This window comes from Dendrobates tinctorius, unplaced genomic scaffold (genome assembly GCF_039654945.1).
Source record: "Dendrobates tinctorius isolate UK_male_01 unplaced genomic scaffold, ASM3965494v1 ptg000007l, whole genome shotgun sequence".
In the NCBI taxonomy this organism is placed as follows: domain Eukaryota; kingdom Metazoa; phylum Chordata; class Amphibia; order Anura; family Dendrobatidae; genus Dendrobates; species Dendrobates tinctorius.
Window position 1 is genome coordinate 20,328,877 of NW_027361675.1, and position 72,089 is coordinate 20,400,965.

General features: G+C 45.0%; 1 protein-coding gene across 2 annotated transcripts; it reads right to left on the minus strand.

Moving 5' to 3' along the window:
• Nucleotides 1–11,066: 11,066 nt before the first annotated feature.
• On the minus strand, nt 11,067–37,468 carry TMEM50A (transmembrane protein 50A). 2 transcript variants are annotated; one of them, XM_073572346.1, is made up of 7 exons: nt 37,332–37,468; nt 30,116–30,217; nt 28,706–28,818; nt 26,003–26,070; nt 18,868–18,960; nt 14,117–14,177; nt 11,067–11,356 (listed from the first exon to the last, which is right to left on the minus strand). In XM_073572346.1, the coding sequence occupies exons 2-7, from the start codon at nt 30,206–30,208 to the stop codon at nt 11,311–11,313; spliced, it is 474 nt and encodes a 157-aa protein (XP_073428447.1). In that variant the 5' UTR covers nt 30,209–30,217; nt 37,332–37,468; the 3' UTR covers nt 11,067–11,310. The 2 variants fall into 2 exon arrangements, with proteins under 2 accessions (XP_073428447.1, XP_073428456.1); XM_073572355.1 differs by lacking the exon at nt 37,332–37,468 and adding an exon at nt 37,083–37,236.
• Nucleotides 37,469–72,089: the final 34,621 nt, after the last annotated feature.

A 72,089-nucleotide genomic window follows, 5' to 3' on the forward strand; every position in this document is an offset into this window, starting at 1 on the left:
AACTTTTAGGCGCTCCCTCAAAATACATTTGTACAGAGCGGCCTATCATGTTCCCTAATCAAAGTCATTTTATGTGTAAGTGTGTGTGTGTAGCCCATAAACTATCTCTATCTATCCTCCACTCCCTCAAGATGGCTGGACCATCATTGTAAATACATCATTGTAAATACACACCTGTACTTTGTATCTCCCCCATCTCATTGTAGATTGTAAGCACTCATGAGCAGGTTCGTCTTATTTTGCTTTAATTATTGTATTGTTAACGTTGTTACTTATGACTGTAGTGTTTGAAACTGTTACACTGTAAAGCGCTGCGGAATATGTTGGCGCTATATAAATAAAGATAATTATTATTATTTATTATTATTTTAATGCATGGGAGCACTGAGGCTTTAATAGGAGGAAAATTACTTTGCAAGGACTGCAAAGTTCTGAGTTATGCTCTTCGGTGACCCTGACAAATAAATCCTATGTATGCCCCTGTGTATTTCTTTCCTTTTCCTATTTCCTTCGTTCTCCTATCCTATTGCCCCATTGTATAGTTAAGTTTCTTTCAGTTCTTATTATTTTTATATACAATCGAGATTGAGACCTCGGTCTGAAATCTATTCTGATTGATAATTAGGAATTACTTATCTGCCAGGGCCCTCAGTAGGCGGTGGCCCACTCACCATAGGTGCCTGATGTCTATGCCAGTGCTGCCGATCATGAGCAGGCCCCCTAGCTTGCTCAAGGCCCCTGCACTTGTGATACTTACCTCTCCCCGCTCCACCGCTGAGGTGTCAACCGCATCTCCTGCCAACAAAGGATATATCACAAAGTATTGAGATGAAATTTTGTTTCTGACCAAATACTTATTTTCCACCATAATATGCAAATAAAATGAAAAAAAAACAGACAATGTGATTTCTTGGATTTTTTTTTCTCAGTTTGTCTCCCATAGTTGAGGTCTACCTATGATGTAAATTACAGACACCTCTCATCTTTTTAAGTGGTGGAACTTGCACTATTGCTGACTGACTAAATACTTTTTTTCCCCACTGTATATGGGGATCATTATACCCTGGAGCATCATATATGAGCCCATTATAGACTGGAGCACCATATATGTTGACCATTATACACTGAAGCATCATATATGGGGCCCATTATACCCTGGAGCATCGTATATGTGAAAAACTATACACTTGAGCATCATATATGGTGCCTACTTACACACTTAAGCATCATATTTGGGGCCCATTATACACTGGAGCATCATATATGGGGCCCATTATACACTGGAGCAGCATATATAGGGTCCATCAAATACTGGAGCATCATATAAGGGCCCATTAAACAATGGAGCATTATATGGCCCCATCATACACTGGGGCATCATTTATGGGGCCCATTATATATGGAACATTAGTTGAGCCCATCATACACAGGATCATCATATATGGAGCCCATTATACACTGGAGCATCATATATGGGCCAATCATACACTGAAGCATCACATATGAGGCCCATTATATATGGAGCACTATATGGGCCAGTCATACACTGGAGCATCATATATGAGGCCCATTATATATGGAGCATTATATGGGCCCATCATACACTGGAGCATCGTATATGGGCACATCATACACTGGAGCATTATATACGGGGCACATTATATATGGAGCAATATATGAGGCTCTTCATGGAGCATCATATAGGGCCCATTATATATAGAGCATTATATGGGGCCCAATATATGGAGCATTATATGGGGACCATTCTGTATGCAGTAATATATGTGGCTCATCATATACTGCATAGAGCATTATATGGGACTCATTATACTGTATGGAGCAATATATGGGACTCATTATACTCTATGGGGCCCATTCTATACTGTATGGAGCATTATATGGGGCCCAATATATTTGGAGCAATATAAGGCGCCCATCATATACTGTAAGGAATATTATCTGGGACCCATTATGTATAGAGCAATATATGGCGCTCATTATTCTTTATGGAGCATTATATGGGGCCCATTATACAGTATGGAGCAATATATGGGACTCATTATACTGTATGGAGCAATATATGAGGCCTATTATATACTGTATGGCGCAATATATGGGGCTCATTATTCTGTATGGAGGACTATGTGGTGTCCATAATACTTTATGGGGGATTATACTGTCCAGTTTCTGACCAATTGTGGAATTTACAATAGATCACTCATGTAATGTAAGAAGCAAGTGAAATCTTTGGCATTGTACTATACCTATATTTCTCTGCTGTATCTGTGCATCATGTGTTGTGGTTTGTGTTGTTAAAGGGGCCCACTGAGAATCTTTTGCCCGGGGCCCACGAAATCCTGGAGCCAGCCCGGCTTCTGTGTCATCTTGTCCTGTTTCACCCCTACTGATTGTGTGTGATGATAATGGCCTAAACTGTAACTCTACAGCAGCAGGTTCTAGCATACGGTATATGATGTCAAGCCTGTATGACATCGTAAAAGAAGATGGGGACAATTTGGTATGGGGGTTGGGTAAAGCGTGCTGCTATCTTACCTGCAATTTACTAATGTTCTGTAACTGTTTAAGCTTTAATTTGCTTTAGAGTATTTGATTTAAACATACATTTGTACAAAATTTAAAGATTGATCCATTTTTTAAATTAAAAAAAAGCTGAATTTGTTCCCTCCGTCCCAAGTTCAGGCAATATTATTACAGAAATGTTGGTCATCAAAGCAAACAGATTTTTGCTTAAGGCCATGTTCACACATTCAGTATTTGGCCAGTATTTTAAATCAGTATTTGTAAGCCAAAACCAGGAGAGAGGGTGATAAATACAGAAGTGGTGACGTGTCTCCATTATACTTTTCCTGATTGTTCCACCCCTTTTGGCTTATAAATACTGAGGTAAAATACTGACCAAATACTGAACATGTGAACGTGGCCTTAGAAGAGCTACGGAAACACGGGCACAGTAATTTATTTCTGAGCATATTTAACATTGATATGATGGACTGTGAGGATTGCTCAAACACAGAGAAAAAAGCATTCTGGCCGCCATGTATCAAATGTGTCTGTGACAATAAGTAGTCTTCTTTCCGAAAATCAGCAAATAAGCCCACACAGCTCCATTCATTCTCTGGGGGACTGCTGGAGATCAATGAATACAGGCAGTCCCTTAGACAAGGAATGAAGCAGAGATCTACATGCTGGACCTCTGCTCTGCATTGTCGAGATCGAGGGCGATCCTTGTTGTTGGATCCCCAGTGACCAAGACATTATCATCCATCCTATGATAAAAATGAATGATGATGTTTGGAAGCAATCTGACCCAAGGACATTTTTCTTTGGATATATGAGTCCTTAATTACAGTAGTGTCACTTGCCGGCTTAGCATTAGCAGGTATTCTGATAAATATAATTATATAGAGTGATTACCCGTGCTGCGTCACCTCCTCCACATCTTCATGCTTCTCTAAAATGACATCAACTGCTCAACTGATTGGAATGTAGAGAGCAGAAAGTTCTAAGTAATTGTGACATCACCGCTCTGTGACATCATCAGTGAGGACCAGCAGAGGATGCAGGAAAAAGGACACTGGATGGTCACAATAAGTGTCACTATGGTGGACAATGGTCAAGACATTGTAAGGGCAGATATTTAAGGGGTTAATAAAACCCACGTGACCACACACCTTCCCTTATAATAACTACAATGCACACAGCCTCTTTATTGGAGAGATGTCTGATCACAGCTTCATTGAATGATGTATTCAACATGTTATAGGAATTAATAAAAAGATAGGTTCAAGATCCCCTGTAGGTAAAGTCCTTGGCAATGATGGCTCCGTCACGAAATGCCGAAATCAGAAAAATAAGGTTATTATTATACAATTTTATAGCGCCATTTAGTCCATGGCGCTTTTCATGTCGACAGGACAAATATAGACAAGTACAAAAAACATGAGCAATACAAGATACACCCAAGTACAGAGGGAGAGAGGACCCTGCCCGCATGGGCTCACAGACTACAGGAATGGGTGAGGATACACTAGGAGAGGGTAGAGGTGGTCGTGCGGAGGTTCAGCAGACTGAGGATCACTGCAGGTTGTAGGCTTGTTGGAAGAGGTGGGTCTTCAGGTTCCTTTTGAAGGTTTCCGTGGTAGGCAAGAGCCTGATGTGTTGGGGTAGAGAGTTCAAGAGTATAGGGGAAGCATGGGAGAAGTCTTTAATGTGGTTGTGGGAGGAAGAGATTAGAGAGGAGAAGAGAAGGAGATCTTGAGAGGTATCGAAGGTTGCGTGTAGGTAGGTAACTGGAGACTATGTCACAGATGTATGAAGGAGACAGGTTGTGAATGGCTTTGTATGTCATAGTTAGGGTTTTGAACTGCAGCCTCTGGGCAATAGGAAGCCAATGAAGGGCCTGGCAGAGAGGAGAGGCTGGGAAATAACGGGGAAACAGGTGGATTAGTCGGGCAGCAGAGTTTAGGATGGATTGGTTTACATTTCTTTATATTGAGACCATGCACAGATACAGGCAATGCACACGTTGCATTTTTGCTGTGTTTTTTATAATGCAAATTAAAAGCCGCTTTTTACAGAACCAGAGAAAGCTATGAGAGTTCAGAAAGCTCATGCACACACATCGTTGTGTTCAGGGCTGGACTGGGACTGACAATCAGCCCTGGCACACAAACCCCAGCATCCCACGTACTAAAATGTCCTCACCCCATTAAAATAGTTTATATATACTGCTCAAAAAAAATAAAGGGAACACTTAATCATAGGATCATATGTTTAAGTGTTCCCTTTATTTTTTTGTCATAGGATCATATGTTTAAGTGTTCCCTTTATTTTTTTGAGCAGTATACAAATAATAATACAGATACTGAGAATTACTATTGTATACACTGTGGAACTGTGTATATATTATTTAGTGTGGAGCTGTGACTGTGTATATGATATGTTTTGGGGAGTTCACACCATACAAAGTTCTGCACTATATTTTGTATTACAGAATACGGTATGGAGTTGTGTATATGCTATATACAGTCATATGTAAAAGTTTGGGCACCCCTATTAATGTTAACCTTTTTTCTTTATAACAATTTTGGTTTTTGCAACAGCTATTTCAGTTTCATATATCTAATAACTGATGGACTCAGTTATATTTCTGGATTCAAATGAGGTTTATTGTACTAACAGAAAATGTGCAATCTGCATTTAAACAAAATTTGACCAGTGCAAAAGTATGGGCACCCTTATCATTTTCTTGATTTGAACACTCCCAACTATTTTTTACTGACTTCCTGAAGCACTAAATTGGTTTTGTAACCTCATTGAGCTTTGAACTTCATAGCCAGGTGTATCAAATCATGAGAAAAGGTATTTCAAGTGGCCACTTGCAAGTAGTTCTCCTATTTGATTCTCCTATGAAGAGTGGCATCATGGGCTCCTCAAAACAACTCTCAAATGATCTGAAAACAAAGATTATTCAACATAGCTTTTCAGGGGAAGGATACAAAAAGTTGTCTCAGAGATTTAACCTGTCAGTTTCCACTGTGAGGAACATAGTAAGGAAATGGAAGAACACAGGTACAGTTCTTGTTAAGCCCAGAAGTGGCAGGCCAAGAAAAATATCAGAAAGGCAGAGAAGAAGAATGGTGAGAACAGTCAAGGACAATCCACAGACCATCTCCAAAGACCTGCAGCATCATCTTGCTGCAGATGGTGTCACTGTGCATCGGTCAACAATACAGCGCATGCATAACGCCTTTTTGTATGACCAAACAACTCAATCTTTGTTTCATCAGTCCACAGGACCTTCTTCCAAAATGTAACTGGCTTGTCCAAATGTGCTTTTGCATACCTCAGGCAACTCTGTTTGTGGCGTGCTTGCAGAAACAGCTTCTTTTGCATCACTCTCCCATACAGCTTCTCCTTGTGCAATGTGCGCTGTATTGTTGACCGATGCACAGTGACACCATCTGCAGCAAGATGATGCTGCAGGTCTTTGGAGGTGGTCTGTGGATTGTCCATGACTGTTCTCACCATTCTTCTTCTATGTCTTTCTGATATTTTTCTTGGCCTGCCACTTCTGGGCTTAACAAGAACTGTACCTGTGTTCTTCCATTTCCTTACTATGTTCCTCACAGTGGAAACTGACAGGTTAAATCTCTGAGACAACTTTTTGTATCCTTCCCCTGAAAAGCTATGTTGTTTTCAGATCATTTGAGAGTTGTTTTGAGGAGCCCATGATGCCACTCTTCATAGGAGAATCAAATAGGAGAACTACTTGCAAGTGGCCACTTGAAATACCTTTTCTCATGATTTGATACACCTGGCTATGAAGTTCAAAGCTCAATGAGGTTACAAAACCAATTTAGTGCTTCAGGAAGTCAGTAAAAAGTAGTTAGGAGTGTTCAAATCAAGAAAATGATAAGGGTGCCCATACTTTTGCACCGGTCAAATTTTGTTTAAATGCAGATTGCACATTTTCTGTTAGTACAATAAACCTCATTTGAATCCAGAAATATAACTGAGTCCATCAGTTATTAGATATATGAAACTGAAATAGCTGTTGCAAAAACCAAAATTGTTATAAAGAAAAAAGGTTAACATTAATAGGGGTGCCCAAACTTTTACATATGACTGTATTGTAGAGGTATGCCTGTGTATACTATGCCTGTGTATATTATGTATAGTGTGGATTCAACACTATGTACCATACACATACAGCAGCTTATTATAAACTGCATACACAGGTCTACACTATATACTTTATTATGCTATGTATATAACATAGAAGACACCAGGGCTGGGGAATATAGCTCACATAGGATACGCTGAGGTCTTTGTATACCAATTAGATAGGGGATGCTGGGATTGGTGTATACCCATCACATAGGGGATGCTGGGGTTGATTTATATACACCACATAGGAGACCCTGAGGCTGGTGCATCTACATTAGATAGCAGATGCTGGGGCATATGCATCATATAGGAGACCCTGAGGCTGGTGCATCTACATCAGATAGACGCTGAGGCATATGCATCACATAGGAGACCCTGAGGCTGGTGCATCTACATCAGATAGCAGACGCTGGGGCATATGCATCATAGAGGAGACCCTGAGGCTAGTGCATCTACATCAGATAGCAGACGCTGGAGCACATGCATCATATAGGAGACCCTGAGGCTGGTGCATCTACATCAGATAGCAGACTCATCCTGCTGCTCTACTAAGGGTCAGCTTCCACCTACACAGGCATCGTGTATGCCGCTGTAGCATACATAAGTGTGCGCACGCACATAGCAGCGTCATGATAGTAGAGTGCATGCACATGCTGTGGTGCCTGGATTGTAGTGTACGCTCGGTTATCAGTTGTGCAATTGGACAAGTCAAAGATGAAAAAGAACCTGGCAGCTGACAAGTGTTTCTCATAATGGATAAGAATAGCAGATCACAGCCTGTATGTCCGACAGGACCCATTCCATGACAGCGGATCAGTACTTACTAAATATATACAGTATTACTAGATATGTGCCTGATGCTATCATATCGGGAGGGCAGTAACATCACAATGGGGGCAGCTTTGTGGCGCTGGGGTTGGCGGCCAACTCACTTCCGTGCAGTAACATCCGGCAGGAAAGACAGTGTTTTGCGGCCTGTGCTGGTTAAGGTGTGCGGCGCCACCAGAGGGTTGCCGCACCCAATCTCCAGCACAGGCCTCAAGCCGCGGTCTTTCCTGCCTGCTGTGACTGCATGGAGGTGGGTGGGCAGGAAGCGACAGAATCCGGCGCGTATAGTCAGGGGGTGGGTCCTGGTGGGGGTCCGGCGGCGGCATCCCTCTCATTACACCCCTTCATTACACCCCTCTCGTTATACCCCCTCGTTACACCCATTTCACAGCCTCGTGATCGCAGCGGCGGCCTGGATCTGAGCGGCAACTGGGATCCGAGCGGCGGCTGGGACCCAACGGCGTTTGGGATCGCAGCGGCAGCCTGGATCCAAGCGGTGGCTGGGATCCAAGCAGCGGTCGGGATCGCAGCGGCAGCCTGGATCCTAGCGGTGGCCTGGATCCAAGCGGCAGCTGGGAACCCAGCGGCGGTTGGGATCGCAGCTGCGTCCTGGATCCGAGCGGCATCACTTGGGTGTTCCAAAATGGCGGTCGGCGCACTTCTGGTGCAGCGCGGTGGATTGTGGGATTCGGGGGACTTCCAGAGGGATGTGGATGATGGACAATTTAAGGCAATTATAATTTATTTATTTATTTTTTTCTCATTTTTCTTGTTGTTATTTTTAATTTTCTTATTTTTCAACAGCAAGTTGTATTGTGAAGATGGATATTCTTGGCGTGTTCGTGGAATTTGGACTATCATTTCACAAATATATGCACTATAGTATTTATGGTTCACTATATCTATGTTTGTTTCATAGGTTTATTTCATAGGTTTATGTTTTAATTGATTCATTTATATTTTTGGCATTTTGAGCATTGTCTTACAACACTATGCACTATTGTGTGGATATATGTATTTTGTTTTTCACGTGTAAGAGAACAAAATATTTTTTTATGTTTTCACAATATTTGTATATCTATTTTGGTTTTATACCATCACTTTTCACATACAGAATTCTTATGCATATTCAGCACATTCACTTTTTTGGTATATGATGAATTTATTTGCTTTTTTTATCAGACAGAATATTTGTACTAATTATTTGAATCAAATAGGGATGGTCCTTATTTTTCCATGAACGGCCAGAGTTTATATTCTAGTAGGTTACCGGGTATAAGTGCTGGATGTTTGTTATCAGCACATAACAGCTATTATGGCGATATGTCTAGCGCATGCGCCCTAAGTTCCTGGAATGACATGTCTTTCCCGGCTTCAGATTCCTAGTGCACATGTCCTGTGACGTCAACTGGGGATTTCCCCATGACGTGCGCACTCGGTGAATGCCCCCATAGCGTGCCTGTGTCCCAGCCAGCTCAGGACACTGGCACCTAGCCCCCAGCAACCAGAGGTATGTAATTTTTTTTGTTATTCGCAGCAGGAGCATATGGGTTATATTCTATGGAGCACCTTATGGGGCAATCAAGATATACGGAGCAGCATATGGGGCATATTCTATGGAGCATCTTATGGGGCCATAACTTTTATGGAGCATCTTATGGGGCCATACTTTTATGGAGAAGCACATGGGGCATATTCTATGGAGCATCTTATAGGGCCATCAAGATATATGGAGCAGCATATGGGGCATATTCTATGGAGCATCAAGATATATTGAGCAGCATATGGGGCATATTCTATGGAGCATCTTATGGGGCCATAACTTTTATGGAGCAGCATATGGGGCATATTCTATGGAGCATCTTATGGGGCCATAACTTTTATGGAGCAGCATATGGGGCATATTCTATGGAGCATCTTATGGGGCCATAACTTTTATGGAGCATCTTATGGGGCCATAACTTTTATGGAGCAGCACATGGGGCATATTCTATGGAGCATCTTATAGGGCCATCAAGATATATGGAGCAGCATATGGGGCATATTCTATGGAGCATCAAGATATATTGAGCAGCATATGGGGCATATTCTATGGAGCATCTTATGGGGCCATAACTTTTATGGAGCAGCATATGGGGCATATTCTATGGAGCATCTTAGGGGGCCTTAACCTTTATGGAGCAGCACATGGGGCATATTCTATGGAGCATCTTATAGGGCCATCAAGATATATGGAGCAGCATATGGGGCATATTCTATGGAACATCTTATGGGGCCATCAAGATATATGGAGCAGCATATGGGGCATATTCTATGGAGAATGTTATGGGGCCATAACCTTTATGGAGCAGCATATGGGGCATATTCTATGCAGCATCTTATGGGGCCATCAAGATATATGGAGCAGCATATGGGGCATATTGTCTATGGAACATCTTATGGGGCCATTATTAAGCTTTGTGCAGCATTACATGGGGCGTATTTTGTATGGAGCATCTTATGGGCCCATAATGAACTTTATGGAGCATTATATGGGGCATATTTTGTATGTAGCATCTTATGTGGCTTTCATGAACTGTATGGAGCAATATATGGGGCTCCTGATTCAATATGAATAATCAAAAACATTTAACCTACTGATTTCTCAATATTACTTTTATTGGCATCTATTTTTTTTTTATATTTACCAGTAGCTGCTGTATATTCCACCCTAGGCTTATACTCGAGTCAATAAGTTTTCAGTTGTTTTTTTTTCCTTTTTTTTAGGGGCCTCGGCTTATACACCAGTATATACGGTACTTTTATCTGAAAAGACCACTGAACAATAATCCAGTTCTTTTTCTCCTTGACCCAGGTAAGATGCTTTTGGCATTGTCTATTGGTCATGAGTGGCTTGACACAACGAATGCGACACTTGTAGCCCATGTCCTGGATACATCTGTGTGCTGGCTCCTAAAGCAATGACTCCAACTCCTTCTGAATCTCCCCCAAATTTTTGAATGGCCATTTCTTAATCCTTTCAAGGCTGCGGTTATCCCTGTTGCTTGTGAACCTTTTTCTACCACACTTTTTTACTTCCACTCAACTTTCTATTACTATGCTTGGATACAGCACTCTGTGAACAGCCAGCTTCTTTAGCAATGGCCTTTTGTGGTTTACCCTCCTTGTGGAGTGTGTCAATGACTGCCTTCTGGACATATGTCAAGTCAGCAGTCTTCCCCATGATTGTGGAGCCTACTGAAACAGAATAAAGGACCTTTTTAAACACCTAGGAAGCCTTTGCAGGTGTTTTTTGTTAATTATTCTAATTTACTGAGAGAATGACTTTTGGGTTTTCATTGGCTGTAAGCCATACTCATCAACATTAACAGAAATAAACACTTGAAATAGATCACTCTGTTTGCAATGGCTCTACATGAGTTTCACTTTTTGTAATGAAAAATTGAAATAAATTAACTTTTTTATGATAATCTAATTTTGAGAGAAGCAACTGTATTTGTATATTTCCAGACCTTTTTCTTTTTATTAGAATTAACTTGCACACAATATTTTAATATCGGTATAGGCTTTTATTAAACGCTTTATTTCTCTTCTTACAAAATCCATACATAGAAACCAGAGCGCATTCTTTTAAAAATAAAAAGTGCAAAGACTTGCGTAAAGTTATGAACAGCTTGCAATACACGTATTTATCCAACATTCATGAGTGGCAAAAGAGGCCTCAAAAAAGTCATATGTTTACTGGGAATGTGCATTACAAAATAGGAAAAAGAAGGAATCGGTGGGTGCTCCTCATTGCCATAAATCTTCAGTTCGACCAAACTTGAAAACGAGCCCCCTGAGAAAGAAAAGAAATCTACTTTACATAATGAAATGGTGTCATTTTACAGTTAGGTCCATATATATTTGGACAGAGACAACTCTAATTTTGGTTCTAGACATTACCACAATGAATTTTAAACAAAACAATTCAGATGCAGTTGAAGTTCAGACTTTCAGCTTTCATTTGAGGGTAAAAAGAGAGATGGCGGGGTGGCTCAATTGAATTGATCAATTTTTTTGCTAAATATCTCATTTTGAATACAGTTAGATGTTATGTGCAAATGCACTTTATGTTATGCGTTCTGACCTTGGCAACGCTGGCTTCTCTTTTCTTTTTTTGTACATTGGTATGTGGCTGACCACCACTGTTGCCGTGCGCGCTGGGTTGTGTTCGCCATTTTTTCTGTGTTCACTGTGATGGATCTAGGCTGCTGTGCACACATACACAGCAGCCCCACCCTGCCCCAAGCTTTATATAATTGTGCACCTGTATCTGAACCTGCATTGCCCTTCATCTATGCTTGCTGGTCAGGCAATGTGTGGAGGCTAAACCTGACACGTCTGTATTCAGACCTGGTTGGCCTTCATCCGCACTTGCCTTTTCTGGCATCATGGGAGCGATCCAGAAATGCTCAGGTACGGATTGCATTTAAAGTGGTCTTGCTTTTAATGTATTTAGGAGGCCGTAATGGCACAGTGTTTATTAAAAACGTAGAGTAGGACCCCCCACATGAGATTGCCTTGGCGCAGCGGGGTGGCTCAATTGAATTGATCAATTTTTTTGCTAAATATCTCATTTTGAATACAGTTAGATGTTATGTGCAAATGCACTTTATGTTATGCGTTCTGACCTTGGCAACGCTGTCTTCTCTTTTCTTTTTTCATTTGAGGGTATCCACATTAAAATTGGATGAAGGGTTTAGGAGTTTCAGCTCCTTAACATGTGCCACCCTGTTTTTAAAGGGACCAAAAGTAATTGGACAGATTAAATAATTGTAAATAAAATGTTCATTTCTAGTACTTGGTTGAAAACCCTTTGTTGGCAATGACTGCCTGAAGTCTTGAACTCATGGACATCACCAGACGCTGTTTCCTCCTTTTTGATGCTCTGCCAGGCCTTCACTGTGGTGGTTTTCAGTTGCTGTTTGTTTGTGGGCATTTCTGTCTGAAGTTTAGTCTTTAACAAGTGAAATGCATGCTCAATTGGGTTGAGATCAGGTGACTGAAATGGCCATTCAAGAATATTCCACTTCTTTGCTTTAATAAACTCCTGGGTTGCTTTGGCTTTATGTTTTGGGTCATTGTCCATCTGTAGTATGAAACGACGACCAATCAGTTTGGCTACATTTGGCTGGATCTGAGCACACAGTATTGCTCTGAATACCTCAGAATTCATTCGGTTGCTTCTGTCCTGAGTCACATCATCAATAAACACTAGTCACCCAGTGCCACTGGCAGCCATTCATGCCCAAGCCATCACACTGCCTCCGCCGTGTTTTACAGATGATGTGGTATGCTTTGGATCATGAGCTGTACCACACCTTCGCCATACTTTTCTCTTTCCATCATTCTGGTAGCGGTTGATCTTGCTTTCATCTGTCCAAAGAATATTTTTCCAGGACTGTGCTGGCTTTTTTAGATGTTTTTTTAGCAAAGTCCAGTCTAGCCTTTTTATTCTTGATGCTTAGGAGTGGCTTGCACCGTGCAGTGAACCCTCTGTATTTACTTTCACGCAGTCTTCTCTTTATGGTAGATTTGGATATTGATACGCCTACCTCCTGGAGAGTGTTGTTCACTTGGTTGGCTGTTGTGAAGGGGTTTCTCTTCACCATGGAGACTATTCTGCGATCATCCACCACTGTTGTCTTCCGTGGGCGCCCAGGTCTTTTTGCATTGATGAGTTCACCAGTGCTTTCTTTCTTTCTCAGGATGTACCAAACTGTAGATTTTGCCACTCCTAATGTTGTAGCAATTTCTCGGATGTGTTTTTTCTGTTTTTGCAGCTAAAGGATGGCTTGTTTCACCTGCATGGAGCTCCTTTGACCGCTTGTTTCCTTCACAGCAAAACCTTCCAAATGCAAGCACCATACCTCAAATCAACTCCAGACCTTTTATCTGCTTAATTGAGAATGACATAAGGAAGGGATTGCCCACACCTGTCCATGTAATAGCCTTGGAGTCAATTGTCCAATTATTTTTGGTTCCTTTAAAAACAGGGTGGCACATGTTAAGGAGCTGAAACTCCTAAACCCTTCATCCAATTTTAATGTGGATACCCTCAAATGAAAGCTGAAAGTCTGAACTTCAACTGCATCTGAATTGTTCTGTTTAAAATTCATTGTGGTAATGTCTAGAACCAAAATTAGAAAAATGTGGTCTCTGTCCAAATATATATATGGACCTAACTGTATATGAATAGCATACTACAAAAAAAGTATTTGCCCCCTCTTCTGGATACCTTGTCATACTGCAAACTTGTGACACTGAACGCTTTTTAAGGTTACTTATTTTATAGCGACCAAGTCGTCAAGGGAGAGTGAGCACAGTTTTAAACTATTAGCCTACAAATATAAGGATTTATCCAACCCCATACTGTAAGAAAGACCCCTTAACTTATCAACAGGTTGCCTCAGTCAATAAAGTAAAAACACAAATTAGAGAAATTGGCTAGAAATTTTCCCATCAAGGGTGTCCTTTTAATAAGAAACCACATCATTGCTCCAGGCATGATGCCTCAAGGTTATAAGCAAGAATTTTGTTAAGTAGATTTACTTACCCGAAAAATATGAAAGCATTTTGAAAAAACACAGCTATTCCGGGATAGACCACTGAAGCATCTGCAAGAGAAACAACACAATTTATGCGATTTATTTTTATTATGATTAGAATTATTATTATACGATCCATCTTTTGTTAAATAACTACAAAGTTGCACTCTATCAACCCCATGGGGATCAGGCCATTTCTTATTTTTCTCCTTTCACTTTTCTTCCCTTTCTTTCCAAGAGCAATAACTTTTTATATTTCTACATAATTATATGAGGGCTTTTTTTTTGTGTGTGTGTGATTAGCTGTAAATGAATATCGCATCAATCATTTTTCCACAATATCTATTAAAAACCAGCAAAAATTTCTAAGTGAGGTGAAATGCTGAGAAAAAAATAAAGCAATTCCTCTCTGGGTTTTATTTTTACGGTGTTCATTGTGCAGTAAAAATTACCTGATAATTTGTTTCTTAAGGTCAGTAAGGTCAGATTAGAGCAATATCAAATGTTTATTTTTATTATTTTAGTGGTCAACCCCTTAACCCCTCGAAGCTTTTGCGTTTTTCGCTCCCCTCCTTCCCAGAGCCATAACTTTTAAATTTTTCCGTTAATATGGCCGTGTGGGGGCTTGTTTTTTGTGGGACGACTTGTACTTTTGAATGACAATCATTTTTACCATATCGTGTACTAGAAAACGGGAAAAAAATTTCAAGTGTGGTGAAATTGCAAAAGAAAGTGCAATCCCACACTCGTTTTTTTGTTTGGCTTTTTTACTAGGTTCACTAAATGCTAAAACTGACCTGTAATTATGATTCTCCAGGTCATTATGAGTTCATAGACACCAAACATGTCTAGGTTCTTTTTTATTTAAGTGGTGAAAATTACAAACTTTGCTTTGAAAAAAAAAAAAATTGCACCATTTTCTGATACCTGCAGTGTCTCCTTTCGTGATCTCGGTTTGGGTGAAGGCTTATTTTTGCGTACCAAGCTGACGTTTTTAAAGATACCATTTTGGTGCAGATACAATCTTTTGATCGCCCGCTATTTTGATTCTTTTCTAGCCAAGCCGTTTAGCAATTAGGTTAATCCTTTTGTTTTTTTTTTTAAAGATTAATAGGGCAATTCTAAAGGCAGCGATACCAAATATATGTATGTTTGATTTTATTTTTGTTTTATTTTGAATGGGGCGAAAAGGGGGTGATTTGAACTTTTATATTTTTAGAAACATTTTCTTTTTACTTTTGGCATTCTTCAATAGTCTCCAAGAGAGACTAGACGCTGCCACAACCCGATCGGCTCTGCTACATAGAGGTGATGGTCAGATCACCTCAATGTAGTAGAATTGCTCACTTGCTATGAGCACCGACCACTGGGTGGCGCTCATAGCAATCCAGCACTGACAACCATAGAGGTCTCCAGGAGACCTCCGGTTGTCATGCCAACACACCAGTGACCTGCGATCATGTGACGCGGGTCACCAGTGTGCGTTTTTCCGGCGCGATTGCCGGTAGCGCTTGTTAAAGGGAATCTGTCACCCCTTTTTTGAGATATCATATAATGATATCATTCAATTGTGTGTCACATAAGGATTCTCTTAGTACTTTTGCTTCCCCCTGACCCCGCACCCTTCATACATAAATACCTTTTTTATATCGGTTCAGATGTATATAAACTGCCACGGTCCGGTCCGCTGGGCGGGGCTTATTCACCTGCTCCCCCCTCCCTGTCTTGCTCTACGCATTTCTTCTTGATATCTCAAAAAAAGGGGTGACAGATTCCCTTTAAATGTCACTGTCAGAGTTTGACAGTGGCATTTAACAGGTTAATAGTCGTGGGTGGATCACGATTCCAACCGCAGCTATTGCGGGCATATGTTACCTGTTCAAAACAGCTGACATGGCCCGGGAAAGATGTGGGCTCACCGCCGGAGCCCACATCAAAGGGAGGGAGTCCGACATCGGCATACTATTACGCCCAATGTCGAAAAGGGGTTAAAGAAAATCACAACTTTCATTTTAACCCCTTTCTGATTATCACAGATGACACCCGGTACTATGCGTCAGGGGCGGTCACGGATCGCCCCCGGCACATTAACCCCTGGCACACTGTGATCAAACATGATCGCAGTGTATCGGGGGATTAGGGAAGCATCGGCAGGGAGGGGGCTCCCTCCATGCTTCCCTGAGCAGCAAAATGTGCTGCGCTGCTCGGAAGGTCTCCTTCCCAGCAGGCCCACGGATCAAAGATGGCCGCGGCGGCCTGCAGGGAAGCCTGTGCAGCGCCTGTCAGATCGCTGATCTGACACAGCACTGTTCTAAGTGTCAGATCAACGATCTGACACTTCACAGTAATATCCCCACCTGAGACAAAGTAATAAAGTGAAAAAAAAAAAAAGTGTAAAAATAATTTATAAAAAATCCCTTAATAAATAAAACAATGTCACTTGCCCGAAAATGGTACCAATAAAAATGTCAACTCATCCCGCAAAAAATAAGACCTCACATGACTCGGTGGGTCAAAATATGGAAAAATTATAGCTCTCAAAATGTCGTGATGCAAAAACTATTTTTACAATAAAAAGCGTCTTTTAGCGTGCGACAGCTGCCAAACATAAAAACCCGCTAAAAATAGTAAATCAAACCACCCTTTATCACCCCTAGTTAGGGAAAAATAATAAAATTTAAAAAAAAGTATTTATTTCCATTTTCCCATTAGGGCTAGAGTTAGGTTTAGGGTTAGGGCTGAGATTAGGGTTAGGGGTGTGTTGGGGGGTTTCCACTGTTTAGGCACATCAGGTGCCCTCCAAACGCAACATGGCGTCTGATCTCAATTCCAACCAATTCTGCGTTGAAAAAGTCAAACGGTGCTCCTTCCCTTCCAAGCTCTGCCATGTGCCCAAACAGTGGTTTACCCCACATATGGGGTATCAGCCTACTCAGGACAAAATGCACAACAACTTTTGGGGTCCAATTTCTCCTGTTACCCTTGGGAAAATAAAAAAATTGGGGACTACAAGATCATGTTTGTGGAAAAAATATGATTTTTCTATTTTCACGCCCGGGCGTTATAAACTTCTGTGAAGCCCTTGGGGGTTCAAAGTGCTCACCACCATCTAGATAAGTTCCTTGGGGGTCTATTTTCCAAAATGGGGTCACTTTGGGGGGATTTTAACAGTTTAGGCACATCAGGGTCTTTCCAAACGCAGCATGGCGTCCGATCTCAATTCCAGCCAAAAAAGTCAAATGGCGCTGCTTCCCTTCCAAGCTCTGCCATGCGCCCAAATAGTGGTTCCCCCCCACATATCAGGTATCAGCGTACTCAGGACAAATTGCACAATAACATTTGCAGTCCAATTTCTCCTGTTACCCTTGGTAAAATAAAAAAATTGGACCTGAAGTAATTTTTTTGTGAAAAAAAGTTAATTTTTTTTTTTTTTTTAAACATTCAAAAAATTCCTGTGAAGCACCTGAAGGGTTAATAAACTTCTTGAATGTGGTTTTGAGAACTTTGAGGGGTGCAGGTTTTAGAATGGTGTCACTTTTGGGTATTTTCAAATCATATAGACCCCTCAAAGTGACTTCAAATGTGATGTGGTCCCTAAAAATAAAATGGTGTTGTAAAAATGAGAAATCGCTGGTCAAGTTTTAACCCTTATAACTTCCTAACAAAAAAAAAAAATTTTGGTTCCCAAATTGTGGTGATGTAAAGTAAACATGTGGGAAATGTTACTTAAGTTTTTTGAGTGCCAAATCTCTGTGATTTAAGGGCATAAAAATTCAAAGTTGGAAAATTATTCACAAATAAACCCAAGTTATATGAATGAAATTTTACCACTAACATGAAGTACAATATATCATGAGAAAACAGTGTCAGAATCACCGGGATCCATGGAAGCATTCCAGAGTTATTACCTCATAAAGGGACAGTGGTCAGAATTGTAAAAAATGGCCCGGTCATTAACGTGCAAACCACCCTTGGGGGTAAAGGGGTTAAAAAAAGTATTTTGCAGAGTTATTTCTAAAACCCATTTTATTTATTTTTATGTCAATGGAGCTGTTAGGGCTTGTTTTCTGCGTGCCAATCAGATATTTTTATTGATATCATTTTGTGGTACATTTGATGTTTTGATTGCTTATTCTTGAGGTTTAGTTACCAAAAAAAGCAATTCAAGCATTACGTTTTCTTATTTTTTTCCCAGTGTTTAATGTACAGACTACATTTATATTTTCATTGATTGGACTTTTGAAGAAGTGGTGACATCAGAAATATATATTTTTTAATTTCTTTATTTTGTATTGGGAAAAGGAAAAGAGGGTGATTCAAGTTTTATTTTATATTTTTTCATTACTACTTTTTTAGTTTCCCTAGTGTATTTGAACCTGGGATAATTTGATAACGTCTATGGTATGACGCAAAAGTTCTGTATTGCAGTATATAGTAAAATTGACAAATTCCCATCATAGAAATGACATTGGCCTTGAGTAGGCCTCTGGCCACCATGGTAGTGCACTGGTGGTACCCACCAGGATTGCAATGTGGAGGGGAGTGAGAGAGGGCTGTGGGCATCAGAATTCATCATTCACTTTTTTTACCTCTTGAATGCTGTCAGACAGAGATTGACAGTGTTGTTTAAGGGGTTAAGCAGCCAACTTTACTACTGTGGGAAGTTGATGACTGTATGACAGAAGTTTAGTGTGATCTGTCAAAGAAGTGTATTTGTGGTGTTATGGAGGTGTATTTGTGCAAAGCCAAGCAAACTTACTTTTGGCAACATAACCTCCAAACAATATCCACATGGAAGCAATCAGAGAGCCAAAGGCCAACATGAATCCTATGAATAGCCAAATTCGAGCTCCTAGAAAAATGGCAATGAAAAATACATCAGGAGAGATCTTTAGATTAATTTATCAAATACAGAAACCTGGCTGCTGACAAACTGTTAGGGTATATTCCCAGGATCATTGTTGAGGCTTCCACACAGCTGAATTTACTAATTAATCCTGCACATCAGCTCACTTGCGTTTTTCCTTTCATTTTTGCAGCATGCATTTTTGTCTCTCTTTGGTATGTTATTAGATGTGTAAATAGATAGATATCCACGAGATATATAATTAGTGCCACAAATGTGTGGTTTACTATACATGGATTAACCTAATACATTTTAAAAAAACAACGACGTGGGGTCCCACCTATTTTTTGATAACCAGCCAAGGTAAAGCAGACAGCTGCGGGCTCATATTACCAAACTGGGAAGATACATGGTTATTTTGCCCTTCCCAGCCTACAAATACCAGACTGCAGCCAGTTCTGTTGCTTTTTACGGCTCTTCCCGATTGCCCTGAGGGAAATCGCAGCAATGGCAGTTGCGTTTCGTGTCAAATGTGAATTGTCAAAAACCACAGCTGGCATCAACCACTGGGGTTAGTAATGGAGAGGTGTCTTTCAGACACCCCATTACTAACCCGGTAATAAAAAATAAATCATCGCTGGGTTTCGCTAACTGCAATGAAACCTGGCGGCTCTGATAAGCATCATAGTCCGTACTCAGCACCTGTGAATAGTGGTCACTTTCCTGCTATTCACAGTCACGGAGACAGATTCAAGGAACGTGGACTACATCGGACCTGTAACGCAACATTTTGGATAATAAATTGGTGAACGAGCGAATGTCTATGGTCTTTTATCTTTTTCAAGTATCCAATTCTGGACTATTTTGGATTCAGTGGAAATGAACCTGTGTGGTATTTATTTATTTTTGGTCACTAAATTGGTGACTGAGGGATAGTGTGGGGGAGTATTTATTCAAATTAAGTGTTTTTTTTGTGTGAACATTTTTATTTTTGATTGCCGGGTTAGTAATGGGGTTGATGCCAGCTGTGATTGTTGACAAATTAGAGCTGTCATCAACCCCAACTACCATTACCCCAATTGTCACCGCACCGCACCAGGGCAATCAGGAAGCGTTGGGCAGCCTTATAATGTAACTTTGTAGCTGTCTGCTTTACATTGGCTATTTACCAAAAATAGGTGGGGGGACTCCATGTATTTTATTAATTATATATTAAAACCAGGCTTAAAAACATCTGTGTAAATGCACTTATAACACATTTGCATTTTTTTTTTTTAAACTGCGGATTTACCGCATCTAATGCATGTCTATGGGGAAATTCTGCACAGAAGACTGAACGTTCCTGCAAGAGAAAGTGACATGCTTGGAAACTCGCATGTAGGTGAGTTTACAGAGTTAAAAAGAATCACAGTGAGCATTGGATTTCTATTAATCCCATCTACTGTGAATGTACTGTACAACTCAGCGTTTTAGAAGCAGCAAAAATTTGCTGCGTTCAGACCGCTATTATTACTGAATGTGGGCACGCAGCCTTATGGTAACTTTATGAACTATTGCTTAATTCATAAAACAGTACATTCATGGTACACCCCTTCCTGCATCACATATTTAATGCACTGACTAGAAGTACTTCCAAGAGCAGTGCCCACACCAGAAGAAGGGCATATCGGCTATATAGTATACAGCTGTACTGGATGGAATAGGAGATCATTCTAATCCCTGATGTTTAAAGGTGATGTTCATGCTTACACAATCCCCTCTCAATCACTACCTTCCCGCCCCTTATAAAATAACGACACCTATACTCAACTCTGGTGCCATTCCAATGGTGTCGACACTTGCTCTCGCGGGGCTCGTGTGCCATTGTTGGGTCACGCAAGCCCTACAGCTAACACTGCGCAACTAATTTCAGGGAAGATCTTGTCCAGTGAGAACGTTTTATTGTATTTTATAGACTTTAATATGCTGAACATAAATATGTGCTCCAAAAGTTTGTATCACGTAAGGTTTTTAAGAAACAACAGTTTATAGTCTACATTATGAGCATATTAGGTCCATTATTCTGCATGGAGCACCACATGGGATCCATTATTCGGAGTGGCTCTAAGAAGAATTTCAAGGTCCTGGACAGGGCCGGACTGAGACCAAAAAGCAGCCCTGGCACAAAAAAAATTCACCAGCCCACATACAATGAATGTCCTCACCCAAATTGTAGAACATTGGCAGGTTGTGCCAACTTTTGCTTTACCTCACACATACACACGTATCACACAGCTCACACAAGTAGCTCACACAAGTAGCTCACACACACACAGCTCACACGTATCACACACACAGCTAACACGTATCACACACACACACACACGTAGCTCACACACATCACACAGCTCACATACACAAGTAGCTCACACACATGTATCACACAGCTCACGCTCACACACACAGCTCACACGTATCACACACGCATGTATCACACAGCTCCCGATCATACAACTCACACAGCTCACGCTCACACACAGCGCTCACATACACACAGCTCACACACGCATGTATCGCATGTATCACAGCTCACACACGTATCTCACACGTATCTCATACACACACGTATCACACACACAAGTAGCTCACACACAGCGCACGCTGACACGCATGCATCACACAGCTCACGCTCACACACAGGTCACGTTCACACACACGCATGTATCACACAGCTTACACACACAAGTAGCTCACACACACACACAGCTCACACGTATCACAGCTCACATACACAAGTAGCTCAAAGCTCACAGACACACGTATCACAGCTCACACACATAAAGTAGCTCACACACGTATCACACAGCTCACACGTATCACACACGCATGTATCACACAGTTCAAACACACACACGTATCACACAACTGACACACTCAAGTAGCTCACACAGCTCACGCTCACACACACATACAAGTAGCTCACACTCACACACAAGTAGCTCACACATGCATGTATCACACAGCTCTCACAGTCTCACACACACATACACACAGCCTCACACATACAGCCTCACACATACACATCCACACACAGCCTCACACATACACACACAACCTCACACATACACAGCCACACACATACAGCCTCACATATACACACATACAGCCTCACACACACAGCCTCACACACATACACAGCCACACACAGCCACACATGTATCTCACACAGCTCACACACGTCAGTCTCACACATAGCCACACATGTATCTCACACAGCTCACACACGTCACACAGCTCACATGTATCTCACACACGTATCTCAAACACACAAGTAGCTCACACACAGCACACGCTCACACATGCATGCATCACAGCTCATGCTCACCCACACGCATGTATCACACAGCTTACACACACAAGTAGCTCACACGTATCACAGCTCGCTCACAGCTCACACACACACGTATCACAGCTCACACCAAAAAGAAGCTCACACACACATATCACACAGTTCACACACAGCTCACGCTCACACACACAGCTCACACGTATCACGATCACACACACAAACACATAGCTCACACACACACACAAGTAGCTCACACCCACACACAAGTAGCTCACACACGTATCTCACACACACACGCATCACACAGCACACACACAAGTAGCTCACACACAGTGCACGCTCACACGCATGCATCACAGCTCACGCTCACAGTTCACGAACACGCATGTATCACACAGCTTACACACACAAGTAGCTCACGCTCACACAGCTCACACGTATCACACACACGTATCACACAGCTCACACACACAGCTCAGACACACACACATGTATCACACAGCTCTCACACACAGCCTCACACACACATACACACATCCACACACATTCACACAACCTCGCATACACACAGCCTCACACATACACACACACACAGCCTCACACATACACATAGCCTCACACACACAGCGCCACACTCACACATACACACACAGCCTCACACATACACACAGCCACATACACACACAGCCACACACACAGCCACACACACAGCCACACACACAGCCACACACACAGCCACACACATAGCCACACACATACAGACAGCTCTCACACACTCTCCTCTGTGGTGCAGGAGAGGCTGGTGTCCACGTGCAGCTTTTCAGCTTCTCCTGCTCACAGCAGCTCTGTCCCTGCACATCCCCCGGTCTCTCCTCTCTACCGGGATACTAGCAGATGAGAGCAGGGGGAGCTGTCACCTGCTGACAGGAGCTCATCTCTCCCTGGGAGCAGCCACCTATGCTGACGTTTGATCTTGAATGATTGCTGCGCTGGCTCTCCCTCAGATTGAGCTGCACAGGAGAACAAGATCCCCGAAGCTTTCATAGCGACGACTCTGGAGGAGAGCAGAGAGGCGTCCTGTGCGCGCCCAGGCGGCCCTTTCAAAGTTCTATCCTATGTGTGCGCACACTCCCCTGCTTGCCGGCACTGACAAGGGCCGCGCTCACACACTTTAGCGGCCGCTGCGGCCCTTATCAGCGTGTGTACCAACAGGAGCTTGAGCTCACACAGGGCCTAGTCAGAAGTTTTAAAGGGCCAGTGGCCCATTTTGTAGTTCAGAGCCGCCGGCCCACCGGGAATCTGCCCGGTTCACCAGATTATCAATCCGGGCCTGGTCCTGGAGCTGCTTAACCGGTCTTCACACCTGAACCCAACAGAAAATCTTTGGAGGGAGCTGCTTCCGGCACAAAAATTTAAGTAGTTCTTCTTTCTTTGATGGCTTGTGACTATCCATCATCCTCTTGATTACATTATTGCCAGAACTGTGTGTGTGTGTGTGTGTGTGTGTGTGTATGTGTATGTATGTGTATATATATATATATACACATACACACACACATATGTATCTGGCAAAAATTAAGAGACCACTGCAGTTTTATAAAAATCAGCTTCTCTACATGTCTGACAGCCATTCCATGCCAGTGTCAGTTGAATGCCAACCAGAGTAGACCTCATTCTACTTAATGTGCTTCTGATTAGGTGATCACCTGAACCAAATCTTATTTAATGAAGTATAAAAAAAAACTCTGCTGTGGTGTTCACAATCCTCTTGCAATTGGACAAGCTGGATGGTAAAAAAAAAGTGCTAGTAATATCCCAAAAGTAATAGGAATGAAAAAATAACTTTTAATCATATTAAAGGAGTTGAAGAAAGGTCTTGAGTGAGAAAATGAAGGGCACAATTCTGACTTTACTAGCAGAGGGATACAGTGAGCGTCATGTTGCCTCCATCCTTAAAATTACTAAGATGGCAGTCCTTACAACAAGGTCAAGCAGCAGCTATTGGGGACAACAAAGTTACAGACCAGCAGAGGGCAAAAACGACTTTCCATTGACCGGGATGACCGTCATCTTACTGGATGTCACGCAGCAACCGCAGGATGACATTAAGTGACCTATAAAAGGAATGGCAAAATGGCAGCTGGGGTGAAGTACACAGCAAGAACAGTTCGTAACAGGCTCCTAGAGGCAGGGCTCAAGTCATGTAAAAGCTATAAAAAAGCAAAGGAGAGCCAGGCTGAAATTTGCCAAAGACCATAAGGATTGGACCATAGAGGACTGGAGTAAGGTAATCTTCTCTGATGAGTTTAATTTTCAGCTTTGCCCAACACATGGTTGTCTTAGGGTATGTTTCAACATAGTGCATTCCTTGCGCTTTGGACGGAGCGGAAAGCCCGCTCCGCCCAAAGCCCCAACCCCTTCTGTACGCACGGTGATTCCGGATGTGCTCATTGAACACATCCGGAATCGACGCAGCGTATACATAGAGTAGGCTATTTACCTTGCGGAGATTGAGCGTCTCAGCAAGGTAAACAGACATGCTGCGATCTAAAAAGACGAGCTGCATGTCCGGTTTTGTGAGTGTGTCACCCGCGTATTAGGACGCATAGTGGAGTCGGGATTTCATAAAATCCCCTCCACTATGCTGTGACATAAGGATGCTGCGGATTAAACGCTGCGGCTGTACGCAGTGTTCAATCCGCAGCAAATCCGGATGTAATACGCCAAGTGGAAACATACCCTCAAGGTTAGACGGAGACCTGGAGAGGCATACAAGCCACAGTGTCTTGCACCCACTGTGAAATTTGGTGGACGATTGATGATGATCTGGGGATGCTTCAGCAAGGCTGGAATTGGGCAGGTTAATATTTGCGAAGGACGTGAATCAAGCCGCATACAAGGTTATCCTGGAAAAGCCGTTGATTCCTTCTACTCAGGCAATGTCCCCCAACTCTGAGGACTGTTTTTTCCAGCAGGACAATGCGCCATGCCACACAGCTAGGTCAATCAATGTGTGGATGAAGGACCATCACATCAAATCCCTGTTATGGCCAGCCTTATCTCCAGACCTGAACCCCATTGAAAACCTCTGGAATGTAACCAAGAGGAAGATGGATAGTCACAAGCCATCAAACAGAGAAGAACCGTTTAAATTTTTGTACCAGGAGTGGCATAAGGTCACCCAAAAGCAGTGTAAAAGACTGGTGGAAAGCATGCCAAGACGCATGAAAGCCGTGATTAAAAGTCATGGTTATTCCACAAAATATTGATTTCTGAACTCTTCCTGAGTTAAAACATTAGTATTGTTGTTTCTAAATGATTATGAACTTATTTTCTTAGCATTATTTGAGGTCTGCAAGCACTGCATTTTTTTGTACTTTTGACCATTTCTCATTTTCTCAAAATAAATACTAAATTTAGTGCGTGGAAATTCGAAGAAATGTTGTCAGGAGTTTATCGAATAAAAGAGTAATTTACATTTTACTCAAAAATATACCTATAAAGAGAATAATCAGACAAACTGAAAATTTTACAATGGTCTCTTAATTTTTGCCAGAGCTGTAGAAATATATATATATATATATATATATATATATATATATTATTACAAATGCCAATTGGATACATCATCTGCCCCCCCCACTTAATTAACTGTGTGTATATATTTCTTACAAATAACTTTATCACAGTAACAGACACATACACAGCCTATTTCATTACCTGTTTGTCCCAAAGTTCCCTCGCTATAGCCGTCACCACGGACCTGGCCATTGGACACTGCATTTATCCTGCAGAATATAATGCACTGAAATAATCACCCTTTTGTAGTGCCTACTCAAAGTGACTTTGGGTAACTGTGAAATCTCCATCATTCTTTTACTGGAGACCTGACACCAAGTCTCATATGTTAGTTTTAGTTATATTATTTGTGAAACCATTCTAAAGCATAACTTCTTAAAATATCTCTGCATTGAGTTAAATGTCTAATACATTTCCAAGAGAAATAACAAGGGGAAACTGTCATTAGGCTCATGCAGCATGAATCAGAGCCTGGTTGCACGATTGCAGCCTAGATGTTATTTCTTTGAATCGCAGCACTGTTTCAGAGAACACATAATTTGATAAGTCATCTGGAGACTATATGGAGAGACCGGACAAATTCAGTGCGGCTTTTCGCAGCAGCTCCAGTTGACAGGTGTCTCTAGTGTGTTTATAGGCAGAGATCTGTTAAACAAATGTAGAAGGGCAGTGAAAAGCCAGCCATAGGCTTCATCGGACTAGTCACATCTCTCCATATGGTCCCTGGTTGGCATTTCAAACTATGTTTTATTCGTGCAGCCAAGCTCTGATCCATGCTGCCCCTAGTTCAGGTAGCATGAATCTAGGAACAGGATCCCTCTGATAAATAACTGGGTGTTGCCATTCCCCTTCTCAATAGGATGTGTCCAAGGTGCTATCCTAAAATGCTCGTGTCCTAATCGAGTATTTTTGGCATGCTTAAAAAAAACGTGACTTGCTGTGGCTGCATGTCTCGTGGCTGTTCAATAGCCGCAACACATGCAGGGATTGCTTGTTTGTTAGGCAGGCACGAGACATGCAGCCGCAGCAAGTCACTTTTTTCTTAAGCATGCCAAAAATACTCGATTAGGACACGAGCATTTTAGGATCATTCCTTATCAAAACACGCTCGCTCATCACTAGTTCCTTATATGACATACCATTGTAACAACTGATTGGATAATCAAAGACTGTGAAAAGACACATCCCTTTGACTTAGAGAATAGTAACACCCAGTTGGCAATTTACTCATACATTTCAAAGAATTGTAACAAAGCAAGGAAAAAAAAAATAAGATAGTGTTGTTTTATAAGGAATACAAGTACTTAATAAATCAGAGGTTAGTAGCACTGACAGGTTAACATTATATTTTCTCCATTAAACAAAATGTTAGCGTGATAATAAAAGACAGCTTTTAACCCCTTTCTGGCATCAGACGTAATAATCCATCCCTGTGCCTATTTGACCAGGGACTGATTATTACTTCTGAGCGATCGTCCGCACACATGGGGGGGGATTCTGACACCCGGCACTAAGTGCCAGGAGCGGTCACATACGGCTCCCGGTACTTAAGCTCCCGAAATGCTGGGATCAAATGAGATCGCAGGATTCTGGGAGCCGGCAGAGGGCTGACAGCCCCTCTGCCTTTGGAACGGAGACCCAGCGGCGTGACGCGGGATCCCGATTGTTGCCACTGTGACTCAATGTCGTCATGACGACATCTAGGTCACCAGACCTAGAAATTGCTGACCATGCCCACTGCATGATGAGCAAGTTTGTCTGTCAGTGCAGAGCTGACAGTTTGAACAGCATGGGGAGGCTGCTGCATCACCATGCAATAGAAGCGATCAGCCTGCAGAAAATGATTGTCCCATAGTGGGATAAATTAAAAAAGCTAGAAGTAAAAAAAATGTAAATACCGGTAAAAATATTTTTAAAAAAATATTGAAAAGTAGTAAAAAATAAAAATCAAAAGATATTGAATCTCTAAATAAATATTTGAATGAAAAAAAAAATATAAACAATAAAAGTACATATATTTGGTATCGCCGCCTCCACAACGACCCAACCTATAAAATTGTCCCATTAGATAACCCCTTTAGTGAACACATAAAAAAAAAAATTAATAACATGGCAAAAAACAACGCCTTATCATACTGCCGAAAAAAAGTGGAATAACACGTGATCAAAAAGACTGATATAAATTAATATGGTACTGCTGAAAATATCATCTTGTCCAGCAAAAAATGAGCTGCCAAACAGTCATCAGCAAAAATATAAAAAAGTTATAGCTCTCAAAATAAAATGATGCAAAAATAATTACTTTTTCTATAAAATAGTTTTTATCGTATAAAAATACCAAAACATCACTGTAATCGCACTTATCTAAAGAAAAAAAACTGTCATCAATTTTACCACACACGGAACGGCATAAACACCCCCCCCCCCCCCAAAAAAAAATATCCGAATTGCTGGTTTTTGTTCATTCTGCATCCTAAAAATCGGAATAGAAAGTAATCAAAAAATGTCTTGTGAACGAAAATTGTACCAATAAAAACAACTTGTCGTGCCACAAAAAACAAGCCCTCACATGACTCTGTGGGCCAAAATATGGAAAAATTATAGCTCTCAAAATATGGTGATGCAAAAACTAAAGTTTTACCACTACCATGAATTACAATATGTCACGTCAAAACAATGTCAGAATCACCGGGATCCATGGAAGCGTTCCAGCGTTATTACCTCATAAAGGGACAGTGGTCAGAATTGTAAAAATTGGCCCGGTCATTAACGTTACTTCAAACCACCCTCGGGGGTAAAAGGGGTTAAAACAGAAGGAGAAAAAAGATGATTAGGGTCACTTACATTAAAAAGGCTACAGTAGCTATGACTCCACAGGCATGGTATGAGTGGTTCAGTTCTGTTTCCAAAGGGTAATTTACAGCCGCATCAATGATGATCCACCAACCTGTAAAAAACTAGACATACAAAACGCCAAGTTTAGATTACTATTAAACACATGTAACTGTATAACTCCTGAAAACAGAACATAACTTGCTTGGCTCTCAAGGTTGTTTCCCTGCCCAGTTGCTGGACTCTTTAGCTTGATTTTAGCTGTCTGATAATCCTTGTCAGATGCCTGATGTCACATAGACAAAATTGTCAGGCACCTGTCAAGGAAATCAAACAGTGAGCCATCAAGCTAGAGGCTGGTTCTGGGTGGGGGTAACACCATCGGGAGGCTGTGGCTACCTAAGTGCCCGGTCACACCCAGAGGACTTACTGCATCATGTACAAATAGATTAAAATGTGAATTTCTCTAAAATGCAGTGACAAATAGAAGATATAAAAGTGTCTGTAGATTTACATTTCAAAAACCTGTATGTCCATATATGTGATTTGGGGACTGGATCTTACTGGCAGGTCTCATTAAAGAAGCCCTCCTCCTATCAACATTGCAGTCATCATATTATATATTACTGTGCACCTACAATTGCTCATTTTGCCTTTCTACCCAGCTAATTATTTTGTTTCCATTAGGTCTATGACATCACATGATTACAACAGATTAGCTGAATCCTAAGCTCTATGAAGAAAGAGAAGGTCAATTTTCTCTGTACAAGTCAGGAGTCATAACTGCAAAAGTCTATGGCAGAGGGAAGGAGGTGAAGAAGGCAATGATTTATGCAAAGACAAGATACTACCGGTTTCTACATAGAGCAGAGAAAAGAGAACAATTAAAGAGAACCTGTCAGCAGGTTTTTGCTATGTAAACTACAGCCAGGGCCATATTTGTGCTATTACACTGATTAAAATGAGGAAGGCTTCTTTAACAATAAGCATTAACTGTGCTTTGTGACAAATAATGTAATTGTGAGAGTCACCCTTTATTCAAACTGCACGACCCTTATCTCCCGTCATCTGTTGGGGGGGAAAGTTGGGAATCTCCCTTACACAATGAATTGCTGGACGATCCTGCTAAAACCCTTTTCGTGTTTTACTTTTGTATGCATTTTTTTTTTAGAGAAGCTTGTAGAAAAAATACAAAGAATGACAAACTCCAAAGTACAAAAAGATCCCCCAGCAAAAAAGAGTAATTTCATAAATCTACTATTTGCAACACTCAGCTGGCATAGTGAAAAAAAATGGCAAAAAAAAAAGTGGCACATTTGCAGAAAGACAGATGTGTGCTGTCATCTTGAAACTGCAACTCCATTGATGAGAAGCTACATAAATGATGTACATCCCGGGATAAACCTAATGAAGGTGACTTACAAGAACTCCTGCTCCAATGGAGGCAATCGTGTTCCTTTTTTCTCCCCAGTCTATGCACTCTGAGCAACGTGCTGTGTCCAAAAAGCCAGACATTCTGAATGCCTACAGTCAGAAATACAGAATACTGAACATTACATAATGTACACCACATATGACCGGACACAGAACAACTAAAAGTAGCCAAACCTAAAGCAAATTCATCCACAACCATTGCAGTCCTGTCCTTTACTTTCTCTGACGTTTGTTTTTGGTAATTACCCCCTCTGTTGCAGTTTGTGTAAAGAGTGTGGATTAAAATACTTTGGCTGGGTTCACATAGTGTTTTCTCCTACTTTCAGTGGCTTACGTCTAAACCCCCGACAAAACAAAACTCGGGCATATGGACCAACAGGGCTCCGTTGGGCATATATCTAAACCCAATTTTGCCGGGGTTCAGACATAAGCCCCCCAGGGCCACTGAATGTAGGAGAAAGTGCTATGTGAACCCAGCCTTACGTTGTGGTCTTCTGCCGTTACCTACGCCGCTCTGGTCCTCTCCTGCAACACATGATCACAATTGTGACCTGCCGACTGACAAAGTGGCTTCTGTATTAGTCTGACACAGAACAAGGCCCTCATATGCCTCCATTAAAAGGATGTTCCCTTCTCTTAATGTAAAAGGATATGGATAGGATCAGGGATACTCAGTGATCCAAGGAATGACGATAACGCAGCCCTAGCATAGCCTTCATTTTTCAGCTTCGCAGACCCACTACAAGTGAGTAGGCATAGTTGGGTGGCCGGAAGCGCAGCTGTAAGGAGAACCTCTCTTCAGTTTTCACCATCGATAAGGGTGTTTTGCCAACTATTCAAAGGGATCGAATATGGATTTAATGAAGTCAATTAATTTTATTATAATAATTAAATGATTACAGAAAATAGGACATAGTGTGATCATGCGTACACTTTTGCATAATATAAATCACAAAGGTAAGGTACTTACATTGCACACTACTCAGAAAAACTTCACCAGGAGTAGCACATCATCAGTCCGGGAACATCAGCTGTGAGAAGCAGAACAGCGAAGACAGAGAAATTCCTGGGATCCACACTCACTGTGGGGTCACGGGCATCCCTTTTTTAGTTCACAGGTTAACAGGGTTTCTGTCTTAGCTGAAGTCTTCCCCAACTTATATCTTGTTTAGAAACAAATGCTTGCATAGCCAAGTATTACACAAGCCCTACCAAGTTCTATTTGTCCGATATACACTGCTCAAAAAAATAAAGGAAACACAAACAACAGAATATAACTCCAAGTAAATCAAACTTCTGTGAAATCAAACTGTCCACTTAGGAAGCAACACTGACAATCAATTTCACATGCTGTTGTGCAAATGGAATAGACAACAGATGGAAATTATTGGCAATTATCAAGACACCCTCCTTAAAGGAGTGGTTCTGCAGGTGGGGACCACAGACCACATCTCATTACCAACGCTTTCTGGCTGATGTTTTGGTCACTTTTGAATGTTGGTTGTGCTTTCACACTCGTGGTAGCATGAGACACACTCTACAACCCACACAAGTGGCTCAGGTAGTGCAGCACATCCAGGATGGCACATCAATGCGAGCTGTGGCAAGAAGGTGTGCTGTGTCTGTGAGCGTAGCGTCAAGAGACTGGAGGCACTACCAGGAAACAGGCCAGTACTCCAGGAGACTTGGAGGGGACCGTAGGAGGGCAACAACCCACCAGCAGGATCGCTACCTCTGCCTTTGTGCAAGAAGGAACAGGAGCACTGCCAGAGCCCTGCAAAATGACCTCCAGCAGGCCAAAAATGTGCATGTGTCTGCACAAACGGTTAGAAACAGACTCCATGAGGATGGTCTGAGGGCCCGACGTCCACAGATGGGGGTTGTGCTCACAGTCCAACACCGTGCAGGACGCTTGGCATTTGCCACAGAACATCAGAATTTGCAAATTCGCAACTGGTGCCTTGTGCTCTTCACAGATGAAAGCAGGCTCACACTGAGCACATGTGACAGAGTCTGGAGACGCCGTGGAGAGCGATCTGCTGCCTGCAACATCCTTCAGCAGGAGCAGTTTGGCAGTGGGTCAGTAATGCTGTGAGGTGGCATTTTTTTGGAGGGCCGCACGGTATTGGGCTGTGAGCACAGCCCCCATCTGTGGACGTTGGGCACTCAGACCATCCTCATGGAGTCTGTTTCTAACCGTTTGTGCAGACACATGCACATTTGTGGCCTGCTGGAGGTCATTTTGCAGGGCTCTGGCAGTGCTCCTCCTGTTCCTCCTTGCACAAAGGCTGAGGTAGCGGTCCTGCTGCTGAATTATTGCCCATCTACGGCCCCCTCCACGTCTCCGGGTGTACTGGCCTGTTTCCTGGTAGCACCTCCAGCCTCTGGACACTACGCTGACAGACACAGCAAACCTTCTTGCCACAGCTCGCATTGATGTGCCATCCTGGATGAGCTGCACTACCTGAGCCACTTGTGTGGGTTGTAGAGTCCGTCTCATGCTACCACGAGTGTAAAAGCACAACCAACATTCATAAGTAACCAAAACATCAGCGAGAAAGCATTGGTACAGAGATGTGGTCTGTGGTCCCCACCTGCAGAACCACTCCTTTACTGAGGGTGTCTTGATAATTGCCAATAATTTCCATCTGTTGTCTATTCAATTTGCACAACAGCATGTGAAATTGATTGTCAATCAGTGCTGCTTCCTAAGTGGATAGTTTGATTTCATAGAAGTTTGATTTACTTGGAGTTATAGTCTGTTGTTTAAGTGTTCCCTTTATTTTTTTTGAGCAGTGTAGTAACCCTCTAGCGGAGTGGCCAACTCCTCAGACGTCAATCAACATCAGACAAATAAATCACTGGATAAAATATGCCAAAGGCTCTCCTGGTACCAAATTTTTTACCATACTATAAACACATTTGTCACTAAACATGGATAACACTATAAACATACGCTTTCCCACGAAAGATTGATAAAGGAGCTATGCGGTCCAGGTGTTGGGAAAATTACAGAAAATACAAGGTTAATATAAGGTGAACTGTTACTGTGTAATATCTTAAAGGTTCCTTAAAGACAGGCTACCAATATGGATTCCTGATGGCCATTAACATCTTATAGTGATGTGTCGTTCGCGAACGATCCGACACGAAGGGCCGGCTCCCTGCTGTGAACCGACACCCCAGTGGGAGACACTAAAATCCCTGATTGGCTCTCACTGGATGTAAAATCCCGATGTTCAGCAGATGTAACTCCGCCCACCCGAACAAAACTCTGCCCACTCAGCAATTTAATTGGTTCCTAGAAAGTGGGCGGGTTTTTGGACGCCAGAACACGTATGCAATAGGGATCCATTTAGGATCCAAAAAGAGCTGGCTCTTTTTGGTGAGCGGAGCCGTGAGAGCCGGATCACCAAAAACAGCCGGACTGCCCATCACTACCATCTTAGCAGTACAGAGGGTCCTGGAGGTAGGATTTTCACCCATCAATCCTTCAAGTTTCCTTCAAGCGTTATTCCTATCTCAGCCTTTCATTGTTTCAAAACCCCGTGCACACGTTTTGGAAAAAAAAAAAAGGCAGCTAAAAAAAAAAAAAAAAGTTACAGCATGCTGCAGATTTACAAATCTAAAAGCCACACAAAAATGAGCATCTTTCACTCTGTGTAATGCAATAGGGTGAAATTTAAAACAAAATCGGCAAATTTAAAAAAAAAAAACAAAATCACAGAATTTGTATGTTAATTTGTGACCAAACCTATAGCAGAAGTTTTATGCACAGTATGAATATCACCTAAACCAGGAGACTCAGATAGGAGGTCCATAGAAATTTCTTGCAGTCAGGGACAAATCATAATGTAGGTAATCTGGAAGAGCCCGAGGCTGCGGAGTAACCGTAGCCTATTTAATTTTTTTCGCCAACACCGGCCGTGCACATCAACCAGGCAGGAAGTGTTGCCTGCAGCCATCTTTGCCTCCAGCCCACGCTCTCTCTGACTCCTCTGGCATAATAATATCATCGCATCATTTAGGATGTACCCGGCTAAGACATGATGGAAGCTGCGCAACAGGGGATTGTCCGGAGAGGTAAGTAATTTTTTTTTTCTAAGTGAGGTAGTGCATGATGTGGTTGGGAAAGAGGTCATGAAACTGTAATGAGTTGGGGGCAGAGGATATGGAATTGCAATGGATTAGGGTGAATAGGAAACAGGATAGGCACTTCTAATGAAATGGGGGGGATAGGACACAGACTAATGAATGATAGGGGGGTGCAAAGTGATTAAATTATATTTTTATTAGCCAGGGGAAAAATGGATAATCATGGTTAATGGGGGCACAATGCTGGCTAATCAATTTATATTTTGATTGGTGGGTGTTACAGTGGCTAATTACGATATATATTAATGGTGTTATGTATATCTGCAGTCAGGGGCGCAGTGGGGACTGTCTCTGAGGCCATACTTGCCGTGTAACCACAGCCTAAATTTAACAGAGCAGCACCCTACTGAATTTTTTTAATAGGCCCTGGACCCACATTATACTTTGAGCCTCCTGGTCTAAACGGTAAAAATAAGTACGCCTACAATTTAATGGTAACCCTCAGAAGGGCGGTAGGGGTCCCAGGCATGCTGTTCCCTTGGTTTGTCCCCTGGTAAGTGTCACTGTGTGAGTAAGGTGACATTCCTGGCAGAGGAGCGGACGCTCAGGTGAGGCTCACATTACTTCACAGGCCTAGCACTGCAGCACAGAGGATTTCAGACGCCTCACTATTAGGGAAACCGGTAGGGTAAGTGCACGTTTGGTTAAATCCGCAGGTCAAAAGACCTGTGTTTTACCTGCAGATTAGCCAGCGGTTTGACACCTCTACAATGGAAAAGGTGTCAAACCGCTACGAATTTCGCACAAAGAATTGACATGCTGCGGATTTAAAACAAGTCCGCAGAATGTGCACAGGGTTTTTTTTATTACCGTTGAATTTAAAGGTACTGTTCACCGCAGCAAAATTGCTGCAGATCCGCAGCAGAATCCGCAACGTGTGCACATAGCCTTAGGCTATGTGCACACGCTGCGGTTTTTGCAGCGGATCCGCTGCGGTTTTGGCCGCTACGGATCTGCAGCAGTTCTGCAGACAGTGTACAGTAGCATGTAAGTCTATGTGATTGACAATCTGCTGTGCACATGCTGCGGATTTTTAACTGCGGAAAAGCTGCGGCTTTGAATCCGCAGAAAGAAATAACATGTCACTTCTTTTCTGCGGATTCTGCTGCGGTTTACCATCTCCTCTATTGTAGAGGTGATAAACCGTGTGGGAGAAGGGGCCCTCGTCGAGTGTCCGGGCCGGAACCAAGGGGACACTCATTTAGGTTCCGGGGCAGGTTGTTTCCGGGGGACAGAGTTCAGGGCCGGACCGTTGAGACTGACAGATGGGCTGGGGGAGGAGCCGATATAAGAGGGGAGGAGAACGCTAGTCACAGTGAGTCAGCAGAACAGGAGAGGTGGAGGAAGGAAGCGCCAGAGCAGAGCGGGGAGAGCAGCGACCAGGGAGACTCACCACAGGCAGAAGGGAGACGCCGACCGTTCAGCCGCGCTCCTAGTGGCCACCAACACGCCCGACTCCGCCCCGCGGGTGCGGGCCGTCCGCTCCCGCGGCAGATGCCGCCCGTCCGCTCACGCGGCAGATACCGCCCCGCGGGTGCGGCCCATCCGCGGCAGCCTCCGACTCGCGGGTGCGGTCTGTCCGCTCCCGCCCGCCGTCTCCGTACCGTGGGTGCAGCCCATCAGCTCCCGCCTGCGGCCGACGACGCCCCGCTCGACTTCGTGGCTGCGGCCTGTCCGCTGCCAGCCGCACCGTTCGGGGCTGCGGCCTCCATTCTCCAGCCCCCAAGCGGCACTGCACCGCCTTGCGGAACTCTTCCGGGGCCTGTTGTGCCCCCACCTCGCCTAAGCACAAACGCCCGAAGTCTTCGTCAGATCCTCGTCGGCTGGCCCCAGCGGCTGTAACGCCGAAGCATCGTCTACCGGACGTCAGAGAGGATAAGTGTCGCTTTTATAACTAAGGACCCATAGTCGGCCATACCGCGGCCCTATAGTGACCGGCCTTTGCCGGGTAAGGCCTGTTTCACACTTCCGTTTTTGTGTCCGCCAAACGGATCCGTTTCCGTTTTTTTAAAAACGGATCCGTTTTTTTGACGGATCCGCGGTAACCGTAATGGAAGTCTATGGGACAAAAAAAACGGATCCTGCAAAAAATGGCGGATCCGTTTTTTTACGGAAAACAACGGATTTTGACGGATTTGAAAAAACGGAAGTGTGAAACAGGCCTTAGACGTGTTCGTATTACCGTGTGTTTCTTGTATTGATCCCCTGCGTGGGCAGTTATTGTTAGCTTGTTCGGTTGCTCAAGACAGCCCCAAAAGGCATCTACAGATAAAAGTTACACCTTAAAGCTCAAACCGTCTCGCGCCTCGTCACTGCATCCCCCCGTACCTGCGAGTACTACAACCGCAGGCCAATCCGCAGCGTGTGCACATAGCCTTAGGCTATTATTATTATTTATATAACGCCATTAATTCCATGGTGCTGAACATGAGAAGGGGGGTTACATACAAAGTTATAGATATCGTTAACAGTAAACAAATTTACGATGACAGACTGGTACAGAGGGGAGAGGACCCTGTCCTTGCGGACTTACATTCTACGGGTCCCTGGATATCACACATGCACTGCATGGAAGGCCCCCTTATACACAGCGGCTCGGGTGGGCAGATTTTACATATAGGGTTAATCATGGACTCATGTGAATCTGTACATTATGGTGATACATAATGAGATTATCACTCCATTACATCCCGGGGGATTACGGTGACCCCGTTTTCGTCCTTCCAGACATGATATGGGGGTGGACAGCACTAAGAGGAGCCAACTATAGGGACAGAATAGTGGTCAGCCATTACAATACCTCCCAAATCACACGTCAGTCAGCCATTATATGTCTCAGTCACAAGGGCAGCTCCTCTCTAACGGCAGACAAGCCCTTCCACATTCAGCTGAGCTGCTGGCAGCGTCCCGTCAGTCTCATGACAAAGGAACACCCGGAGCAGAACGTCACATCGAGCGGCAGGCATTTCCAGTCACTCCCAGAGCGGAGCCGCCGCCATGTAACCCCCATTATTAGTAGTAGCCCCAGAACAACGCAACCACAACAGACCTGCCTGATACCGGCCAAGGATAAACAAGCTGCACGGATACAGTGACGTGTGAGCAGTGCAAGCCAATTCCCAGCGCAGGAAGCGGATATCCGGAAGTCACCGGGCAGCCATCTTGGTTATGGGCAGCTTCCCTGTGACTAATGTGGACAGGGAACTGGATACGTGACGTAGCCTAAGTTATATGATTATCCTGTCACAAAACTGAGGGAGAGGATTCAAATGACATAAAATAAGTCTTCACAACTGCCACCCATCTTCCTATAGGGCCTATAACCCTTACAGAGGCTTGCCAGGCTATATTTTTCTAGATTTTCTAGGCGTTAGCTGCTTAAAGGACAAATCCACGAGAATAAAATCCTTTATTAATGGGACCAAATAGATGGTAATAAAAATGAATACCTCTGTACTGAACACTACCTCCTCTGCTGCTTTCTATCAACATCCGACCCCCGTCACATGAGCGCTGCAGCCAATTGGCAGCCACTGATTGGCTGCAGCGTTTACATTGCGCCTGCGCGGAAGAAACACTTGTTACCGTTGCACATAAATTTACACCACTATCCACTCACAAGTGGACTCGCAAAGTAAGTTAGTCGCTCTGCTTGTTTATTGACTCGTGTTACCAGCTTCACAGGAATTAAAGCAATGTGGAAGGCAAAAAAATAACATTTTAATTTTTACCACAAAAATGTTAATTTAGCCCCAAATTTTATATTTTTATAAGGGTAACAGGAGAAAATAGACTATATAATTTGTTGTGCAATTTCTCCTGAGTACGCTGATACCCCATTGTTTAGGGAAAACTACTGTTCAGGAGGCATGACAGGGCTTGGAAGGGAAGGAGCGCCATTTGACTTCGGGAGTGCAAAATTGCCTGGAAAAGATAGCAGATACCATGTCGCGTTTGCAAAGCCCCTGATATGCCTCAACAGTGAAAACCCCCACAAGTGACCCTATTTTGGAAACTACACCCCTCAAGGAGCTTATGTAGACATGTATTGAGCACCTTGAACCTACTGGTGCTTCACAGAATGTTATAACATTGAGCTGCGGAAATGAAAAATTACATTTTTCCCAAAAACAAGTTCCTTTTGCGCCAAATTTATCATTTTCACAAAGGTAAGAGGAGAAAATAGAGCATACAATTTGTTTTTCAATTTCTCCTGACTACAGCGATATCCCATATGTGGTGGAAAACTACTGTTTGAGCACACGGCAGGGCTTGGAAGGGAGGGAGCGCATATTGAATTCTGGAGGTCAATTTTGTCTGGATTTCGGATGCCATGTCACATTTGTAAAGTGCATGACATGCCAAAATGGCAGAAACCTCCACAAGTGACCCCATTTTGGAAACTACACCTCTTAATGAATTCATCTAGTAGTGTAGTGAGCATTTTTACAACTCACAGAATTGTATAACATTGGGCTGAGTCAATGGAACATTACCATTGTTTCCAATAAAATGTTATTATAGCCTCAAGTTTTTAATTTTCAAAAGGGATAACAGTAGAAAGTGGACCACAAAGTATGTTACACAATTTCTCCTGAGTACGCCAATACCCCAAATGTGGTTGAAAACTACTTTGAGGCACAGTGCAAAGCTCAGAAGGGAAGGAGCATCATATTGTAGTGCATATTTTGCTGCAATGGTTAGAGGGTGCAGAGCCCCTGAGGTCAGAGGCGTATCTAGGCTTCCTGGCACCCGGGGCAAGAATTTGGTTCGGCGCCCCCCCCCCCCAAGTACATATGCGACTTGCACACTTAGCCATGTACCCACGAGCTGCTCTCCCTAATGCTCTCAATGTTCAGTAAAAAACTGAAAGCAGGAAGAGAAGCTCGTTGTCAAGTATGAAAATCGCATATGAGTGAAGTGTCCGTGTGATGACTACTGGAACCTGCAGAGCTGAATCCTGACATTGCAGCGTCTGAATTCTCACAACGAATGCACGGCACACTTTTAGGATTCTCCCTTGCCGATGTACAGTCATGTCAGCACAAGTATGTGATTTATATACTTCTGGCCACATTCCGACTAGACGTGCCCTGCCTCACTCTGTTCATTTTCATTGAGTGAGGCCACACATGTCTAGTCAGAATGTGACCGCATGTATGTAAATTACCGGCATGAGAGAATCCTGACAGCGTTCAGTGCACACTGTGAGAATTCAGAAGTCTGCAGTCACATAGAATGACTGCAGACTCAGCACAGACCTGGACAACCCCTTTAATGTTCCTAACAAATAAAAACATGAGAACAAGTCAGTAGCACAAATAATATTTACATCCAGGTACCTTATAGATGACGTCTCTGGAGTCGTTCTCCTTTTCTTCTTCTTGTCCAGACCCCATGGTGAGTTTTCTCATCCACAGCCGTCTCTGCAGATGTCCATCTTCTCCGGTCTTCTGCAGCAAATCTCCACACGATCCCCTTAAAGATAGAAGTGTCATTATAATGCTCCTAAATACAAATATCTGCAATATACTGTCGCCTCACACTATTCCCCTCCTTCCTCATACTGTCTCCTCTAACATCCCACCTGTTCACCATACTGTCTCCTCATATATTTACCCCCTCACTCTCTATACTGCCTGCTCACACATACCCCTGACTCCCCATACTGTGTCCACATACATTAACCCGTTCGCTCTCCATACTGTTTCCTCATACATACTCTGTGTCCTCAAATCTCCCAACACACATTAAATCCCCCCATCCCCACTCCAAATCCCTCACACACATTAAATAACCCCCCATCCACACTCCAAATCCCTCAGACACATTAAATACCCCCCATCCACACTCCAAATCCCTCACACACATTACATAACCCCCCATCCCTACTCCCAAATCCCCCCCACACATTATGTACCCCCCACACATTAAATAACCCCCATCCCCACTCCCAAATCCCCCACACACATTATGTACCCCCCACTCCAAATCCCCCACACATTAACCTCCATCCCCACTCATTAACCCGCCACACATTAACCCCCATCCCCACTCATTAACCCGCCACACATTAACCCCCATCCCCACTCATTAACCCCCCACACATTAACCCCATCCCCTCTCTTTACCCCCCACACAGTAACCCCCATCCCCACTTATTAACCCCACTACACATTAACCCCATCCCCTCATTAACCCCCATCTCCACTCATTAACCCCCACACATTAACCCTATCCCCACTTTTTAACCCCCCCACACATTAATCCCCAAATTAACCTCATCTCCACTCATTAACCCCCCCACGCATTAACCCCATCCCCACTCATTAACCCCCATCGCCACACATTAACACCCCCCCATCTTCGGTGGTTTCTTCAGCTCCACATTGGAGCACACTTACCACCAGCGCTGAGCGTTCACTCTGGGCGCCGGGGAGTGACGTCAGCAGCATGATCACATGACATGTCACGCTGCTGACGTCGCTCTGGCCCGGCGGTCAGAGCTGCAATTGTACTGGCGTCTATACAGACTCCAGTACAATTGTTCCCTGGGAGCCGGCACGCGCACCTTCTCTGCGCCAGCTGTCAGCTTGACAGCTGACACAGAGAAGCGCCGACTCCCAGGCCGGGGGGGCGGCAGAACGCAGCCGCCAGGGAGGGACACTGTGGACCGCTGCATTAGGCGGCCCGGACTGCGCCCCCTGCCGGCTGCGCCTGGGGCAACTGCCCAGGCTGCCCCCCCTAGATACGCCCCTGCCCGAGGTCCCAGAACCCCCCATAAGTGATCTCATTTTACAAACTACACCTCTCAATGAATTAAATCTAGGGGTGCAGTGATCATATTGATGCCACAGGTGTGGCATTTTTACTGCATACATTTGGTTTTAGCCCCAGATTTTACATTTTCATAACGGGAAATGGGTAAAAATGGCACCAAAATTTGTCAAACAATTTCTGCTGAAAGTGGCAATACCCCATAATCATATAATAGTTTGTGGACTCCATATGAAGAGCCCCTAAGTTCCAGAAGAGAAGAATCCACCCCTCAAGTGATCCCATTTTGAAAATTGTAAGCCCCCGCCCCCCCCCCGGGAATTTATCTGCAGGTACAGTGACGATTTTTACTCCATGGATGCCAAGTAGCAGTGGATGTTGCTGAGTGAAAATTGAAAAACCTGCCAGTGCAGTGCACAGTACATTGTAGTGCCCATACATTGTGTCCAGCTCGTGCTTATGAAGACATTTACCCCAAACGTGCATTCTAACTGCGGGTAATGCTCACTCTTGGGCTCAGAAGGGATGGGGGCATTTGGATTTGGGGGCTCAGGATTTCTTTTGGGGGAGCGAGAAGCCACAGTGCTTTTCCAGAGCCTTTGTGCTACCTTAGTGGGCACTTGATTTTTTTTAATAGATTTTAAGCTTTTCTTGAGAACATTTTCATTAACATTTTGGAAAACGTTTATCCAGTGCCCTATGCTGAGCACGTACATCGGTGTTTCCATCTAAATCTCAGAATGATGTGTTTCATTTGAAACCTCCGACGGGTCCATTCACTATAATGAGTCAGCAAAGTTACTTTGGACTCAGTCTGGCCTCTGTTCAGCGCCGTCCTTTTCAGAAGTGCACAAAACTGTGGCCGACCACACTTTCATGTACGTTTAAAAAGACGGACACTGTCAGACCATAGGCCAGAATGCGTCCACAGTGTCTCCCTTCTACCTCATTATAACAAATCTTCTGTCTGAATCACATATTTCAGAGATTTACATGGAAACCCCGGTGTAAGCGCTCAGCGTAGAGTGCAGTATAAATGTGAGCAGAGCCTAACTGCGATTTTTCGGAAGCAAAATAAACAGATCAATAAATGGTGAAGAATTTTATTTATTTTTTTACGCTGTTTCTTGTGCAGTATAAGTGTTTAGACAACTTTATTCAGTGCGATTACAGCGATACCAGATGTATATCAGTTTTTTATGTTTGGTTGCTGTCACACACTTTATGGGTACATAGGTTGAAAAAAGATCTAGGTCCATCAAGTTCAATTTTTCTCCACCAATTGTACATTTTTTGACTAAAAGCTCCCAAACAGATAAAATTAGGGGCAGACACCATGAACTGTAGCATCAATTTACCCACAGTAGAAACTTGCTAGTGGCACAGCAGCAGTCAGCCATGGGCCATACATGAGGTATCAGGGTCTGGGCCAGTATTTACAGCTTTGAATTGAAGTTTCAATGAGGACAGGCAGCACGCATGAATGAAACCCAACTTGGATTCTCCACATTTTTAAAAATTATTGTCATACACCATTAAAGTGGCATCAATTTCCATAGAGTAGAAATAGTATAGTAGGCCTCTGACACACCTTCCACTACAGGCAACCTACCAGATGAAGACCCAATTGGAGTGTCCACATATTAAAAAATTGTTTGTAACATCAGCAGCAGTAGCAACAACAGGCACAGAAGCCACAACAAAGGTGGCACAGACTGCAATAATGCGAAATCAATGCATAACATTAAAAACAACACCATCGCCTAGTCTGTCCATTCTGTGAGTGGGGTGCAAGAGTCATTGGAGATCCATGACTTGTACATTTTGATGAACGTTAGGTGGTCTACACTTTCAGGGGACAGCTGGATGGGCTTATCTGTCAGTACACCACCAGCAGCGCTGAAGACACGTTCTGAGAGAACGCTGACCGCCGGGCATGACAAAACCTCCAAGGTGTGACAGGTGAGCTCAGGCCACTCTTCCATTTTTGAAGATTAAAATGCAAAAGGGCCCAAATTCCTCCTGATGGCATTTATATTGAACTCATGATACTCCTGCACCATCCTCTCCAGTCGTTCACAACGTACCAGACTTGTACTCTGTTCTGCTTGGTACACGAGCTGGTTTAAAAAAAAGTGTGAAATGACTCACAGAAATTGCTTATGCCACTTACACTGCTGCTGTTAATGTTTTTGAGATGATGTCTTGACGTCCCTGTGGTTGGAAGTCTAGAACAAAGAATATGGGCATCATGTTGAAGATAGTGCATCAAGAAGGCGCTCATGTGTCGGGCGCTTCTATGAGGTCCAAGTCCATGGTGTGTTGGTGGCAGGGCAACACTCAAGGTTGCTTCCTCCATTCCCTCCTGCCAATTACGGACAACCCTTGGCTCCCACACCTTCACTAACAGTTTGGTACCATGAGCACCCCTCAATCCCTGTAATTCACCCTCCCATGGCACCCACCTGTGCGATGACAGTCCAGAACTTGAAGATATTGTTATCCCTTCCTCATCCTCCTCTGCTTCCACCTCTTCATCTGGGACCAACACCTCCTCCAGTAGACTATTCAAAGTGTGTTCCAGCATGTAGATGACAGGAATAGGGATGCTGATGATGGCATCGTCAGCACTAACCATCTTAGGCCTGTTTCACACTTCAGTTTTTCGACGTCAGTCAAAATCCACCAATTTTTGAAAATGTTGGATCCGCTATTTTTTTGGCAATCTGCCGTTTTTTTCCCATTGAATTACATTAGTGGCGGATTTTGGCGGATGGTCGTCCGTTACGTCCGTTATTTGGCTGTTCCGCCAGATTTCTGGCGGATTCTGTCTGAGGTGGACGGACTCTGTAACGTTTTTTGTCTGCGTCAAAATGGCGGATCACGTCGGATCCGCCATCGTCTGCCGTTTGATAGAATAGCCGTCTATGGGCGGCGGACCCGCCGGGATCCGCCATTTAGCAGAATCCGCAGGCGGAATCCACTTTTTCGCACTGAGCATGCTCAGAAAAGAAGATACCTTTTCCAGACAGTCCAAAAACTATATAAGGTGGGCTAATTAATCATTGGGCCCAGACATCCAGCACCAACAGCAAGATACAAGAAGACAGAAGAGACAAAGCCTGTCATCACCTGCCCAGCACCAAGACGCCTGCCACCACAAGCCAGGAGCAAGAGGCCTGCCACCACCAAGCCAGGACCGAGAGGCCTGCCAGTGCCAGCCAGCACCAACAGCCTGCCAGCAAAGCCTGCAATTGTGAGTATAAAACCTATTTGTGTGGGGCATGTCTGTGTGTGACTGTGGCTTGCCTGCCTGTGTGTGTGTGAGTGTGTGGCCGGCCTGCCTGTGTGTTTGTGGTCTGCCTGCCTGCGTGTGTGTGTGTGTGGCCTCTCAGTGTTGCATGTCTGTGTGTGTGTATTTTTATTATGCTTTTTATTTTTTTTTCATACTTTACTTATTTTTCTGTTGTTGCATGTGTACTGCATTTTACTTTCATACTACTGTAATTTTATTTGAATATTTCCAAGTGTACTGTGATTGTGTGTTATGTGTGTATTGTATGTGGTGTGACTGGTATTGTATGAGGTGTCACTGTAGCATGTGTTCAGCAATTTTTTTTTCATGTACTGGGGTATTTAAAATAAAGAGCATAGTAGCTTCTACGTGTAAAAAAAAAAAAAAGAAAAAAATAAATAAGTAAATAAAAACTGTCTCCAAAAACTGTCCATAGTATCATTGTAAAACCAGGTCACTTTAAGTGTGGGTATACGTGCAATACCTAAACAAGGTCACTTTAAGTGTGGAATATGCTCACTGATAGATTCTCAGTTAACTCTGCAGCGGGGAATTACACACATGCAATACCATAAATAGGCCACTTTAAAGTGTGGGTATACCTGCAATACCAAAACCAGATCAGTTTGAAAGTGTGGGTATACATACAATACCAAGGTTTTTTTTTAGTTTTTTTTTTTAAAGGGGAACACGAGGTGTAGGGTTGGGAAGGTTGCGCATTGCGCATATCAACATTCAATGTTAACCATTAAATTAAACAGGAGGGGAAAACATTCAATTAGTTAATATTTTTCTGTGTTTTTGGTATAAATTTTTTGAGGTGGTTTTTCAATCAAAATATATCTGAACATACCTTTATTTTTTTTTATTTATCTTTTGTATAGTAGCATTACAATTGTGTTTATACTTGCAGATCCGTTCAGGAGGGACCGGCCAGCCAGGCCGCAGCAGAGAGAGAAAACACTTCAATTTTCCCAGTAAGTATAAAGGCCTGAAAGCTTTTTTTATCCTTTGTATAGTAGCTATACAAGTGTCTTTTTATACTTGCAGATCCGTTGAGGAAGGACCCGCAAGCCAGGCCGCAGCAGACCCACCAGCCAGGCCACAGCAGAGAGAGAAAACACTTCAATTTTACCAGTAAGTATAAAGGCCTGAAAGCTTTTTTTATCCTTTGTATAGTTGCTTTACAAGTGTCTTTTTATACTTGCAGATCCGTTGAGTAAGGACCCGCAAGCCAGGCCGCAGCAGACCCGCAAGCCAGGCCGCAACAATAATGTCTTCTTCTGGGAGCCTCCCTCACAGCATCAGCGAACTGAGGTAATATAAATAATGTTTTTTTTTTACACCTTTTTTTTAACCCTATATGCATGTATTATGTTTTCACAGGAAGCTGAATCTGAGGAGCTTCCAGGAGGAGACATGCAGGGTGGAGAAATGCAAGGAGGGGGCGCGAAGAGTGTAAGTTTAGCAGATACAAACAATGACATACATAATGCTACTCCCAACTCAAACATTCATCACAGCACACACAATAACTACGCATGCATCCAAGCACATAACTTTTTTTTTTTATAGTCTTCACAATCCGGTGCCCGTACTAGAGCAACTCCCAAGACATCCCATAGTCGTCGTGGTGATGCTTCCAGTGGTCGGCGAACAGTAAGTAACACTTTATTTGGGTGATTGACTAATGAACTTCATGTGTTTGAATTTAATATTCCTTTTTTTTTTTCCACAGGTTTCACAGCGTGCTCCCGACAGACCATCCGAAGAGGGGATCATAGATGTGGACACCCTCATCGAGGCTGTGCAACAGCGGGAGCCGCTGTGGAACATGGTGAACTGCTACCTTGCCGACCAACCAACCACCCGACGGCTTTGGGATGAAGTCTGCTTTCAGGTTATAGAGAACTGGGAGGAGCTCGATGCGAGGGACAAGGATTTAGTGCGTAAGTATTCCAATTTCAGTAACTTATATTACAGCATGTGAAGTGTTGAATACTAACCACGTTGTTTTTTTTTTGCTTCACAGGTGACAGGGTTATCATACAGTGGCGGTCACTCAGGGATTGCTTCAAGAGGGACTTCAACAAAGAGATGCAGGCCCCGAGTGGATCGAGCGGATGCAGGAGCAGCCGGTATAAATACTACAGAGCCCTGTCGTTCCTCCGGTCGACGATGGTGAGCAGAAGGTAAATATTCCACACACCATTTCTGTAGTAAAAATGTTTACATGTTTAACCTAATTTTTTCTTTCAGCAAGGCCAAATGAAATATCAATATATTAATATATATTTTTTTTTTCTCTTTTATAGCATCATCTGCATCACTCGGGAGCCTGCTTCTGAGTTGCCTCCCTCTGGAGGGATCCCTTCGGAGACTGCTACCGGTGACCACATCGAGGTATCCGACCCCTCTGTACCTGCCCTCTTGTGTCATCCCTCTGTCCCATCCACCAGCACTAGAGCAGCAGGGCAGTCTTCATCACATGAAACTGCAGGTGACGATTTACAGTAGCCTTTACCCCACCCCTCTGACACTGCCGCAACATCTCTACCAACTTTTGGTTCTGGACGGCAGCATCTGTCAGGAAAGGATAACTTTGTCTGACTGTTTGAATCTGAATTCAACCGTCCAGAATGCATTCCGACTTTTAGGACAGCAGATAACTTCTGGATTGAACATGATAAATCAAAATATCATGGAACTCAGAAGTTATATGGAGAGGATGAATTCAGAGTCAAACCAGGCGCCGAGACATATTTTTTTTCAATCACTTGTCCGGCAAATGGAAGATTTAAATCCTCACCTGCAGATGCATGTGATGCAAGCCTGTCACAATGCTCTAGTGACTGCAGTCTCCCAGACCTCCCAATCTACCCATCTACCTATTCCATCACCTTCTCATTCCACCCTCCATCCTCCCTCAGTCCATCCTTTCACCGTCCATCCTCCCACCGTCCATCCTCCCACCACTCCTTCTCCTTTCTCTAATTTCCCATTCCATTCTTCCCAGTACCTTCCTTCCCCACTGCATTTGTGGTGCCCCTGAGGGTTCAGTCGCCACAGAGATACTGCACCTCCTCCTGAGGTGTGGTGCCCCACCATCCAGGTAAGGTGGAGACCCCTGACCACACTCCAACACCTGCACGCCACACAATAGAGTAGTGTAGCAAAGCACCCTTTGGTGGCTCCCTGCTTGGAACACGAAGCGTGCTGGGAGGCGGGTGGAGTTTAAATTGCACAAAAACAGCGGGAAGAGGATAGGTGTGAGTTAGTTAGTCACAGGAGTCTGACGAGGTCGGACCTGTGTAAGGAGATCCCCTGAGAGGGATGGAGGAAGGAAAGTGCTGCAGCCGACCTCAGTGACCTGGGTCCACTGGCACAGGAAAGGGACATTGAAAGAAAGCCTGACTCTCCATAAGAAGGAAAGGATTAGTACGGGACGTGAGGAGAGGATGAGAACAGAGGATCGAGGGTTAGAAGAGAACCCTTCCCAAGTTCTAAGCGCAAGGCCGGGGTCCGGTCCCCGAGGTTGTTTGGATGCTAATGGCCCCGCAACAGACACCAGAGGAATAGAAGTTTGTCATCACTTTATTCCCACACCTTACTTGGGGGCACAATAGCAATGAGATAGAGAGGCGGGACTTGGTAGCAGAGAGTCCCCGAAGCAGGCTACAGCTGTCTGCCGTACAAGTAGAGTTCATAGGAACATCAGACAGGAGGAACTCCAGTGTAACTCAGTACTGTGAGTACTTCAATCAAGGTGCTAAGAGGGAGACATTCAGAAAAGGCACATAAGTTGGAGGAGTGTTGGAAAGGTGTGCTTCATCTTGCCTGGAGGTTGGCTGAGCTCCTGACCCGGAGGACACGGCACCGATGCGAGCTCTTGAGCCACAACAGACTGTGAGTAAAGCTTTGGAACTACATGCTCTGGTGTCCTCCACTTATTCCTGCGTCAACCTGCCTGACACTGCCCCTTCCTTCCCAACGACCATCTACACTGCCCTGGGACAACAGCCCTGCCTGTGGAGGGCTACATCATCCTTGCTGCACCACACCATCTGTCCCAGATGATCTGTCTGCAGCGTCGGCTTAACATCTACCTTGCCGAACACCACAGGTGGCGTCACGACTTATTCATTCACACTGAACATTTACAATGGGCGCCCAGGGCCACGGGCCGGGTCCCCGCTGCCGTGACATCTCTCATTGAGGCTCATTGGGACCGGCACCGAGTACCCCACAGCCCTGGGTGTGAGGACCCATTATACCCCAATGGCCTCACCGTACCCACCCTCAGCCACACCTTCAATGTTCCCTCAAACCTCCTCAGTCCATCAACTCCAGTCCCAACCTCATGTTTTAAACCACCCTTCCACTTCTGATCCTCACCATCTCCGTTCCCAGTCCCCCCCCTTGATGTGGTCAGCCCTGTTAACCCCTCCGATGATATCTCCACCTAACAATACCAGCATCTGTAAAGAATGTGTTAAAAATTGTCAAAAAAATAAAATATTTTTTGGTTCAAAACAATTTTATTGTGTCATTTAATTTTTTTCTTTAGTGTTAAGTAAAAAAAAAAAGAAAAAAAAAAAAAAAAAACACCAGTGTTGTTGAGGTAAAATACACAACACTTCGGTAAAGGTACATAAAGGTTCAAGGTACACCGGTGGTGTACAGGTATATACACAACACTTCGGTAAAGGTTCAAGGTACACCGGTGGTGAACAGGTATAAACACAACACTTAGGTAAAGGTTCAAGGTACACCAGTGGTGTACAGGTATATACACATCACTTCGGTAAAGGTACAAAAATGTTCAAGGTACACCAGTGGTGTACAGGTATATACACACAACACTTTTTGGTAAAGGTACAAAAAGGTTCAAGGTACACCGGTGGTGTACATGGAAAAAACACCACACTTTTATTACACAAAATTGGTGTAAAGGTACCTTAACTCTGAAACAAAAAAGGAAAAATTACAAGTTTTTCTTATACAAAAAAGGAACCTTGGTATAAAATTTAAAAAAAAAAAAGAAATTATATACATTGTCATCTGGCCAGTCAACTCTTCCTTCCGGTGACACAAAATAATCAGCAAATGTGTCCCTCATTCTTGTCACTGACACAGTACTCCGAACACTTGTCTGCTGATAATCCCACAAGGTGGTTTCACAAACATTTTCTTCCATGGAAACAGGTTCCTTTGAAAGTACAAAATTGTGCAGGATCACACATGCCTTCACCACCTCATCCACAGTCTCAGTTTTTATTTTTATGGCAGTTAACATCACTCTCCATTTTGATGTTAAAATCCCAAAAGTGCACTCCACCACTCTTCGCGCTCTTGTCAATCGATAGTTAAAGATTTTTTTCGTGGGTGTCAATCCATGACTTCCATATGGCTTCAGAAGATGTTTAGACAGTTGAAATGCGTCGTCACCAACGCACACAAATGGCATTGGTGGGCCTGTTGTTCCAGGGAGTGGTCTTGGAGGTGGGAATTCAAAATTTTCTCCATACAAACAACGGCCCATTGCGGACATCTTGAATACCTGAGAATCATTTGATCGACCATACGCACCAATGTCGACCCCAATAAATTTGCATTTTGAGTCTGCAATGGCCATCAATACTGCTACCACAGTCACTGAAACATGTGCAGAGTGGAATTCCATGGTGTTGGCACATCGCATATCAACCAGTTAACTTGCAGGCTGAAAGACCTCTGTAGTGATGCAAGTTCAATAACCGATAACAGGAATCCCATATAAACTGCTGCAATGCCAGAGGATGGAAACAAAACAATTTGTCCACCTCAGGCAAAGGCCACATCAGCTCCAACAAACAATTGTAAACCGGAGAAAAAAAGGTGCAAACGATGATTAGCAAAAAATGTCAATTTTATTAAATATCATATAAAGTAAAGGGCACAAAGTCATATAAAGTGCCAATTTAATTGCAGATGAAAAAACACACACACATAGCAGCCCACACCTCCAACAAGGATGGAAAAAAATCTCCCGTTGTGACTAATGGTAAACCCTACAAAAAATTATTATCGGTATATATTCATTATATGTCTGCCCTATTAAGGTATAACGCCAAGTGGCCACTGACAAAATGTAGATCCCAAGGATAGCCCAGAGAGTAATACAGGGAGGCATAAACAAATAATCCAGGGGATGCAAGCTACACATGTAATATAGAAGGGCTGGTAATGAGTCCAAATAATGATCCACAGTGTGGGGGCTTACCAGAGGGAGCGGAGGGTGGGTGTCCGGCAGAAAACCCCCGATGCGCGTTTCGGGGCACGCAGATGTGGTACCAGCAGGCACGCGGGATGAAGTGACGAGACGCGAGACAACTTTATGCTTTTGGTAATAACTTTTTATAAGTATGGATCAGGTGACTAGTCTAAGCAACCATACAAATGACAGAAAAAACTGACGGCACATCTAGAACTAGTCTGAATAGGTGCATACCAAAAAACAGCTTACATATCAAATAAAGAAATGGTTGCACTCAATTGCATTAAGACATATCAAATATGAAATATATGAAGTACGAGTAGCATAATGGCTTTTGTAATCTAGAAAAAACATATGAGATACTTGTAGTCTCGTGATGTCAGCGATAAAGAATTCAGAGACGTAGGCTGATGTGCTGGTGCTTGGCTGCCAGGCCGTGCTTCCTTTTTTATTCCTTACTTCCTCCTTCCTTTCTACGTCCCTCCCCCGACTCCTCCTGTCCCCTACATCACTGTTACTAGGCAAAGAATGCAAACAAGGGCAACAGCCCACAAACAACAGGAGATGTGACAACATCACACCTCTTCTTTTCTCACAACAAAAAAAAAACTGAAACATTTGAAGAATATTGTCGTTCAAACATTAAGTCTCACTGCAGAACATAGTCTGTAAGGTGGGCAGGTGGTCTTCGATAGGTCCTAGTCAGATAGCGGTGAGACAGCCCATCACCAGATGAGCCCTGAGTATCCCCGGAGACATCCCCTGTTAGGCTTACGGCATCTCCAGTCTCTGGCAGGAAGTCGTCGCTCTCCGCTTCCTCAATAGGCGTGGTTTTTGGGACGTGGCCCCGGAGTTTTTTAAAGTGGGACACATTTCGTGTGACCTGACGACTTTGATTCCGGGCAGTAACCATGGTGCCCTTAACGTCTATAACTTGAAAGGGTTCCGGATAGTACGGTGACGCAAACTTGCTAGTCGCTTTTAACCTTTGTGCCAGGACCCAATCGCCCACCTGTATTGCCGGCTGTCTGCCTCGATGGTTGCGCTTATCTGCGTACCGTTTCATCTTTTCCTTTGATATGGAGTCATTAATAGAAATCGGGGTCTGGACGGAGATTGCTGGAATGCTTGGAAGTTTGACCCGTAAGGGCCTGTTGAACAGTGCCGTTGCAGGTGGTATTCCCGTTGTAGAGTGGGGTGTAGCCCTGTACTGTCTGAGGAATGCGTTCAACTCTTGCTGTAAGTCCTTGTGCTCCATGGTAGCAATCCTTAGGGTCTTGTTGAGCGATTGCATGAATCGTTCGACTTCTCCGTTGGCCTGAGGCCAGCAAGGAGTTATTTTCCGGTGTGTGAAACCCAGGTAGGTTGCGAAGGACTGAAAGTCTGTGCTATTAAAAGGCGGTCCATTGTCAGATTTCACGATCTCAGGTATGCCATATGCCGAGAAGATCTTGTCTAATTTTGGTAAAACAGCCTTGGCCGAGGTTGTAGAAACATGTTCGGTGACTGGAAACCTTGAAAAGTCATCCATGATCACCAGGAGATAGGAGCTATCTGGTAGACTGCAGAAATTGATGCTAACAGCTATCCATGGGCCGGCTGGCAGGGGTGTCATTTGTAATGGTGCACGTCTATGGGCAACTGTAGTGGCTTGGCACGGTATGCATGTTTCAACGAGTGCCTCTACCTTTTTGTCAAGTCCGGGAAACCACACTCTCTCCCGAAGTAGCTGCTTCGTTTTCACGACCCCTTGATGAGCTTCATGCGCCAGATCCAGTACCCTGCTCTGAAGTTTCTGAGGTATCACCAGGCGATTATCTCTTAAGAGCATATTTGAGTCTGATACTGATAGTGAATGTCTCGCGTTAAAGAAAACCTCCAGGTACCCAGCCTGATCAGGAGGGTGAAGGCGGGCCTCAGCGAGAAAACTGCTCCAGTTCTTGGACCGAACCGTCTCTATCACAAATTGAAGTTGGTGATCTGCATCCAGCGCTTGCTTAATTTCCTGTATGGTCATAGCTTTCGGTACCGAATGGGCGACGACAAAGTTGACATGCTCCTCCGCCAGAATCGTCGCGGGGATGTCGTCTGTGGTGGGCTGTGGTGCTGGGTGTCTCGAGAAGTAGTCTGCGGGATTTCCAGCTCCCGCCTCGTATCTCAACTGGAGATGATAGTTCTGTAAGCGGAGTAACCAGCGTTCAAGACGCGGGGGAGGCTTTGACGAGGGCTTATTGAAAATTGGAACGAGTGGCTTGTGGTCAGTTATCACTGTGAATTGATGTCCAAAAAGGTGTAAATGGAATTGAAGGCACCCCCACACAACTGCCAGGGCTTCTCTCTCAGTTTGTGAATATCGCTGCTCTGTATCCGTTAGTGTCTTGCTGGCATATGAGATTGTGGATATGTCGCCTGCGCTAGACACTTGTGTGAGAATTGCCCCTAGGCCTACTGGACTAGCATCCACCAGTAGCTGTGTGGGTTTTGACGGGTCAAAATAGGCCATGACAGTGTCGCTGGTTAGGTTGGTTTTCAATGCGTCAAAAGCTGCTTGCTGCTCAGTACCCCATGTCCACGGAGAGTCTTTCTTTGTGAGCTTTCGCAGAGGTTCAGAAACAGTGGCTAGGTCAGGTATAAATCGCCCACAGTATGTGACCAGTCCTAGGAAGCTGCGAACATCTGACACATTTTGCGGTGGGCTAGCCGAATTTATGGCAGCCACTTTCTGTGGGTCAGCTGAAACTCCTTGTTCAGAAAAGATGTATCCAAAAAAAGTTAATGATTTTTGGTTAAATTCACATTTTGACGGATTGACAGTGAGATTGCAGGCTTTGGAGTCTTTGAAACACTTGTTCTAGGCGATTGTCATGTTCCTCTTGGGTTGTGCCATAAATGAGAATATCATCACTGACGTTGAGGACTCCTGCAATGCCAGACAGAACCTGGCTGACGATATTCTGAAAAATTTCTGCGGCCGATGAGATGCCAAAGTTCAATCTCTTAAATCTGCGCAGGCCCACATGCGTGCTAAAAGTTGTAATGTACCTGGAGTCTGGATGCAATTCAAGTTGATGATAGCCCGAGTTTAGGTCAATTTTTGAAAATACCTTCGCACCATTCAGGTCTGCGAGAATGTCATCAATAGTGGGTGTGATGTGCCTTTCTCTTTGGATCGCCCGATTGGCGTGGCGCATATCCACACATAGTCGGATTTTACCTGGCTGCTTCGGTTTAGGTGCAACAACGATCGGTGAAACCCAGGGGGTCGGGACTTCAACGCGTTCGACGACATCGGACGCCTCCAGGTCTTGCAGTTCTTGCTCCACAAGCTTGCGGACATGGAATGGAATGCGCCTGTGGGGCTGAATAGAGGGCTGTACTGACGGATCTATATGCAATTTTATTTGAACATCCTTTAGCTTACCTAGGCCTTTAAAGAGATTTGGGTACTTCTGCATAATGTGGTGGGCCGAAGGACCTGTAATGCTGTTGACAAGGTTCACAAGGCCCAGAGATATTGCACTGGTACAGCTGAGAAGTGTGTCCGCAGAGCATTCTACCACATAAAAGGTGTCAGTGATGGACTTTCCTTCAGCTGCAACTTCTGACTGAAATTTTCCGCACAGGGGCAGTGCAGCTGCTGAGCCATAAGGAAAAATCTTTATATTAGTACTTTGTAGAGTAGGTTTGTTTAGGAGCTGGTTGTAGACAGTATGACTGATGACGTTGACTGATGCCCCCGTGTCTACCAGGGCTTCTATTGGATTGCCATTCACTAGGATTACTCGTTTTGGATTAGTAACTGCGTGCACAGTATTAGATCCCTCTTCCGTCACGGAGAATAAATAAGTGCTGTGGGACTCTTCATTAATCTGCAGTGTTTGGATCTTTGGTGGCCTAGGTTGTGCGGTGGTATGAGGAGATTGTGGCTTGGATCTACACACCTTTGCAAAATGATTTTGCTTTCCGCAATTATGACAAGTTCCTCCCTTTGCTGGGCAGACATTCTGGTGAGGATACGATCCACCGCAGTTGTAACATGTGGCTGCCTGCGTGCGAGGCACATTTGGTTTCTGTGTAAGCTTTGCTATAGAAGATGTCGCGTCTGGCTCATGCTCGATGTTCTCTATCAGTTTAGCTTGTTTGTCTGCAGCATCATTTATACGCGCTGTATCTAGCAACTTCGCTAACGTCATGGTGGGGTCTCTGAGTGCTTGTCTCCTTAACTTGGAGGAAATACATCCTTGTACGATCTGCATTTGGATTTCTTTGTCTACTTCCGCAAATTCACAGTGCGCTGCAAGGTGTCGTAGCTGGACATGATACTCAGCCATGCTTTCTGTTGGCGACTGCTTTGACTGCCTGAACTTAAAAATTTCAAATGCCGGATTTCTGTGAGGGGAGAAGTGCTTGCTTAACGCAGCTTTGCTGAGCTCATAGTCCTTGTCCTCCCCTGTATTCGGCAGAGTAGTGAATATATCGTAAACCTGCTCCCCTGTGTAGTGTAACAGCATGGCTTTTTTCCGGGTATCATCAGAGACATTCATGGCTTGCAGAAATATCTCGAATCGCTTTAGCCATTTATCCCAAGATACTGCCAGGTTTGCTTGGGACTGATGCACATCAAAAGCAGGAAATGCGGGTAGACAAGCCATAGTGAGTGCTGATAGCCTTGCAGACTGTTCGTGGGACTGAAATACCTGTGGCTGATGAATGAACGCTTCCTCGTCGCCAGTTGTAGTGTCGTGATGTCGGCGATAAAGAATTCAGAGACGTACGCTGATGTGCTGGTGCTTGGCTGCCAGGCCGTGCTTCCTTTTTTTATTCCTTACTTCCTCCTTCCTTTCTACGTCCCTCCCCCGACTCCTCCTCTCCCCTACATCACTGTTACTAGGCAAAGAATGCAAAAAAGGGCAACAGCACACAAACAACAGGAGATGTGACAACATCACAATACTTAGCACAAAATTTGGCCAAAAGATGTGAGCCCATTCACCAACGTCAAGGTGATCTCATTGAATGGGTCCCTATTCTAACTGCCTAGTGTGAACTAACCTCTGGCTAATAACATGGCAAAGCCTGTATTTATAGGAAGATAGGAACCAAAATGTGATTGGATGTAATTAAAATCACAGCTTGATGAAGGGAGGAGTGCTCAGTCAATTGCATTAAGGCATATCTCATATGTTTTTTTTGGTTCCTATCTTCCTATAAATACAGGCTTTACCATGTTATTAGCCAGAGGTTAGTTCACATTAGCCAGTTAGAATAGGGACCCGTTCAATGAGATCACCTTGACGTTGGTGAATGGGCTCACATCTTTTGGCCAAATTTTGTGCTAAGTATTTCATATGTTTTTTCTAGATTACAAAAGCCATTATGCTATTCGTACTTCATATATTTCATATTTGATATGCCTTAATGCAATTGAGTGCAACTATTTCTTTATTTGATATATAGTCTAAGCAACCAAACAGGTAACAGGGATTGTCCTCGCAGGAACTCAACACAAGCAAACAGATATATAGGAACACGACTACCCCGGCAAAGGCCAGTCACTATAGGGCCACGGTATGGCCGACTACGGGTCCTTAGCTATACAATGTCACATATCCGTCCTCGGCGTCCTGGGTGATGGTTCTTCGGCGTAGTAGCCGCTGGGCCCAGCTGCTGAAGGACTGGCACAGTCTTCGAGCGTTCCGACGCTCAGGCAAAGCAGGGGCACAACAGGGCCCAGGAAGAGTTCCTGGACGGATGGGCCGCAGTCCCCGGACGGGGGTAAGTGGTCTCGAAGCAAGATGGCGACTGACAAGCCACCGGCGCTGCCAGCAGCTGTAACAGGGGGTCCGCGGCGGGCAACGGCCCGACTCTTGCCATGTACTGGAGCAGGGAACTAGTGGCTGCTGTCTGCAATGAACTGGCCATAGCTGAGATCGGAAGCAGGGCGGCGTGGGGTAGGCCGCAGCCACGGACTGGAGTGAGGCGGTAGTGGCCACGGGTGATCACGGGCAGGCCGCAGCCACGGGCTGGAGTGTGGTGGCAACAGCCGCGGCCACCGCGGGCAGGCCGCAGGCGCGGGCTGGAGTGAGGTGGCAACGGCGCAGGTATCCGTGGGCAGGCCGTGGGTTGAGGCGGAGCAGCGGTTCTCTGACGGCCGACTCAGCGCTGTCCCTCTGCCGTCCGGTGTGTCCCTCTTGCTTCTGTCCTCCTCTCTGGCCTCTGTACGTCGCTCTGGCTCTCACACACTCCCACGGTCTCCTGCTGTTAGGAGTCAGATTTCGGCCATGGACAGGCAAGAATATAGACCCTCACATGCTGCAGTCTCCTGCTCTGTGTTTAATGCAAAGGAGATTGCAGAGGAGATTGCTTTACAGCAACTCTCTCCGGAGGCTGTCCTGCGTCCCTTCTTCTGAGCATGCTCATGGGATAAGCTTCCATTGGAGTTCAGGAGTCAGGTGCTCAGGTCCTGCTTCTGTTTCCATTGGTTCAGCCCAGGGCTCTGGGGACTTCTGGAAGGTCCCATTCACTATAAAAAGTGCGCATGGCTGCTCCGCCATGCGCTAGTATGTTCATACTTGCTGCTGTATGTTTGCTGATGGATGCTTGGACTGGTGACTGACTTATTAAGAAACCCCTTCCCTCTGATAATACGATTGTGTGAGTGTTTGGGTTCAGCCAGTAGCAGTGCTAGCGCCAGCACGCCTATGCTCCATCTACCTCAGCAGCTAGCGTCCTGCATCGCGCTAGCGATATAGCGGTGCCATCTCTACGGCACAGTTTACGCCGCGCTGCGCTTGCAGTCTTGCCCGGCATTCGCAGTTGCGACGTCACGCACACGTCCAGTTACGGTAGGTCTTTTCGGATGTAGTGACGTTATTTTTATAACTACTCCGGTGACCGGTTACCGCATGTGTGCCGCTGAGTACCTGTGCTGTTAACAGGCTCAACGTTTTCAGTTCCATTGTCTGCCATTGCAGCTCTGTGTCCATAACAGAGACTGCTAATTTGCACCTGGGTGATATTCAACTCTGTGCACATTACCGCCATAGTGCTCTGCATCTACTAGCTGCCGTTTTTCCATCCACCGCACGGTGGACCCTGAGTGGCGAAGGCACTTTATTTATTCAGTGTCTTCCGCCACTCCTAACACCTGCACCTTCTTCCCCGTTCTGCTGACTCACTGTGACTCGCGTTCTCCTCCTGTTAGGAACACCGCACTGGACTTGCTCACTGAGCTAGTGCGCGTGTCCTGAGTACAAAGACTGTGCACAAAGATACCTGCGGAGCGGGGTCTCAGTGGTGACAATGCATGCTCCAAGCTCACAGGACCTGAAGCATGTGACTGCTGGGGGTGTGGCCTCAGCGCCACAGAGCCAGGAGCTGCAGGGAAACTCCTAGAAAGGTAGCTACTGGACAGTGTAACCAAGGGGCATAGACAGAGACAGAAACCAGATCAAGCCGGGTCAAAGCACGAGATAGCAATACAGTACCAAAGGGTTAGACAGAATGGATAGTAAGGACGTAGCAATAGATCAGAAAACCAGAACGGGCAATAGACGGTACATTAGGGACAAACTGTAATGGAGTAACGATAGCCAAGCCAGGAGGTCAGAACCGGAAAAGACAATAGTGCCGAAATGAGAAACAGAGTACAGAGTGAGGGAACGGACCGGGTCATACACGGGAAGCAAACAAGCAACGCAGAATACATGCACACCAGGGGTCAGACACACCAGAACAGTATAGCTGACAGAGAACCCTGGTAAAGAGTGAGAATAACTACCCCTCCCAGATCCAGAAAGAGGCCACAAACACTTAACCCTGTGAGTACAGGGCAAGAACCCTGTTTAAACCATGACACCTTCCTTTTTATATCGGCTCCTCCCCCAGCCCATCTGTCAGTCTCAACGGCCGGGCCCTGAACTCTGTCCCCTGGAAACAACCTGCCCCGAAACTTAAATGACGGTCCCCTTGGTTCCGGCCCGGACACTCGACGGGGGCCCCTTCTCCCACACTCCTCCATCCTGTATGCTCACCAGTCCTCTGGCGAGGGTCTTAGTCAGCTTGAAGTGGTTTTTGGAGACGACAATTCTTGTCGCCATACGAACTGGTCCTGTTCGGAACGTTCGGGGGGTTTGCCACCTGTTGACCGCTCGGAGCGTCTGAGTTCAACTGTGGTGGAGCCTGTTATGAACTCATTTTCTGCTCCACCAGTTGAGAGTTCTCCTTCCGTTCTCCCTCTGGTGGTGACAGGAGGTAGTGTGGTTGGTTTAAGTGGTAGTGATCTGCCACCTGATGAGGAGGATAACGATTGGATCTCTGGAGTATCAGACTGGATATAAGACAGCCGACGCCCTATCCTGGTGCTGGTGATTCAGTCTGCTTCTCAGGTCTTGGACTTCAGCTCTCTTCCAGTCTTCTCAAGTTAAGTTTGTTTTTTCCTAATGTTCACACTTGCGCTTGTTGGTCAATTCAGTTTCTTGTGTGATCAGCCTGCCCCTGCTGGGGCTATGCTGAATTTCCACTCCTATTTATCTGTATTTGCCAATCTGCCTTTTTTGTCCCTTATTAGATTGGCCTCTTTTTGCTCTGTCTCAGAATATTTCAGAGTGCTGATATAGTGGGAGAAGTCTAGTGACTTCAGGGTTAATTTTGCTATCAGAAGTGTTTGACATTATTTTGGTAGTTTTTTTTGGCAGATTGCAGAGAGTGTCTTTCCTTTCCTTCTCTGGTTTTCTGAGACTTAGCTTGTTGTTTTTTTCCTCCTCGGTGACCCATTCATAACAGGAGCCTTCTGGGGTGGTGGAGGGTGGTAAGCTGGTCGACTCTCGTGGCCTCACTGAGTCTACTGCCATATCCCTACTTGGCGGGCCCGTTGATATGGCTGGGTAGTCCTCTTCGTCATCTAGGTCCCAGACTGTTGGCAGAGGGTTGGGGACCTGAGGGATAGGCTCGGGTCACGTGGGGTCGGTAGATGCACACGGACGTAACATATTACGATGCACGGTACGAGTGAGAGGTATGCCGTCCTTCTCAGATTGTATTTCATACACAGGTCCATCGGGGCTTACTTGGCGCAACACTCGATAAGGGTTTTCCTCCCACCGTGGGTCTAACTTGTTTTGGGGCCGCTGATCTAGACGAGTACTCAATCTCCGGTTCGGAAGTCAGTGGGTGGAGGCAGCGCTCCCCCCGGGTGCTCCAGTTCCTGAAGTTTTGTATGGACGATTCAGTGGAGGGTTTGTAGCCGGTGCCGGTGGTTTCATACCCATGATGATACTCCAGTCCAAGGTTGGGGTTCTTCGGGTTTAATTCCACATCCGTGATTCCTTTGCCTTCTCGTCCAAATAGCAGTGAGTAGGGGGTGTACCCGGTCACCCGATGCACCCGGTTGTTATAAACCCTCACCAGCTCAGGGACATATTCAGGCCAGCGGGCCTTTCGGTCACTCTCCAGGGTGCGCAACATTTAGATTAATGTCCGAGTAAATTGCTCGCAGGCTTCGTTTCCCTGCGGATGATAAGGCGTAGTTCTGGACTTGTTGATACCATAGAGTCGATGTAATTCTTCCATGACTTTTCCTAAGAAGCATGGTCCCTGGTCTGAGTGTATTCATTGCGAGCAGCCGTATACTTGGATGAAGTTTTTACAAATTGCATATGCGGCCGACTCCGCAGTTTGGTCTCGGGTGGGGGTGACCACGGCAAACTTAGTGAAATGGTCCACCATCACGAGACAATGTTCATATCCCTGGTATGCGGGATCTATGGTTAAATAGTCCACCGTTAGAAGCTCAAGGGGAGCTGAAGTCACTATTGTTTGCACCGAGGCTCGTGGTGTGGATGGTTTGGCGAGCTCACATGGGCGGCAGGTCCGTCAAACTTCTTCCACGGCAGCGTGCAAGCGCGGATGGTAAACGATCTGTTGCAACCATTACAAAGTCTTTTGAGCACCAAAGTGAGCCCCCTTTTCATGGGCTTCCCTAGCCAGTTCGGCTAGTAGGGCTCCGGGCACGACCACCTGCCAAGTTGTAGCAGACGTCATCCGTGACACTGCTATACGGTACAATAGCCCTTTCTTGATGATGAATTTTTCCCATTGGCGCAACATCAACAACATGTCCTGAGTCAGAGACTGTCTCTGTAAATCAGTGGGCAGTTTGCCGGTGGTCACCCATCGGCGCAGGAGACCAATTTCTCCATCTTCCTGCTGCTGTTGGATCCAATTGTCCCATGGCTGTTCCAGCATCCCCCGTGAGGGTCCTGAATGGGATGCCACCTTCGCGCCCGCTGTGATCACGGCGTGGGTGAGGGCGAACGGCATCTCTTCCCCTTCCAATTCGTTGTCCCAACTTTTCCCTGGAGTTGTATTCTAAATTCTGGAGAGGGCGTCAACATGTACATTTTCGGCCCCTCTTTTATAGATGATCTTATAATTGAACTTGGCCATTCGAGCCACCCACTGTTGCTCCAGGGCTCCCAATTTGGCATTTTCCAGATGGGCCAGTGGGTTGTTGTCCTTCCGAACTACTACCTTGGAGCCCGCCAGGTACTCTGCGAACCGCTCCGTCATGGCCCACACTACCACGAGGAGCTCGAGCTTAAAGGAGCTGTAATTGTCAGGGTTACGCTCGGAGTCATGCAGCGATCGGCTACCATAGGCGATCACTTTCTCCCGACCATCCTGAACCTGTGACAACACAGCCCCTAGTCCCTGGAGGCTCCTGTCAGTGTGCAGTATGAACGGTTGTGAGAAATCCACATACGCTAACACCGGGGCACCCGAGAGTGCAGCCTTAGATCTTGAAACGTGTCTTCTTGCGGTTGCTGCCATTGAATTTTCCATCCATTCGCCCAGACAGGAGCCCCCTTTAGCAGGTCCTGCAGGGCTCGAGCACGGCGTGCAAAATTCTTCACGAATTGACGGTAATAGCTGGCCAACCCCAGGAAGGCCCGCACGTCTTTCACCGTCTCGGGGGTAGGCCACCACTGGATGGCGGCAACCTTTTCCAGGGATGGCCGAACGCCCTCATCCGAGACTACGTGCCCCAGATATTTGATCTGGGTGCGAAACAGGTGGCATTTCTTGGGCTTTACCTTCAACCCGTATTTCTGCAGCCGGCCGAGCACCTGCCCCAACCGCCGCAGGTGGTCCTCAAACGTGGCGGAATAGATGATGATATCATCCAGGTATATTAGCGTGGCTTCGAAGTTGAGATCTCCCAGACACCGCTCCATCAATCGCTGGAAAGTTCCTGGGGCATTGGCCAGCCCAAACGGCATTCGGTTGAATTCAAACAGTCCCATAGGAAGAATAAATGCCGTCTTGGCTCTGTCTTCCTCCGACATTGGCACCTGCAAGTACCCACTGTCCAGGTCTAGAGTAGAAAAGTACGTTGCTTTTCCCAAGGCGGACAGAGACTCTTCTATGCGGGGCAGCGGATACGAGTTCTTAATGGTGCAGGCGTTCAGCTTCCGATAGTCCACACAGAACCGGAGGGTACCATCCTTTTTGTGGACCAGCAAGATGGGAGCCACCTATGGGCTCTGGCTTTCTCGTATGACCCCTTTCCGGAGCATTTGCGCTATTAGAGTTTTCACCTCCTGATATAGCTGTGGTGGGATTTACCGATACCGTTCCCGGATTGGGGCCGTTCCTGCCATGGGGATTCCATGTGTGATGGCAGTGGTACACCCAGAATCATCCTCGTGGCTAGCGAATACTTCGTAATACTGTCCAAGAAGGGTTTCTACCTGGAGAAGCTGGGCTGACGTCAGGCCGGAGAGTTCGGCCCGCATTCTTTCCAGGATGGTTTGATCTTTCTCCTGTGTCGGGGATTTGGCAGTCTGTATGGTTCGCATTGTTACTGCCCACAGATCCTCGGGTTGCAGCTTTAACTGGACCGCCGGGGCTGGCAGCACCTCCACCAAAGGCCTTACTAGCTTGGCCACTTTGGCCCGGGGCTTCAAGACGGTATCTTGGTCTTCCAGGTTAACGCAGTGCACCAGGACAGTCCCTCCTCGCACCGTGGCCAGGGAGCGAGCTACCAGTATGCCAGGGTGCAGGCATTCCGAGAAGCATGGCTCTACCTGCATCTCCACACCCTCCAATGGTATCGGGGCATGGATTGGCAGGGCCACCACTGTCTGCCTGGGGGAGCCGCAGGCGCGATGACTTTGCCCAGCGCCTCGCCCTCCTGGCAGTCCTGGAGTACTCGCGCCTCCCGCACCAGCTGCTGGAAGACCTGCCCTTGGGCCGTGCGGGAACCCCACTGGTTCAGGGTCTCTTGCGTGGGGTCATTGAGGAGTAGATTGCCAAACTCCCACAGTACGTTCATGCCCAGGATAACTGGATGATGGTGGTTAGTTTCTCCTTGGGTCAGGACCACTCCCCGGCGGCCGAGGGATTTACCACACAGCATCATTTGTAGCCATACCACTCCGGCGAAGGGTACTGGAAGTTGGTTAGCGGCTACCAGTCTTAACATGGATCCCCACTGGGGCCTTACTGCTTCAGGGAAATGCTGCCGAAAATAAGTTGCCGGCATGGTTGTCACTTGCAACCCAGTGTCCACTAGGCACCGTACGGCACGGCCCTCGACCTATGCCCATACCACTGGACATTTTGCGACCAGATTTTCGGGACTTCCACCACCCCTCGTTGTGGCTTCTGGCACCGAACGGCGTCCCCCCTGCCCGGAGCCCTCTAGTTTAATGGCCATCGGGGTGGGTATCTCCCACGCCATGGACACTCTCGTGCAAAGTGGCCCGGCTCCCCGCACTTATAACACCGACGCTCAGGCGAAGCAGGGGCACAACAGGCCCCGGAAGAGTTCCTGGACGGATGGGCCGCAATCCCCACACGGGGGTAAGCGGTCGCGAAGCGAGGTGGCGACTGGCAAGCCACCGGCACAGCCAGCGGCTGTAACAGGGGGTCCGCAGCAGGCAACGGCCCGACTCTTGCCACGGACTGGAGCAGGGAACTGGTGGCTTGCGTCTGCAATGAACTGGCAACAGCCACGGTCGGAAGCGGGGCGGCTGCGGGCGGCGTAGGGTAGGCCGCAGCCGCGGGCTGGAGTGAGGCGGTAACAGCCTCGGGTGACCGCGGCAGGCCGCAGCCACGGCCTGGAGTGAGGCGGTAATGGACGCGGGTGACAGCGGGCAGGCCGCAGCCGCGGGCTGGAGTGTGGTGGCAACAGGCCGCGGGTTGAGGCGGAGCAGGGGTTCTCTGACAGCCAACTTGGCGCCGTCCCTCTGCCGTCCGGTGTAAGTGTCCCTCTTGCTTCTGTCCTCCTCTCTGGCCTCTGTACGTCGCTCTGGCTCTCACACGGTCTCCTGCTCCTTCTTCCCCGTTCTGCTGACTCACTGTGACTCGCGTTCTTCTTCCTTTTTATATCGGCTCCTCCCCCAGCCCATCTGTCAGTCTCAACAGTCTGGCCCTGAACTCTGTCCCCCGGAAACAACCTGCCCCAGAACCTAAATGACGGTCCCCTTGGTTCCGGCCCGGACACTCGACGGGGGCCCCTTCTCCCACACAGAGCCGCTTTATCAATGAGAAGTTAATAACCCGCGGGGTGCGAATGGTGGAAGAAAGCACACAGCGAGCGTGTTTTCTGCAGCAGCACATCCAGACCAGGATAGTGGTGGAGAAATTGCTGTAGCATTAGGAAGAGGATGTGAGCCATGCAAGGCACGTGTATGAGGTTGCTTCGGTATAGGGCTGTCACCAGGTTCACTCCATTATTGCACATGGCCTTCTCTGGCTCCAGGTTCAGTGGAGACAGCTACTGCTCAAACTCAGCCTGGATACCTGTCCAGAACTCTTAAGCTGTGTGATTGCGATCTCCAAGGCATATTAATTTTAACACTGCCAGATTGCAGTGAGCTCGGGCTACGCAGTACAGAGGTGAGGGTAATTCTCCCTACACTGTTGGAATACGTGTATCATTTAAGGGAGAGGTTGAGGGCCAGGTGGAGGAGGCAGAAACAGTGGAGGAATTGTTAGATACAGAGGTTTGTCCCACAAGCCTTGGTGATTCCAAGACTTGTGGAGCAGCCCCTTGACGTTTGCCCCCACAGCCACCAGAGTCATCCAGTGCCAAGTGAGCGATATGTAACGCACCTGCCTTTAACTGCTTGTCCAGGTGTCAGATTTTAAATGCACCCTGTCAGACATAGATTTTTGGGTGATGTCTGCAACATGCTGGTGTAGCACAGGCACAGCTTTCTTAGAGAAGTAATGTTGACTGGGCAACTGGTATTGGGGGACTGGTCTATATCCACCAAGAGGAAAAGCAACATGTGGCCAACAAATTGGAGATGGTGGAGTTCAAGCTCTTAGCTTTGGCATGTGTAGGAGGAAACATTCGTTTACGTGACCACAACTGTGGGACCGAGGGCTGGCTGCTGTGCTGACAGAAGGTGGAGTAGGGTGAACAGGATAAACTGCTGGACTGTGAGTGAGGAGCAGGCGTAGAGGTTATGGTGGATTGAGAAAGATGTGCTGTGCTAGGTGACACAAAAACAGCAAGCATCTCCACTTCCACGACAGTTGACAGGCTCGCCCTCATCCCGACTGTAGCAGGTAAACAAGTGGATTTTCTGCAGTTGGAGACCTGTTTGATGAGAACACTTGGCATGGCGACAATTTTGATTAGCTAATTGGGCCTCCTCGCTGCACCCCAATATTTGGCCTAACAATTTTTAAGTGGATTTCTCACTGAAACACAGTTTCATCCCAAACTATTCGGATTAACAAATTGAGCCTCCTGGCTGCACCCCAATATTAGGCCTAAAGTTTTTTAAGTGGGAATCTGGCCTTCTGGTTTGTCACTGCAATACAGATTTTGCCCAAACGATTTTGAAAGCAAATGGGGGCTCCAGAGGCAGAGACTGCAACACAGTATTAACACAATCTAGTAAGATACTGGAATATCGATTTCACACAGGGTAGGGACTTGTGACTTCAGCAGCCAGTCACAGAAGACCTTGTGTTATGATGTTGTGGATGGTTTCTGCTCTTTGATTGGCTGCTGGAATGTACACACATTAAGTTAAATAATAAAATTAAAATACAGTCTGCTGCTCCTCTAACCTCTCCACACAACAAACACGTCACCCTCTCCCCTGCACTCATCATATAGCACCACTATCTTAGACAAAGTGAAAAGGAAAGCATTAGTGGAAACGCAATGATTTACCGAACTATGACCGAATTTTGCCCACTTTGAGTAAAAATGAATCACAAATCCAAATGTGCTATGTTTGTGCCGAATTTGAGATTGGCGAATGTTTTCCATATAAGTTCGCTTATCTCTATTTAGCAGGCAAGAGGGAGGAAGCCCCCTCTGCCCTCCGATCAGCGCCCCGCAATGTTGCTATGACAACATCCGGATCACCAAAGCTAGCAAACTTGCTACATCATGCTCAGAGCATGGTGTAGCAAGTTTATCTGTCAGTACAGCACTGACAGTTTGTAAAGCATATATATATATATAGTACCCATTGTAAGGTAGCGCTGTTATTCAAGTAGGGGATACTCGCTTAGCCGCCACAAAACCAGGTCTGGCACAGGTTTTCCATAAACAATCATAGTCCATGCGGTTTATTTAGCATCATAAACCCACAGCAGTAACAAACTTCATAACATCAGCATAGCGTCCATGACAGAGTTCAGCTCTGTAACTCTTGTGGTCACACAGGTTATGCATACACAGGCTCTTCAGCCTCAGTTATCTCACCCACGTCAGGGTTTGATCATGGTTCCTTCATCATGCTGCAGACGTCCATTCCCTCCAGGGAATCATCAGGCACGTGCAGCGATTCAACACAGCGTTCCTTGCTGTCTCGAAGACAGCCCCCATCTCTCCCAGACGGGGCCTTCCAAAACGGACCAACCAGGTCCCTGCATTCACCTCATGTGACCTACCCTGGCCACCTTATATGGTCCGTAGCAACGCCCACCGGGTCACATGGCTATGACCTCATCACAGGTCCTTGAACCATTCACACACTTTATAACAACGTTCTCAAACACACCCCCTGGGTGGGTTTGTAGGTCGCTAGTCCCTGAAACATTGAAACATCACTTCAGCAGTACCACTGCTGATCAACACACATATGTCTCCATCTCAAGGCCACCCACCTTGAGATACATAATGGTCATTCAGCTTGAGACACATTACAATCATTCAGGACACTGGAAATGCTTATACTCTCATCCTGGGACATCCACACAGCGCCCCTAGTGGACACAGTGGTCACTACACCACACCATAAATAAATATATTTCTTAAAGGAAAAAAAAGTACACATCTGGTATCGCCGCGTCTGGAGGGACCCGACCTATAAAACTGTTCCTAAAGTTATCCCTTTAGTGAACACCCCAACATGATCAAAAATATGAATGTAAATAATAGCGCTGAATATGTCATCTTGTCCCACAAAAAGCAAGCCACCATACAGCTCCATCAGCAGAAAAATAAATAAGTTATAGGCCTCAGAATAAGGGATGCATGCGCCCAAAAAGTAGTTTTCCCCTACCTATGGGGTATCGGCATACTCAGGAGAAATTGCGCATCAAAGTGTATGGTGCATTTCTCCTGGTAACCTTGTGAAAATGTAAAATTTGGGACAAAAAAACATTTTTTGTGGAGAAAAAGTCATTATTTCATCTTCATGGCTCAATGTTATACATTTCTGTGAGGCATCTGGGGGTTCAAGGTGCTCACCACACATCTAGATAAGTTCCCTGTGGGGTTATTTCCAAAATGGGATCACTTTGGGGGTTCCCACTGTTTAGGCATATCAGGGGCTCTCCAAACACAATATGGCATCCGCTAATCATTCTAGCAAATTTGGCATCTAGAAACTCAAATGGTGCTTCTTCCCTTCCAAGCTCTGCTATGCGCCAAAACAGTAGTTTTGGGGTCCATTTTTTTTTTATATTAACCTTGTGAAAGTAAAATTTTTGAAGAAAAGTTAAATGTTCATTTTTTCCATCCACATCCTAAAAATTCATGTGAAGCACCCGAAGGGTTAATAAAGTTCTTGAATGTGGTTTTCAACACCTTGAGGGGTGCATTGTTTAGAATGTTGTCACTTTTGGGTATTTTCTGTTATATAGGCCTGTCAAAGTCATTTCAAATGTAATGTGATACGTAAATAAAATGGTTTTGTAATTTTTGTTGAAAAAATGAGAAATCACTTCTCAACTTTTAACACTTCTTAATAAGAAAAAAATTATGTTTCAAAAATTGTGCCGATGTAAAGTAGACATGTTGAAAATGTTACTTATTAACTATCTTGTGTGATACCACTCTCTGATTTAAGGGCATAAAATGCAAAAGTTTGAAAATTGCAACATTTTCAAAATTTTCGCCAAATTTCCGTTTTTTTTCTCACAATCAAACGCAAGTCACATCGAAGAAATTTTTACAGTATCATGAAGTGCAATGCAAAATTTGAGGCTAAAAACATTTGTTTTGCTTCTGTGAAGCATCTGGCGGTTCAAGGTGCTCACCACACTTCTATTTAAGTTTTCTGAGTGGTCTAGTTTCCAAAATTGTGTCACTTGTGAGGGGTTTCCACTGTTTAAGCAGTGGAACTCCTGGTCTTGGCCTGGAAATACCAGAGCGAAATAATGACGTGAAAATTACCACGTAGGCCAAAATAGATATTTCTTAGGGCTTTTTTTTGTTTTTATTTTTCATGTGACCGCAGTTTTTGCTGGGTGGACCGGAAGTCACTTCTCAATGTAAGTCTATGAAACTCAGAACGAGGCCCTCACAGGCTTACATTAAGGCCAAGTTCACACGAGCGTATAAAAAGTCATCCAAGATTCTTTCAGAAAACTCGCACATTTTTTTTCCACGTGCTTTCCAAATGCAATGTTTTTCTTTTTTTACAGCAGCACTTAAAATGGTAGGTGCTGTAAAAAAAATCAACAATTGAAAAAATTAAAGTATTAATTTTTTTTTTTAAATATTATCATTTGTTTTAATGTTGTAAAATGTGAAAAATAATTTTAACATGTTTGATGTTTTCCACTTTTATACACTAGGTGGAGCAGCTGCTGAAATTTATAATGAGAACCTAGTGAAGTAGTGGCTCACATTAATATTGCACTAAATGTGGGTAGGGTATGCTGATGTGTGTCACGTGACTCCTCTCCTCTCCTTCTGTGCATTTGTAAAAGGATATGAAAGGATGAAGTTTAGGATCACACTGAGGAGCCATTTTGTTGGTGACTGCCAGTGATACTGACATGTACAGTGTCACAGAGGACAGATGGCAGCAACGATTCTCTCTGTCTAGTGCTGCTCCTCATAAAATGGGGAGAGATACGTGCAGTTTATCATGTGCTGCCATTAATCCCAGTGTGTGTTACACTCTGTGTATCTAAATCACAGCACGTGATACACTGTGTATCTAGATACAGGGTACAGTGTAGTATATCACACATGGTGGGATTAGATACACTGGTCTGGGGTGTATAACACATGATGGGATTAGACACATCAATATGGGGCGTATCATGCATGATGGGATTAAATACACAGGTCTGGGCTATATCACGCATGATGGGATTAGATACACGAGTCTGGGGCATATCATGCATGATTGGATAAGATGCACGGGTCTGGGGCATATCACACATGATGGGATTAGATACAAGGTCTAGGGCATATGATACATGATGGGATTAGATACACAGGTCTTGGCCATATCACGCATGAAGGAATTCGATACACAGGACTGGGGCTTATCAGTTATCACACATGATGGGATTAGATACAATGATCTGGGGCATGTCACGCATAATAGGATTGCATACACTGGTCTGGGGCATTTCACACATGATGCGAGTAGATACACTGGTCTGGGGGGTATCGCAAGATGCCATTAAACACACTGGTCTGGGGCATATCCTGCATTATGGGATTCGATATACAGGACTGGAGCTTATCATGCATGATGGGATTAGATGCACTGGACTGGGGCCTTATCACGCATGATGGGATTAGATACACGGGTTTAGGGCATATAATGCATGATGGGATTAGATACACAGGTCTTGGCCATATCACATATAATGGAATTCGATACACTGGTCTGGGGCGTATCACATGATAGGATTAAATACATGGGTCTGGGACATACCACGCAGGATGGGATTAGATAAACTTGCCTGGGGGTTATTATGCATGATGGGATTAAATATATGGTTCTAAGGCGTATCATGCATAATGGAATTAGATACACAGGTCTGGGGCGCATCACCCATGATGAGTTTAGATGCATGGATCTGGGGCGTATAACGTATAATGGGATTAGATAGACAGGCTTAGGTTTTATCATGAATGATGGGAGTAAATGCTCGGGTCTGGGGATTATCACGCATGATGGGATTAGATACACTGGTCAGCGGTGTATTAAGCAGAACGGGATCAGAAACACGTGTCTGGGTTATATCACCCATTATGGAATTAGATACACTGGTCTGCGGTGTATTAAGCATGATGGGATCAGATACACGGGTCTGAGTCATATCACACATTATGAAATTAGATACTCTGATCTTGGACATAGCACGCATGATAGGATTAGATACACTGGCCTGGGGCGTATCACTCATGATGGGATTAGATACACTGATCTGGGGCGTACTATGGGATTACATACACGGGTCTGGGGCGTATTAGGCATGAAGGGATTAGAAACATGGGTCTGGGACATATCACCTATGATGGGATTAGATACACGGGTCTGGGGTGTATCACGCATGATGGAATTCGATACATGGGTCTGGGGTGTATCACGCATGATGGAATTCGATACACGGGTCTGGGGCATATCATGAATGATGGGAATAAGTATACGGGTCTGGGGCGTATCATGCATGATGGAATTTGATACGAGTCTGGGGCGTATCACGCATGATGGAATTCGATACGTGGGTCCGGGGCATATCACGCATGATGAGATTAAATACACGTGTCTGGGGTATATCACGCATGATGGAATTCGATATACGGATTTGGGCCGTATCACGCATGATGGGATTAAATACACGGGTCTGGGGCATATCATTCATGATGTAGTTCGATACACGGGTCTGGGGCATTTCACGCATGATGGGATTAAATACACAGGTCTGGGGCGTATCACGCATGATGGAATTCAATACACGGGTCTGGGGCGTATCACGCATGTTGGGATTAAATACACGGGTCTAGGGTGTATCACGCATGATGGGATTCGATTCTCGGGTCTGGAGAGTATCACCTATGATGGAATTAGATACATGGGTCTGGGGCGTATCACGCATGATTTAATTCGATACATGAATCTGGGCCGTATCACGCATGATTGAATTCGATACACGGGTCTGGGGCATATCACGCATGAAGAGATCAAACATACGGGTCTGGGGCGTATCACGCATGAAGAGATCAAACATACGGGTCTGGGGCGTATCATGCATGATGGAATTCGATGCACGGGTTTGGGGCACAGCACGCATGTTCAGATTAAATACACGCGTCTGGGGCGTATCACGCATGATGGAATTCGATACACGAGTCTGGGGCGTATCACGCATGTTGGGATTAAATACACGGGTCTAGGGCGTATCATGCATGATGGGATTCGATACACGGGTCTGGGTTATATCACACATGATGGGATTAGTTACGCTGGTCTGCAGTGTATTAAGCATGATGGGTTCATATACACGGGTCTGAGGCATATCACGCATGATGGGATTAAATAAATGGGTCTGGGGTGTATCACGCATGATGGAATTCGATACACGGGTCTGGGGCATATCATGGATGATGGGATTAAATACACGGGTCTAGGGCATATCACGCATGATGGGATTCGATTCTCGGGTCTGGAGAGTATCACCCATAATAGGATTAGATACACGGGTCTGGGGTGTATCACGCATGATGGAATTCGATACATGGGTCTGGGGCATATCATGCATGATGGGATTAAGTATATGGGTCTGGGGCGTATCACACATGATGGGATTCGATACGTGTGTCCGGGGCATATCACGCATGATGAGATTAAATACACTGGTCTTGGGCATATCACGCATGATGGAATTCGATAGATGGATCTGGGCCATATCACGCATGATGAAATTCGATACATGGGTCTGGGGCATAGCACGCATGATAGGATTGAATACATTGGTCTGGTTTCATATCACGCATGAAGGGATTAAACATATGGGTCTGGGGCGTATCACGCATGATGGAATTCGATCCATGGGTCTGGGGCATAGCACACATGATGGGATTAAATACATGGGACTGGGGCGTATCACGCATGATGGAATTCGATACACGAGTCTAGGGCGTATCACGCATGTTGGGATTAAATACACAGGTCTGGGGCGTATCACGCATGATGGAATTCGATCCATGGGTCTGGGGCATAGCACACATGATGGGATTAAATACATGGGAC

Bases quoted from the DNA above. Each gene is read 5' to 3' on its own strand.
- TMEM50A (XM_073572346.1), bottom strand. From the start codon at position 30,208: ATGTCTGGCTTTTTGGACACAGCACGTTGCTCAGAGTGCATAGACTGG. The intron at 28,819-30,115 runs GTAAGTCACCTT...TTGTATGTCTAG, and splicing joins CCATTGGAGCAGGAGTTCTT to TTTTTTACAGGTTGGTGGAT. The intron at 26,071-28,705 runs GTAAGTGACCCT...TATATTCTGCAG, and splicing joins GCTACTGTAGCCTTTTTAAT to GATAAATGCAGTGTCCAATG.